The 72,089-nt window shown below is 34.4% G+C and overlaps 2 protein-coding genes and 1 long non-coding RNA gene across 9 annotated transcripts; 2 read left to right on the forward strand and 1 right to left on the reverse strand.

Moving 5' to 3' along the window:
* Positions 1–21,610: 21,610 nt before the first annotated feature.
* On the forward strand, positions 21,611–33,067 carry LOC139883214 (uncharacterized). 7 transcript variants are annotated; one of them, XM_071867439.1, is made up of 9 exons: positions 21,773–21,822; positions 29,031–29,118; positions 29,873–29,992; positions 30,058–30,231; positions 30,913–31,009; positions 31,448–31,601; positions 32,475–32,574; positions 32,670–32,728; positions 32,873–33,067. In XM_071867439.1, the coding sequence occupies exons 2-5, from the start codon at positions 29,050–29,052 to the stop codon at positions 30,925–30,927; spliced, it is 378 nt and encodes a 125-aa protein (XP_071723540.1). In that variant the 5' UTR covers positions 21,773–21,822; positions 29,031–29,049; the 3' UTR covers positions 30,928–31,009; positions 31,448–31,601; positions 32,475–32,574; positions 32,670–32,728; positions 32,873–33,067. The 7 variants fall into 7 exon arrangements, 6 of the variants coding, with proteins under 6 accessions (XP_071723540.1, XP_071723545.1, XP_071723552.1 ...); XM_071867444.1 differs by having other exon boundaries at positions 32,544–32,574; XM_071867451.1 differs by having other exon boundaries at positions 31,448–31,520; positions 32,544–32,574.
* A 2,625-nt stretch (positions 33,068–35,692) lies between these two features.
* Positions 35,693–37,292, forward strand: LOC139883255 (uncharacterized). Its single transcript, XR_011771839.1, has 2 exons — positions 35,693–36,616; positions 36,706–37,292. It is a non-coding gene; the product is annotated as an uncharacterized lncRNA (long non-coding RNA).
* Positions 37,293–38,529: 1,237 nt separating this feature from the next.
* Positions 38,530–47,211, reverse strand: LOC139883263 (probable RNA-dependent RNA polymerase 5). Its single transcript, XM_071867471.1, has 19 exons — positions 46,703–47,211; positions 45,656–46,010; positions 44,597–44,735; positions 44,226–44,300; positions 43,962–44,136; positions 43,542–43,761; positions 43,347–43,434; positions 43,107–43,250; positions 42,943–43,014; positions 42,783–42,854; positions 42,327–42,436; positions 41,961–42,109; positions 41,653–41,878; positions 41,214–41,439; positions 40,943–41,085; positions 40,596–40,761; positions 40,021–40,159; positions 39,216–39,379; positions 38,530–39,092 (listed from the first exon to the last, which is right to left on the reverse strand). Exons 1-19 carry the CDS (start codon positions 47,004–47,006, stop codon positions 38,847–38,849), a joined length of 3,213 nt encoding a protein of 1,070 aa, XP_071723572.1. The 5' UTR covers positions 47,007–47,211; the 3' UTR covers positions 38,530–38,846.
* Positions 47,212–72,089: the final 24,878 nt, after the last annotated feature.

Consider the following 72,089-nt stretch of genomic DNA (forward strand, 5'->3'; position numbering starts at 1 on the left):
ATAAAGATTATAGAAGAATAAAAAGTGTGAGGATTTACGTCGAGCAAACTGACATTTTATAATACTTTTGCATTTACTGTAGCTCATGCGATCGCATGAGTTTTCAGTGTTTTTGCCATGCGATCGCATGACCGCCTTTTCTGTTTTTGTTTGCTAGTTCGTCGACATCAAATAGTGTTTTCTGTAGCAAATAGTGTTACTGTAGCAAATAGTGTTTACTGTAGCAAAGTCATTTTTACTGTAGCAAATAGGGTTTTACTGTAGGAAAGTCGTTTTTACTTGTACATATATATATATATACATACATATAATTGTTCATGAATCGTCGAGAGTAATCAAAGGTAATTGTATATATGAAACAGTTCTAAAATTTTGAGACTCAATCTAACAGACTTTGTTTAACGTTTTAAAATAATAAAGCGTATAGAGAATTGGTTTAAATAAGTCAAAAAAAAATTCGGGTCATCACAGTACCTTCCCGTTAAAGAAAATTTTGTCCCGAAATTTTGAGTAGTACCTGTTTCATGAGCGATATCAGTGAACAAATGTGGATACTTTTGCTTCATTTGATCTTCATATTCCCAAGTAAACTCGAGTCCTCGTCTTGCATTCCAACGAACCCTAACTATCGGTATTTTGCTTTGTTTTAATTGTTTGACCTCACGGTCCATGATTTCAACAGGTTCTTCGATAAAATGGAGTTTATCATTGATTCGTATTTCGTCAAGAGGAATTACGACATCCTCTTCAGCTAAATATTTCTTTAAATTTGACACGTGAAATGTGTCATGAACACTACTAAGTTCTTGCGGTAGCTTTAATCGATAAGCAACTGTTCCAATTCTTTTGGTGATTTCAAAGGGTCCTACGTACCTAGGACTTAGCGTTCCTCGTTTACCGAATCGTACAACGCCTTTTGATGTCAAAGCTAAGGGGTATAAAATACTATTAAATTTTAGTAGGAAATACTATTAAATACGATACAATTTTACACAAGATATTTATTTATTTATAGAATGGATATACTTAAACCTTGCTACAACACTATAGGCAGTGTACCTAATCGTAGAGTAGTATAGTTTTTAGTAAGTCCGGTTCGTTCCACAGGGAGACGGTTACACTATATTTTTATATAATTACATTTGTACAAAAATATATAAATATATATATATATATATATAATAATATATAAAAGGGGGGGTTTTTACCGTTTAATGACTGGTTTGTCGATTTTAAAACTTTAGTCGCAGTTAAAACAAAATGTAAAATATTAAATAAATAAAAGACTTAATTTAAAGCGTAAAGTAAATAACGATAATGAAATTGCGATAAATAAAAGTGCGATAAAATAAACTTGCGATAATTAAAAAGTACGATAATTAAAATTGCAATTAAATATAATAACAATAAATAAAAGTGCGATAATTAGAAGTGCAATTAAATATAAAATAAAGGAAATTAGATATGAAATAAAAGAATTATGCTTATTTAAACTTTCCGTAATCATGATGTTTGACGTGTTGATTTTAGTTTTATGCCCATGGGTTAATTGTCCTTTATCCTAGATTATTTAATATGTCCGTCTGGTTTTTGTCCATAACAGTCCATCAGTCATAAATATAAAGTGCGAGTATCCTCATCAAATTATCCTTATACACGAAGTCAAATATTCCAACTAATTGGGGACTTAAACTGTAACAAGATTTTAATACTTTGTTTAATGATTACACCAGGTTATCGACTGCGTGTAACCCAAGGTTTTAATACTTTGTTATCAATTATGCCAAGTGTCCTTGTACATAATTTCACCCCTGTTTTAATAATTCTAGTGACTATTAATCCATTCCCGTGTCCGGTTAAATGAACGATTATTCGTACGTATAAATATCCCGCCCATCGTGTCCGATCGAGTGTATATGGTTATTTATAGGGACGTCTAATTGTAAATCTTTATATTAAAATTAACAAACTATCATTTAGTTAAACAAATATAAAGCCCATTAATAGCCCATAGTCTAATTTCCACAAGTGTCGTTCTTTTGTCCAAACCCCAATTATGGTACAAAGCCCAATTACCCAATTTTAATATTTTTAGCCCAACATCATAATTACTTCGTCTTAAATAAGCATAATAATAACTTAAGTACGAGACATTAATTTAAAAAGGAGAACATAGCTTACATTGATTATTTATCGCGTAGTGTTACACGGACAGAGCTCCGACTTTAAAACCCGTAAAATAACCTTTACATAACTCAAACTAATCTAATATAAAACTACCCTATACTATAATATATATATATATATATATATATATATATATATATATATATATATATATATATATATATATATATATATATATATATATATATATATATATATATATTATTAGAGGAGTATTATTATTATTATATTTTTTACTCGTCGAATTCGTTGGTTATTTATAGATGTGGCCAGGATTTTGGCCCCATGCGATCGCATGGCTTTTTGCCTTCCAGGCCATGCGATCGCATGGCCAGCTGGATCCAGCCACATTTGCTTGTTTTCTTCTTTGTCGACATAATATATAAATATATATAATATATATATAATTTATATAATTATATATATATTATATTATATTCTTGTGCATAGTAGACTCATAATTTTTGGTCCGTTGCGTCGCGCGTTGATAGTTGGCTCGGGTACCGGTTCCGGATTTTCGAACGTCCTTTCGTATAATTTAATATCTTGTACTTTGCATTTCGCGATTTGTAACTTTGCACAAAAATTATTTTCCTTAACTTTCAAAATCCGTGCGAGTCTTTTACTCACTTTTTAGTGGCACTTTTGAGTGCACTATGGCTTTAGTGGCACTTTTCCAGCTTTAGTGGCACTTTTTCTCCAATTCTTTAATCTTCATGCTTTTCGTTTCGTAACTTGTACTCTTGTCAATTTTAGACGTTTCTCATCATTAAATTGAACCACTTGGATTGTATCTTGTACATTTGAGCTTTTTGGACATTTGCGTCTTCAATTCTTCGTTTTCGCCTTTTGTTTTCGCACTTATTTAATATAAACGATTACAACTTAAAATAGGACAATTACAACTAAATAATTTACATATTGGGAGGATATTGCTACTAAATATATGTTCATTTGGAGCACTATCAAATATCCCCACACTTGAACGTTGCTTGTCCTCAAGCAATACAGAACTTGAAATTAAATCACACGAATCACTTCTTTATTCTTCACACTTTATACATTAGTGATTTTGATACGGCGGTATAAACAATGATAGTAACGATGTAGTTTACAGTCCCACATGACTATAAAAATTTAGATCCTTAAGAAAATTGGATCTTTATGAAAACATTTGATCTTTTGAAAATTCATTCTAGCTTTTACCCTAGATAAGTTTTCCGGAATAACCCTTCACCGTTGTTTGCAAAATATTTTTGTGGGTTTTGTGGGTTTCAGATTTTAAAATTTTAGCTCAAAACTTACGATTTTATGTCACCCACTTGCTAACCTTGTATTAGGAAAGCAACACGTCCAGTATACTTGCTCCGTATATTACCTTTCGGCAAACTACCGTCCGGTTGTAAAGGAAAGCGTTGAACAAGCAACTGTTAAGGCAATGTCTAATGACATGCATTTGTTCATGGTCTAAAACGTGTCGGATGCAATTACTATCCTTTGTATGAGCAATAGTAAAGATCATCCTATGATTTTTCGGTCTGGCACAAGGTCCTGTCTCCGACCATGCTATGCAACCACCGTTCTTACGGTTGACACCCGATTTGGTTCAGGTGACCTAATGAATTCCAGGTGAATTCCTAGAATTTTACGTTCAATGGTAATGAACGCATTGAAAATGGGTTTTAAGAAAACAAATCGGTTTGTAATTTTGATCAAAATATTTTCTCGTTCAAGCTCGAATTTAGATATCATTGAATTCCATGAGTTTGTAATTCTCAATCTTTAAGGTCAATCTCTAGGATTGAGTAATATCAGTCTTAAAAGCTGATTTTTGATCTTTTAAGGAGATTATCCTTTCTGGGGGTCTGATTCATTAGTCTTATCCAGCTAATTTGCACGGTGTCCTCCCCATTTTACGAGATAGATCCTCTCATAGTTAGGATAAGTCTGACCACTTGGCGACCCTGTTTGATGCTGAGGTCCGTGGATTTCCTGCTGATTTTAGAGATGACTTTTCTAGATTTTTCGTCAACCTACAGCTGGTCTGGACGACAACTTCTTGACCTAAATCAAGAAGCGCGTGTCTTTTTCGGAAGACTTTTCTTCCTTTTAATGATGGAATTGATTCATCGTGTGGATCCATCTTTTCTTTCAAAAGTATTACAATAAATCGGGTAAAATAGTTAATTTAGTCCAAAACAAAAGCACCTGCAATAAACTTTACAGAAACATGTGATAGATAGTTTTTAATCGAATAACTTGGTACATTCTCCCCACACTTGGCTTTTTTCATGCGTCTTTTTATATCTTAATAAATAAATTCAAGCATTTTAGTTGTTTCTCAATTTATGTCATTTCCGAGGTAACAATAATTTCGGTATTAACACCTAGTTTTCATCGTTCATAAATATGTATAAACATGATTTTGAATTCATTTATTTGAAATTTTTTTAAAATTTTCACAAAATTTGGCAAATAAACTAAGTGCAAACCCGAGAGAATTTATAACCCTTCCCCACACTTGAGATCATGCAATGCCCTCATTTGCATGAAATCAGACTCTAATTATAAATTCATGAGGGTGATTAGTGCAGAAAAGTAGTTAAAGATACCCAGTTTTGTAATTACAAAGCTCGTCGAATGATAGATGGTGCACCTCATCGTTCATTCCTTCTTGTTTTATCACACATATTTTTCTTCAAAAACGGTTGCTTTTCTGAACTGTTTGCTAATTTTTGAAAATGCGTCTTTTACCCTAATCGTGCATTTTTATTAACGAGTTATGCACTAACCCGAACCCCTAATTTAACATTAAGTGGGGTTAGACTTCCCCACACTTAGCTGACGACATGTGAAGTCGGTAGAATAAGTTCCACGAATTAGAATAGTGAGCCAGTTATTTACATCTCGGGTGGTGTATAATATATCAATGGGTTTAAAGTTTAGAACCACCCGATCGTCACTACTTAATTCTTTTTTTAGTGTAGCTTTTAGTAAATGAAAATGTCTCTTTTCTGGTTCTCGGTCAAATGGATCGATATACACCGACATACTTATTTCTATAGGGTGGACAATTCCTAAAATTTCTTTCCGTTCATTCTCGGGATCAAAGGTTTCACCTCTATTACCCAATTGGGTGAAATCCGAGGTGTCATTATCTATTACAGCTCGTAGTTCATCTTCAGTAGATGACTCGTCTATTGAGAATATTAGATTGGAAGGTTGTGGAATGGTGAATTTCGGGATCGAAGCAAATTCTTCTTCATTAATGGTACTTATCGATCCCACCACTTTGGTCTCGGGAGTAAAATTTTCAACGTTATCGTTTTCCCAAGAGTACCAATTTGTCACCCTTACTTCTTCTTCATTTATTGATTGATTGATGATTTCGTTGGTAGAGGCTAATGTGTCGATATGTTGCGAAATTGGTAAAGCTGAATAAAAAGTATCATCGGGATAATTGGTGATTTCGGAGCTCTCGAATTCATCAAAATTCGATGATATGAGATTTTCTTGCACAATACTCCTCAGATCAACATGTGTGTAATCTGATAGAGTTTCAGCTTGCCGATTTACAAACTCTCTCATTTGTTCATTTTGAGCATCGAGTTCTTTGAGTTTGATTTTCATATAATCTAAAGAATTTTCAGGCACATAATTTTCCTCGTCTTCTGGTTGTTGAGTTTGGATATATTCTTGGGAATAATCCCAATTTGAATTGTATTCTTCATAATCATTCCATTCAGGTTCCATGGGTGCATAATTTTCCATAGGAACGTAATAATAACATTCTCATGTTGAGTGATAATCTCCACAGATTTCACAACCAGTTATTGTTTCGTCATTCGTGATCCAAGATTGACCGAACGAATTGTCATCAACACTCGGTTGAGAGTATTGATTTCGTATGTCGTAAAGAGTTTCCAAAATATCTTCGAGACTTTTCATAATGCGCTTATTACCAAATTTTAATTATCCTATTAGTTATAAATATAAAAATTATATAAGTTATCAAATTAATAGACTTTTCTGCTTTTGCCCACGTTTCGTATAGCCAATAGATGCAGCAGGGAGCCAGAACCCTTTAAATCGGAAGCTCACAACTCAGCCACTAACAAATCCAACTATTACTACGAAGCAGAAAATTTGGGTGTCTATCAATTTAACCGCTTAAAATAATTTTTCGTTTTGAATTATTAGAGAAGAAATAGAGAAAATTCTAAGTCCTAAAAACTAGAATGGCGAGAAATAAGAAAGAAAAAGAGCGCGTCAAAAAATGTTGACAAATAAAAATAAGAAAATAGCGCGTCGTAACTTAAAAGTCTAAAAATTAAATCTAAAAAGTTACGCCTAAAGGTATTAAAGCTTAAAGGAATTCTATATCCAAAACGGCAATAACTTAATTAGGCACTAAGATCTAAAAACGGCGTCGCAAAATTCTAAAGCATCTAAATCTTAGTCTAAAGAAAAAGCACTTAAGGGATTTTACGGCAATGCCTAAAAATCTAGAAGTAAAAATAACTACGGCAAAAACTAAGTTTAAAACTAAGTACGAGCGATAAAATACAAATATTACGCTAAAACAAACAAAAAGATACAAAATATAAAAATAATCTTAAAGTTGTAAAAAGTACAATTTTTATAAAAATATTATTTTTATATTATTATTTTTATAAAAGTATTAATTTTATAATTTATAAAACTAATTAAACTTAAAAATACAAATTAAATAAATAAAACTAAAGTAATTAATATTAATTAACTAATAAACCCTAATTAGGGTTTTAATAATAATAATTAAAATATACTCCGTAATTAATGCAGTTGCAGAGTCAAACCTGGCGTGTCAGTTGGCTTCATGCGATCGCATGGTTTTACGGCACCCGGCTCATGCGATCGCATGGGTCTGGGTTCCACGTTTTTTTTTTTTTTTAAATTTTATATTGTTTTTCTAAAAATGAAATATAAATATATGTATACAAATATATATTAAAAATATAGCGTTTCGCCGAGTCCCCGGCAGCGGCGTCAAAAACTTGATGTCAAAGCTAAGGGGTATAAAATACTATTAAATTTTAGTAGGAAATACTATTAAATACGATACAATTTTACACAAGATATTTATTTATTTATAGAATGGATATACTTAAACCTTGCTACAACATTATAGGCAGTGTACCTAATCGTAGAGTAGTATAGTTTTTAGTAAGTCCGGTTCGTTCCACAGGGAGACGGTTACACTATATTTTTATATAATTACATTTGTACAAAAATATATAAATATATATATATATATATATAATAATATATAAAAGGGGGATTTTTACCGTTTAATGAACGGTTTGTCGATTTTAAAACTTTAGTCGCAGTTAAAACAAAATGTAAAATATTAAATAAATAAAAGACTTAATTTAAAGCGTAAAGTAAATAACGATAATGAAATTGCGATAAATAAAAGTGCGATAAAATAAACTTGCGATAATCAAAAAGTACGATAATTAAAATTGCAATTAAATATAATAACAATAAATAAAAGTGCGATAATTAGAAGTGCAATTAAATATAAAATAAAGGAAATTAAATATGAAATAAAAGAATTATGCTTATTTAAACTTTCCATAATCATGATGTTTGACGTGTTGATTTTAGTTTTATGCCCATGGGTTAATTGTCCTTTATCCTGGATTATTTAATATGTCCGTCTGGTTTTTGTCCATAACAGTCCATCAGTCATAAATATAAAGTGCGAGTATCCTCGTCAAATTATCCTTATACACGAAGTCAAATATTCCAACTAATTGGGGACTTAAACTGTAACAAGATTTTAATACTTTGTTTAATGATTACACCAGGTTATCGACTGCGTGTAACCCAAGGTTTTAATACTTTGTTATCAATTATGCCAAGTGTCCTTGTACATAATTTCACCCCTGTTTTAATAATTCTAGTGACTATTAATCCATTCCCGTGTCCGGTTAAATGAACGATTATTCGTACGTATAAATATCCCGCCCATCGTGTCCGATCGAGTGTATATGGTTATTTATAGGGACGTCTAATTGTAAATCTTTATATTAAAATTAACAAACTATCATTTAGTTAAACAAATATAAAGCCCATTAATAGCCCATAGTCTAATTTCCACAAGTGTCGTTCTTTTGTCCAAACCCCAATTATGGTACAAAGCCCAATTACCCAATTTTAATATTTTTAGCCCAACATCATGATTACTTCGTCTTAAATAAGCATAATAATAACTTAAGTACGAGACATTAATTTAAAAAGGAGAACATAGCTTACATTGATTATTTATCGCATAGTGTTACACGGACAGAGCTCCGACTTTAAAACTCGTAAAATAACCTTTACATAACCCAAACTAATCTAATATAAAACTACCCTATACTATAATATATATATATATATATATATATATATATATATATATATATATATATATATATATATATATATATATATATATATATATATATATATATATATATATATATATATATTATTAGAGGAGTATTATTATTATTATATTTTTTACTCGTCGAATTCGTTGGTTATTTATAGATGTGGCCAGGATTTTGGCCCCATGCGATCGCATGGCTTTTTTCCTTCCAGGCCATGCGATCGCATGGCCAGCTGGATCCAGCCACATTTGCTTGTTTTCTTCTTTGTCGACATAATATATAAATATATATAATATATATATAATTTATATAATTATATATATATTATATTATATTCTTGTGCATAGTAGACTCATAATTTTTGGTCAGTTGCGTCGCGCGTTGATAGTTGGCTCGGGTACCGGTTCCGGATTTTCGAACGTCCTTTCGTATAATTTAATATCTTGTACTTTGCATTTCGCGATTTGTAACTTTGCACAAAAATTATTTTCCTTAAATTCCAAAATCCGTGCGAGTCTTTTACTCACTTTTTAGTGGCACTTTTGAGTGCACTATGGCTTTAGTGGCACTTTTCCAGCTTTAGTGGCACTTTTTCTCCAATTCTTTAATCTTCATGCTTTTCGTTTCGTAACTTGTACTCTTGTCAATTTTAGACGTTTCTCATCATTAAATTGAACCACTTGGATTGTATCTTGTACATTTGAGCTTTTTGGACATTTGCATCTTCAATTCTTCATTTTCGCCTTTTGTCTTCGCACTTATTTAATATAAACGATTACAACTTAAAATAGGACAATTACAACTAAATAATTTACATATTGGGAGGATATTGCTACTAAATATATGTTCATTTGGAGCACTATCACTTTTTCAGGGTGACACTTTCAACATGACTTTGTCGCCCACTTGAAATTCTAGCGGTTTTCTTCTTACATCAGCATAACTCTTTTGGCGACTCATGGCCGTTTTCAATCGCTGTTGTATTTGAATGATCTTGTCAGTGGTTTCATGAATACTTTCTGGTCCAGTAAGTTGTTTTTCTCCTACTTCACTCCAACAGATAGGAGATCTGCACTTTCTACCGTAAAGTGCTTCAAATGGCGCTGCGTTGATGCTCGTATGATAGCTGTTATTGTATGAAAATTCTGCCAACGGTAAGTGTCGATCCCAACTGGTTCCAAAGTCAATCACGCATGCTAGTAACATGTCTTCTAATGTTTGTATTGTTCTTTCACTTTGACCATCTGTCTGTGGGTGATAAGCGGCGCTCATATCTAATCGAGTTCCTAATGCTTTTTGTAATGACTGCCAGAAACGTGATGTGAATCGGGTGTCGCGATCAGATATGATCGAGATAGGTATACCATGCCTGGAAACTACTTCCTTCAAATATAGGCGTGCTAATTTCTCCATACTGTCTGTCTCCTTTATTGGTAGGAAGTGAGCTGATTTAGTTAGACGATCAACTATCACCCAAATAGTATCATGACTACTTGCAGTCCTTGGCAATTTCGTAATGAAATCCATGGTTATTCTTTCCCATTTCCACTACGGAATTTCTGGTTGTTGCAGTAATCCTGACGGCTTTTGGTGCTCAGCTTTGACCTTTGCACACGTCAAACATTTGCTTACATAAGTAGCAATTTCTGTCTTCATATTAGGCCACCAAAGACAATACGTATACAATACGTCGTGGTGGGTAATTCTATGATTATATATATATATATATATATATATATATATATACCGATTATTGGACTGTTAGACTTTTCAGACTATTTTGGACTACTAACAAAGGACTACTAACAATGGACTACTAACATAAAATGTTAAAAATTATTAGTAGTATTAGTATTATTATTATTTATACATAAAGTACTACGACGAGGTCATGAGCGTGTCACTTTCAAAATGGGTTTTCAAACGGGATAGAGCTAAGGAAATTATGGGTTATAACTATGGAAGTTATGGGTAATATTCATGGGTATTGTTTGCAAATCAAACCTAGTGTTTATCATCTCTGTCGTGTCTACGTACTTTCCTGCAATATTGAATCACAATATTGATACGTGAGTTTATAGATCCCTTTTTAATTGCTTTTGAAATCTATATTTTTGGGCTGAGAATACATGCACTTTATTTTAAACGAAATGGATACAAGTACATACTAAATTCTACACTAAGTTTGAACCGAAAATCCCTTAGCTTTGGTAACACTTAACTGCCGGTTATAAGAACTGGTGGGCGCGAGTAGTTGTATATGGATCAATAGGGCTTGACATCCCCGTCTGTTCCAGGTATAGAAACCCTAGCCTGGACTATAAAACAGATGTATGCTATTTGAGTGTATTGTACATGTTGGTTACATGTTAAACACAGGGGTACTTATTATATAGACGTTAAAGCTTAGTTACCAGGGTGTTCAATCTTATAGAATAATTTGACAAATGTTTCTGGATGAAACAACTGAAATCTTGTGATCCACCTTTACATACAGATTATACGAAACAATAAAACTATGAACTTACCAACCTTTGTGTTGACACTTGTTAGCATGTTTATTCTCAGGTTTCCTAGAAGTCTTCCGCTGTTTGCTTATATGTTAGACAAGCTATGTGCATGGAGTCTTACATGACATATTTTTCAAGAAAACATTGCATTCACCAAATCATCACCATGTATCTTATTTTGACTGCATTGTCAACGGAAGTATCATTGTAAACTATTATATTACGGTGATTGCCTATATGTAGAAATCATCAAATGTCGAAAACCTTTGATTTAAATATTTATTTATGGTGTGCCTTTTCAAAAGAATGCAATGTTTACAAAACATATCATATAGAGGTCAAATACCTCGCAATGAAATCAATGAATGACGTGTTCATCCATATGGAGTTGGAGCGATCGTCACAGAATATATACCCACATATATATTTTCTTCGGATGTAAATCATGGATTTAATGAGTTAATATCATATTAGTCTCATCTGATTTGAGGTTGGAACAAGAATAAATAATCTCCAAAAACTTTTAGAAACTACATATTCTCTGCAGAGTATTTCTTCAATGTAGTTATGAATCAATACTTCATCGTTTGTTGTTACTGATATTCCTTGGTATCTATGGTGCGTATGATGTTGATGTTTGAGGTACCGAGTGTGATGTTGAGGCGTGGGATGCGGATGTTGTTGGTGGTACTGGTGCTGTTGGTGGTGATGCTGATGGTGCTTACAGTGCTTGCGGTGTTGGTGATGTTGACGGTACTGCTAGTACTGGTGGTGCTGTCGGCGCTGGTTATGCTGCTGATGCTCTTAGATTTTGCACCATATTCTCCAGAGCCACTATTCGAGCATGAAGCTCGTTGACTTCTTCTATTATTCTGGGATGATTGGCGGTTGGAACAAGGGGATGAATAAGATCTAAAATCTTCGATATTATATAATCGTGACGGGATACCCTGGAAAGAAGAGAGAAAATGGTGTTTCGGATTGGTTCGCCGGTAAGTGCTTCAGGTTCTTCACCAATAGGGCAATGTGGTGAGTGAAAAGGATAACCTTCTTCACTTCTCCATTGAATAAGTAGACTACAAACCCATCCTCAATTCATCCAGAAAAGATGATGGCTAATTGGTTCGTTCATTCCGGTTACGCTGCCTGTGGAGCTCGAGGAATCAAGTGAGTAATCCATATTATGTGATTGGAATAAGGGTTTCGATATGAGATGAAGGTTGAATACTGAATGATATATTCGTCTCCTTGAGTACGTATATATAGCAAAAATATTTCCGTGATTTACGGAGGAAATTTAGGAAAAGTGTTAGGCAAAGTCTATTGGGATAGATATGATAAGATATGATAAGATATGATGTGTCTATACTCCATTTATGTAATAATGGCGGTATGACGTGTTGAGATTATAAATAATAAGTATGTAATCTGATAATCTTTCGATTAAAGACTTTCAATTCATAATGGCCTATTCAGGTCTAGGGGCTTGAGCTATAGGATCCTTTAAATCGGTAATCCAAACTCGTCCATTCTAGAGTTTCGTAGACGCCACTCGTCAAGAACATTCAATGATAAAAAAATAACGAGAAATCAAAGATTTTGAAAGTGAATATGAATAGTAGAGATTTCAAGAATCATAGATAACATTTCTTGTAATACATATGTATTACACAAAACCATGATAGATGACAAAGGAATGTCGAAGATTTTAGAAATCATGGTGTCACATTTAAATGTGGTGGCGGAATTGGATAGTACTTAGGAGACTGAGCAGAGTTCTTAGGTTGGCTCGACATTCTAAGATAAGTAAAGTTTCTAAAGTATAGTGTAGCATTTAACAATTAAAGGCACTACGGTCAAGGAAAGTTGTAGTCCTACATTGCTAAGGTACCTAATTGTATAAGGCACACATAAAATGCAATCCTGGTTCTCTACAACAAACTGCTCTGATACCATTTCTGTCACACCCCCAAATAGGGCATGGGGTATTTGTGACTAATTATATCAAATCACAGTTGTATAAACGAGAACGACTCTATATGAGACGTTTTATTGAGTTTTGCAGCGGAAGATAAATAGATTACATTGTATTTAGAGCATTAAGTGTTTTTAAATGAATTGGTAAGTAATGCATGAAGACTCCAAGCATGGCAAGAAATCATCATCAAAGCATCAGATATACAGCGGAAGCAATATTTAAGTACCTGAGAATAAACATGCTTAAAAAGTAAACACGAGGTTGAGTGAGTTCATAGGTTTATCATAAATCAATAGTTCAGTATAGCATTAGACCACAAGATTTCAGTTTAAAGTTGATTAATACCAAATATATCAATCGAAAGAGTTGCTGTTTGTAATATCGCGACTAAACAAAGTTACCCAGTGACACTTGTTATTCATGTCGTTGAATCATTATTATGTAGTCAAAGACCAACGGTCAACTGACTAGAGACGTCACTCTCAGTAGCGCTACTCACAATAACTAAGCTTGCATCTTATACCTCAACAAATAATGATATTACGGCAGGGATTTAGCATGACAAAGCACGTATATAGCATAAATAATAATTGAGTACTTGTGTCTAAACGTAAAACAGTTATATAAGTTGCGCATGTATTCTCAGCCCAAAAATATATATAAAAAGGGAGCAAATGAACTCACGATACGATACTGATAGTTTGTAGTAATTATGCGTTTGACGGCACTGAACAAGTGCAGAGTTGACCTCGGATTCCTGAACCTATATTCAATTATGTATATTAACACATGTAATGGTAATCGAACAAAATTATATCTTATTAGTGATTTTTATTTTTATTTTTAAATCATGTGTTTCATTAATTAATTATATTTATTTTATATACCGTATTATAAAATATTAATATGGTTACGTTATATGTATTAATTATAGTTTTATATAACTACTAGTTATAAAATAATATTGATAACAATAAATAAAAATTGGTTTTTATCTTATAATAATAATAATAGTTATTATTATAATAATCATGATTCTAGTGTTAATAAAATGAATAATAATAATATAATAATATTAATGTCAAAATAACAATAATAATGATAATAATAATAATAATTTTGATAAAAATGATAATTTTTCTAATAATGATAATAATAATAAAAATTGATACTTTTAATAAAAATGATAGTTTTTAAATGAAATGATAATAATAATAATCAATAATAATAATTTTAATAATACTGATAATAATAATAATTTTAACAATACTGATAATAATAATAATAATAATAATAATAATAATAATAATAATAATAATAGTTATGATGTTAATATTAGTAATAAGTAATCTAATAATAATAATAATTTTAATGATGATAATTTTTAATAATACTTATATTATTTTTTATAATGATAATAATAATAATAATAATAATAATAATAATAATAATAATAATAATAATAATAATAATTTTAAAAAGAAAACTACCTCAAATAAGCCCTTTTAAAAAAATGCCCAAAGCCGGGCTCGAACCCGTGACCTCTCGCTAACCCGACACGCACCTAAACCATTGATCTGTCTTCTGTTTTTCTGATTAATACGCGTTTTAATTATATATATCCCGTATTTAAATGTTCTTCTTCTTCATCAAAATCGACCAAGATCAAATCAAAAACCATAACAGCTAAATTATTTGGTGGATGTAATACACGTGTTTTAAACAGAAACGATCTCTAGTGGTTGTTTGAATTAACAGAAACGAAAAATAATAAAAAAATTAAGCAGCAGCAGGTCTGCAACTTCGAAGAACAACCCAATACATGATTTTAAAATTTGGACAGTTTTAGATCATACTTCCTTCATGAAAAAGGTGTTAAATCTTTATTAGAAACTTTCTGTAATCTTAATTGAACTTAAAACCTTAAATCGAACTCGAATTTTACGATGAACACTTCGTTTGACTTTTTGATTTAAAAGTTTGACTCGAAAATTAAGATTCGATAGAACAAATTGGAGCTTGGGATTTTGCAGAAAGATTGTTTAAAGGTTTCCTAACACAACTTCATTTCTAGTTTTTGAAGATTCATTTGAAATCGAACTATTGCAAAATTGAACTAAGAACAGAGATATCGAGTGTTTTTATCTGAGTTTCTGTTTTAATTTTTCAATTACAGGGATAATATATTTATAATGTGATGTTGAATGCTTGTTACAGCAACATGACTCATTCCTAATTGTTTTATAACTCGATGGTGGCTGACAAGGATTTCAAATAAAAAATAATAATAGTAGTAGCAGATCACGAATCTGATGGAAAATAAAAAAAAATATGTGGAGCTGACTCAGTCAATTAAGTATCTGTTATATTCAACAATTTTTATTTATTTATTTATTTATATATATATGTATTACTTTACCTAATTTACCTAATTTATATTAATATTTACTTTTAATAAAGTAATAATACTTTTAATAATAATAATAATATCATTAATAATAATATTAGTAATAATAATAATGTCAAAATAATACTAATTAATTATGTTAATAATATTAATAATAATATTGATAAGATACTAGTAATAATAAACTAAAAAAAAAATAATGATAAATAAGTTTAATAACAAAAATGATAATAATAGTACAAATAATAATATTAATACTAATAATAACAAATAATAATGATGATGATATTACTAATACTAACAATAATGATAATAATATTAGTAATGATAATACTCTTAATAATGATAATAATATAATTTATGTTAATGATATTAATAATCATATTAATAATAATAAATAATGAATAGTAAAAATAATAATGTTGATAATAAAAATTTTGTTTTTAATCATAATAATAATGTCAAAATAATACTAATTAATTATGTTAATAATATTAATAATAATATTGATAAGATACTAGTAATAATAAACTAAAAAAAATAATGATAAATAAGTTTCATAACAAAAATGATAATAATAGTACAAATAATAATATTAATACTAACAATAACAAATAATAATAATGATGATATTACTAATACTAACAATAATGATAATAATATTAGTAATGATAATACTCTTAATAATGATAATAATATAATTTATGTTAATGATATTAATAATCATATTAATAATAATAAATAATGAATAGTAAAAGTAATAATGTTGATAATAAAAATTTTGTTTTTAATCATAATAACAATACTGATAATAAAGATATTAATTATTGATATATTGTTTAAAAAGGATATTATTAATAATAATAATATTAATATAACAAATTAATATTAATACTTAATTATTTATAAATAATGGTTCGTGATCGGAATCATATAAAAGTTAAGTTTAAATTTTGTCGAAAATTTTCGGGTTGTTATAGTTCGGGTTCCTCCAATCGTTGTTCACTTTGAAATTCTCATACCTCTTAGTCGGGTTCTGGTCAAAACCTTTTCCCTTGCTTCCGTCCCACTTACGCTTCCCATTACTAGCTCCCGATTCTGATTTCGCCTTTTCTGGCTCTTGACGGGTAATTTGGTCCATCAGGGTGTGCGCCATACGCATAGCTTCTGGGACATTCGTTGGTTTCGATGAAGTGACATTTCCTTGAATGTCCTTGGGAAGTCCCCACAAATATCGTTCCATTCGCTTAAATTCAAGAGCGACCATCGTGGGGCACATCAAAGCTAACTCCAAGTACCTCCGGTTATAGCCATCAAGATCAGTCCCTACAACTTTCAGTTCCCAAAACTCCGCTTCCATCTTCTGAATTTGTCGGGGGCAATACTCCTCAATCATAGCACTATTAAACTCCTCCCATGGTGTAGCATAAGCCTCGTCAATTCCCTTGGCCTGGGCGAGTGTGTTCCACCAAGTTAAAGCGCCATCCGACAAAGTGCAGGATGCGAACTTAGTCTTATTCCCCTCGGAGCAGTTACTCACACGGAACACAGATTCCAACTTCTCAAACCATCTCGTTAGCCCAACTGGTCATTCAGTACCACTGAAATTGTGGGGCTTGCAGCTCTGGAATTCCTTATAGGTACACCCGTTCTGAACAGCTGGGTTGGCCGGTGGAGCTGGAGCAGGGTTGGCATTCGCCATAGCTGCGGCTACTCGAGCAGCTATCATCTCCTCGATCTGAGCTGTTGTGGGAAAGTCCCTTGGAAATCTTCCGTTCGCCATTGATCTTCTAAACAAAAATTTCGACTTTAAGTCAAAATTCCACATTCAACAATTCATAATGCTATAGCATAAGGTAATCAATCGGGAAACATCACAATACACGCTAACTAAGCATGGCTAGATAGTTACAGATAGCATGAAAACCATCAGGTAATAACCTAAATAGAACACCTATAATAATTAAACAACATTAAGTTCCATTCATTAATAAGAAAGTTGCATACATAAGGTTCGTACAATACATGAGTAAAACATGAAACTACCAACGAGATTACATAACGAAATCTAATACAATAGCCCTATGGTGATGGTGGGTAAATGATGTCCATCAGGTGGGACATCTGATCCTCGAGCTCAGTCACCCGAGCACGGAGGGCATGCACTTCCCTCGTCAGTTCCTCGACGATGGGGGATGCTGGTGGTGCAGGTGGTGCGGATGGTGCAGGTGGTGCGGATGGTGCAGGTGGTGCTGATGTAGACGGCACAGTGCGGGTGGTCTTACGCACGAATGGATCGGCGGGATACGATACGACCCTCTTACGGGCTGTGACCCTAACCAACTGTCCATGTGCATCCACGAACGGTCTTCCTCCGTTAATCCATGGGATAACAGTACCATCGAAACGATACCACTTCTTCGGTGGGGTAGAGGGTGGCTGCATGGGCTCCTCCTCAGGGTCCTCCTCAGAATCCTCCTTGGGATCCTCCTCGCTGGAGTCGTCGGATGATGATCCGTCTGAATCGTCGAAAGGAAATGCAGGATCATCGCGGACGGGAGAAAGCATCTGACCGGTGGTCATAAGTCGATATCTGTCTGGTGGAATCGGTACAACACGTCCATCAGCGGTGCGTCTAGCCCAATGTCCATGCTCGTTATGGAAAGGACCGTCTCCATTTCCCCCAGGAATTACAGCATCACCGGAATGGTGCTGTGGCTCCGGGAGTCTAGGGCTGGGTGGTGCTGGAATCATATTGGGATCCTCGTCTCCGTCTGAGACGTCCATCAGGTCCGAGTCCACTAGAAGGTGAATCGCCAGAGTCGTCGAAGGGTAGCGGTGAATCAGCAATAATCGTAGGCGAGTCAACAGTCATCTCTGTGTCACTCTTACAGTCAAAGGTCATGGGCAGCATGTCTGTCATCTGAACAAGGAAAAATAACTTTTCCCATGTCAGTAAGACATATAGCAAGCACGTAATCAGGCATTACAGCAACCTAGATCGTCTACCGCAGTACATAGCATGGCAATAACAACAGTACTAAACAAAGTAACATGCAATCGAAAGCAGACAGTAGCATGCAGTAACGAGGATAAGCAATAGCATACAGCAAGTTCACATAGCAGTAAAGGTAAGCAGTAGCATGAAGCAAGATCATACAGCAGTATAAGTAAGCAGTAACATGCAGCAGTAGTAACCAGTAACAAGTAAACGAGCATGTTGTAGATTAGTCCTATTAGTGAATCCTACTCGGTCTGGTCTAGACTTACTAATGCAACCTAATTCCCTATAACCAATGCTCTGATACCAAATGTGACTCCCCGTACAAAACCATCGTGTACGATTCGTCAACAACAGGATCTTTACACGGTCAAATACTACATGTTGTTTGAAAACCAGTTTTGCATTCATAAAAAGATAGCGTTTACAAAAGATAACGTGACACAAAGGTCGTTACAAAGTCATTATTTGAAAATAATATAATTTACGAATGCAAGATAAAAGTTCCATGATTGAGACATCTCTAAGTAATGCAGTGAAAATCTAACACAGCAGGTCCATAACAGCAAGTTTATAACACCAAGACATCAAGTCTAACAGCGGAAGCAACATCGTCTAAGCACCTGAGAAATACACGCTTAAAAGTCAACACGAATGTTGGTGAGCTATAGTTTGTAATCAGTATAGTAATGTAGACCACGAGTTATCGTATTCAAAACAGTATGAAAAGTATATGCTTGTCCGTGGGCACCCAGTAACTAACTTAACATAATAGTAATACCCCCTAAAAGTACACTTGGCGAGTGCGTCTGTTCTCGAAGTATCAAACACCCGTTAAATGCTAGCGCGACTAGCCCGAGTGGGGATGTCAAACCATATGGATCCATATCTAATATTCGCATTCACCGGTTCAAAACCAATGATTAAACGTTACCGTGCTAAGGGGAATCTTTATGTCGTTATATAACCCACACATATGTAAAGTTTAAGTACTCGTGTCAAGTAAGTAAAATATAAAAAGCGCATGTATTCTCAGTCCCAAAAATAGTATAAGTAAAAAGGGAAACTATAACTCACAGTGAATAAGCAGTAAAAGTCGATACGAAACGTATGCAGGTAGTAAGTCGGTCCGAAAGGTCGTCAACCTAAGTCAAAGGTCACTAGGTCAGTATGTTGTCCCAAAAGGTTAAAAGTGAATAAATTAAGTTTAAGTGTCATCATCGACATCATCATTATCATCATCATTCATCAATACTAAGGTAAGTTTAACAAGAATAGAGATCGAAACAAAAGGCTGACTTCGGACAGCTGTTACGACCTCTATACAAATCGAAAAGACGAGTAGTCAGTGGCTATGGCTCTGTATGTGAGTCCTCTAACTGCTGACCAATTTTCAGAAACTAACTCGTCTTTGTTTGACCGTGGCGATGGTTTAAGTGCAAGTAGGTCAGAAATTTTAGCACAACGTTACAAGGGCGTAGTGACTTTCGGAAGGCCATAAATCCTAAACCGTATATCGGATTAAGTCGAGGCCTAAACGAAAAGTCATCTACTTGAAACTAAATATCTGAAAATTAATTTTTCAGAAGCCCAGGAGTCTGACCAGACCCCGAAAAACAGCAACCAAGTGCTCCGGTGAGGTTCTTGGTGCTTGATGCTCATCACGGTTCTCATCCCTGATGCTTGTAAGCTTCAAGTGTACAACTCTTTAATGTTTTAGCATCACTTTGACCAAGATTCAACCATCAACACACAACTAAAAGTAAAATCTATCATTCTACAAGTTTTGAACATCAAAATTGCCTCTTTATTGCATGAATCCAATAAAGCTTCAACCTTTGTCCATTTTACACAAGTTCATGCATCTATATCATGTGTGATGATGAAGACTTGATCTTTATCATCACAAAAAGGTTCCAAGTTAGTGAGATCTACAATAATAACTTAGATCTCAAGTATTAAGAAAACCCTAAGCTAGAAAGCTTGGATCTTTACAAGATTAATGAGACCATACGCTAGAAAGCTAGGATCTTTAACAAAATAATGAAAGTAATGAGACCATAAGCTAAAAAGCTAAGATCTTTAACATAATAATGAAACCCTAAGCTAAAAAGCTTGGATCTTTAGTGTTCTTGAAGATCTTGAAGCATAAAGCTTGGATCTTTAAGATACATGAAGATTACAAACACAAGTTTGAATCTTTATAACAAAATAACAAGATTAAAGCTAAAAAGATTTAGATCTACAAATAAGTGAAGATTCAAAGCTAGAAAGCTTGAATCTTCCATGATCTTGAAGGATTCAAACCCAAGTTTGAATCTACAAGATGTAATCAATATCAAAAGCTAAAAAGTTTGATCCCTTTGATGATGATGATGATGATGATGATGATGATGTCGTGGGTGATGAAGGGAGAAGAAGAAGAAATAAATCAAAAACTTACACTTTTTAGAGTGAGAAAGACTAGAGAGAGAATTAGAGAGTAAGTGTGTGTAAATTGCAAATGTGATCAAGTGTGAAATGAGTGAAATAAGGCTTGTATTTATAGGTAGTGAGGTGAGGGTGGGGTGGTTTAGGCCGTAGGTTAGTGGGGGGGACAAGGGGGACACCTTTTTGCTTTTTGGTTAATGGTTGTCTAAAGTAGGTGCTTATGTTAGGATCCCGTGCAACATTAAGGATAATGCTTAACAAAAATGCTAGTATGTTCCCTCTAATAAATGGGCATTTGTCTTTCATTAATATGGGTCACTAACTTATTTAAATTGGGCTAATTAAATAGTCCACTAGCTAGTGTAGGGTGGGCTAAAGTCCAACAAGGTAGAAAGTCCAACAAGGCTAACTAGTGTGCTCTAGTAAATTACTAAGCGTAATTAAGCATCCAAAAACCCAAGTAATTGTTATTATAAAATAACAATTAGTATTTTGTAGTCGTAATATTCCGGTTACGACAAAAGTTAAACGTGTACACAGTACGCAGTTCGTTCAAAACGTCAAGTGACACTAACGGTCATAAAGGCTTTCGGGGTTCAAGTTAAGTAACCTACGTACTTAAAGGAACATTTTAATATATAAATGAAAGTAATCCACATGTAGAAAGTTCCCAGAGCATAATATAGTTCAGTACGCACAAATACACAGTTTCGCAGAAAGCACAAAGCACAAAAGCAAGTCGAAAAAGTCGGGTCGTTACAATATCCATCATCAATCCTAATAATATTTTTCAGGTTCTTTTTTCCGATTCATCATTCATTTACTTTTTATTCGGAATCAATTTAATCATCGGAATTCATCTGTATTCATCTTTCTGCATATAAATAGCTGTATGTAGAGAATATATTTTGATCGATTGAGATTTGTTATTCTGCATATATATTTATACCTTTGAAAACATCATCAAAGTGATTCAGTCTTCAGTTGATATTTTGATGTTTTTAACTTGGTTAATATGTGCAAAGTAAATGAATGAATGGTTAACGTTTGGATAAGATTTGTTGATGTTTCAATCATCATTTTTCGGTTACCAGTCGTAATTTTTATTTTAAGTTGTGATGATGTGCGGAGCCCATCGGGCTGAGTAATTGGACTTGGTCCATGGGCCGCGGTCAAGTCTTCCTCCTAAACCCCAATTCCCTCTTATAAATAGAGGGGTAATCTAAGCAATTAGGGCACCCGATCGGGACACATTCTCACTAGGGTTTTTACCTACGACTCTTCGTAGGGTTTTTCCCCTTCGCCGCCAATCGGCGCCGCCATTTGCCGGCGGTCAGCCCTTAGCCACCCTCCCGAGATCATCATCTCGGCTAGGGTTATCACGGTAACCGGACCGGAGGTTAATGTCGTTGAATCTAATAAAACCCCCTCTAATGCTCTCATGCATGTTCTTAGCCCTAGACGGAAATATGCATGATCAAGTGGTGCTTTCATTGAGAGTGTGGATCAAAAGGTCTCCTACTGCTGCAAAGGGAAAGCTTTGTGCATTTGTAAGTTTCTACTTCTTTGCTTTTGAATCTGAGGTTAGTTATTTTTTGACGTGGATATCAAAGTCCTGTCAAAATAAATCACGTGGCCACATTTGTACTTACCTGCCGTCCTAAATACCAAAGGCAATTAGAACTGTGATCTTAATGCAATTATATGATTTATTATTTTATTATGAATGACAATTAAAATCATGCTTTGGTTGGCTACTATCAGTTTCTAAAAAATCGATGTATAGTAATCTCGATCCGGAGTATCTTTTTTTATTAGTACGGAGTATCTTTTATTATTAGTAAAAGATTGTTCAAGATATTAATTTTCACAAGCAGATACGGAGTATGTATTTTACTTTTGGCATATTTATATGTGATACATATGGTACAAGTGCTAATTGCTTGGATATAATAACCTACATTAATTTTCAAACGTGGTAACTTCTTTTTGCAAACGTATAAGAAACGAAAATATTGGCCTCCATTCAATGAACAAAATTAAATTAAATTCTTTGATGAATTTATTCGTGGCTGGAGGGCAACGGTCTTGGCTACAGCTGTTTACGCAATTCTTCGCGTGGTTCCATACACGGCTCTTTGTAAACTCGTTGTCCAGCTCGTTTTCGTGGCTATTTGCGTACCCATGTGTGCGGCTCTTCGCACAGGTTCTAGGCACGGTTCCGTACGCGATCCTTGGTGCGATATTTGGGCACTATGGTTATAGTCTTTGCGCGGTGTTGCCGCAGCTTGATTGCATCCCCTCACGAAACCCTTTGCGCGGTCATATGCGACCCATTAGCACGGTCCTTTCCGCACCATTTGTTCAGCGCGCAACTTATTGAAAACCACACGAACACGTGGCTGTTATGTTTACCTGACACCATTTGTTTTTCGATTACTTGGTGTCAGTTATTTCAGGATCTCTTCGACTGAAACCACAATTGTACTAGAATTTTACGCAAACAGGAAGGGGTGTCGACATGCATCAATCTTATTGTTCACGTGGGGGAAAAGCAGTTCGTGGATAACAACCCGCGTAATCTCACAGTCGATCGTTCCATTGATCAAAAACTCAGTTAAATTTCTATGCAAATTCGATCGCCTCTGTTGCGTTTTGGTTTGGCCATGACCGCATTTTTTCTGCAATTGTTATGACGTCGAAGATGTTGGGTCAGGTCCGTAACATTGAACTCCGTAACCGGATTTGGTGAGGAGTATTCGGGATAACGACTCGTATATGCATGGCTGCGGTTTACGCGGAATAAGCTGTGTATCAATTTAAATAATCCGTGTGATCTCTTAATTAAACAACATGCGTGTCCACAATTTCTATGTCGTCGTACAGAGTCAAGCATTTGTTTACATGGTTGCATTCGGGTTATTATGACCGATGACTGATTTTTGACGAAGCAGTAATCTTAACCATTCTTGAAGAAAGACTTGCTTTATTTCTAAAAATTTCAGCCGCAAACCATCTGCTCATATATAGTAATATATCAAACACAATTCAAAAGTTTTCAAATATTAATGGTTGAACAGATTATGTACCGCATGTCACAATTATTAATTGGGTCAAAAATATCAAACATAAATTTCACGAGGATTACTTTGGCACAAGCTCTTCAAGAGTGTCTATGACATAAATTTCTAATGCATGCACGTATGCACCTGCAGTACAATTACACTGTCATTTCACGGTGCCAATGTGGCGTTAATCGTGAAGCATCTCCAGTTACCTTATCCGCAGATAATTTGTGATATGCGCATTGCACCATGGCGGCTCTGCGTAAGGCTATGGTTGCAACAATTTTTGTGCGGTTCGCAACACTTTGCATGTGTTGCGCGCACTTTTCCTTTGCACCATGGCGGCTTCGCGTAAGGCCATGGTTGCAACAATTTTTGTGCGGTCTGCAACACTTTGCGTGTGTTGCGCGCACTTTTCCTTTGCACCATGGCGGCTTCGCGTAAGGCCATGGTTGCGAGATTCTTTGTGCGGTCTGCAACACTTTGCATGTGTTGCGCGCACTTTTCCTTTGCAACATGGCGGCTCCGCGTAAGGCCATGGTTGCAAGATTCTTTGTGCGGTCCGCAACACTTTGCGTGTGTTGCGCGCACTTTTCCTTTGCACCATGGCGGCTCCGCGTAAGGCCATGGTTGCAACAATTTTTGTGCGGTCTGCAACAATTTGCGTGTGTTGCGCGCACTTTTCCTTTGCACCATGGCGGCTTCGCGTAAGGCCATGGTTGCGAGATTCTTTGTGCGGTCTGCAACACTTTGCATGTGTTGCGCGCACTTTTCCTTTGCACCATGGCGGCTCCGCGTAAGGCCATGGTTGCAAGATTCTTTGTGCGGTCCGCAACACTTTGCGTGTGTTGCGCGCACTTTTCCTTTGCACCATGGCGGCTCCGCGTAAGGCCATGGTTGCAAGATTCTTTGTGCGGTCCGCAACACTTTGCATGTGTTGCGCGCACTTTTCCTTTGCACCATGGCGGCTCCGCGTAAGGCCATGGTTGCAAGATTCTTTGTGCGGTCCGCAACACTTTGCGTGTGTTGCGCGCACTTTTCCTTTGCACCATGGCGGCTCCGCGTAAGGCCATGGTTACAAGATTCTTTGTGCGGTCCGCAACACTTTGCGTGTGTTGCTCGCACTTTTCCTTTGCACCATGGCTGCTCCGCGTAAGGCCATGGTTGCAAGATTCTTTGTGCGGTCTGCAACACTTTGCGTGTGTTGCGCGCACTTTTCCTTTGCACCATGGCGGCTCCGCGTAAGGCCATGGTTGCATGATTCTTTGTGCGGTCCGCAACACTTTGCATGTGTTGCGCGCACTTTTCCTTTGCACCATGGTGGCTCCGCGTAAGGTCACGGTTGCAAAATTTTTTGTGCGGTTCGCAACACTTTGCGTGTGTTGCGCGCACTTTTCCTTTGCACCATGGCGGCTTCGCGTAAGGCCATGGTTGCAAGAATTTTTGTGCGGTTCGCAACACTTCGCATGTGTTGCGCGCAATTTAAAGGTGGTGTCAACTTAATGTTGGATTTCAACACCACAAAATACTTTCTTAGTATTGAAATGGGGGCTAGCATGGTGCTACGTTATCAATTGGAAAGACGTGTTCAATTTTCATGTGCGGCCATATAACCTATATTTGGTGGGCCCGTTTGCACAATATGCGTTCTCGGAATATCTCCCTTTTGGGAGGAGAGTCATTATGAATCTGGACAGCCCCGGGTCGCTCCTGGTTCATGCTCCGTGGTGTCGTCATTGACTGTATACTAGTTTGTCAGAAGAGCATACGCACTTCATTACCCTGTTTTACGGTGAAGGCATAGATATGTGATGCAAAATATTCCGTAGCACACTTCAGCAATACACGATATCTTTCCATAGTTCCTTTACGCTTCGGACGCCATTGTGGGCGTTAATCCCGAGTAGTACCATCCCCACTTCTCGCGATTCATTTGTGCATTTCAGTTTATTCGTGCTTCGCGCACTTTACCTAAGTCCATGGCGACTCTGCGTAAGCCCATGGCTGCATTTTACGTGCGATGAGCAACATATCGCCTATGTATTGCGCGCACTTTGTCTAAGTCCATGGCGGCTCTGCGTAAGCCCATGGCTACAGTTTATGTGCGGTGTGCAACACAAGGCATATGTGTTGCGCGCACTTTGTGTTGCACCATGGCAGTTCCACGTAAACCCATGGCCGCAGTTATGTTCGTACTTCTTACACGTTGCACCATGATAGCTCCGCATAAGCCCATGGCTGCGGTTTACATGTTGCACAACTTGCACGGTTCTTTGAACGATTATTTGTGCAGTGATATGTGCAGTCTTTTGCGCAATGCTTTTCAGCTACCCTTTAGCGTGCTCATTTGAACAAAGTTCTATACGTGATGCCGTGCACGTTTCTTTCTTGTTGGAATTCCATCTACACAAGTTTCCATACGTGTTTACGTAAAGGTGGTGTCAACTTAGTGTTGGATTTCAACACCACTAAATACTTAGTAGTATTGAAATGGGGGCTACCAGGATATATGGCTTTAACTGATAGGGATGATTTGTTTCCTTTGGCGACGACCCTAAGCCGAAAACACTTTTATGCATTTTGCATTGCGCCATAGGAGCTCCGTGTAAGCCCATGGCCTCAGGATTTTCATGTGACGTACAACACGCAACACTTTGCATATGTGTTGCAGACTTTGCTTTTCGCCATGTCGGCTCCATATAAGCCTACGACGGCACTTCTTTTGTGCATTACGCACATTGCGTAAGACCATGGTGGCTCCGCATAAACCCATGGCCGCACCTCATTTGGCATGCGACGATTTTAAAGAGGTAATATTTAGCTAGTTGGACTTGATCACCCAAAATTATTAGCTTAGGCATAATACACTTCTTCTTCATGCAGCTTCCTGCCTACTTGCCTACAACCATTTTTAGGGTTGGTTTTTGGGTTTTAACCGTATGATTAAATATACGGGTTTTTCCCGGTTCGTCACATGATTACGATCATTCGACGGGAGGACACAACATTACGTAGATTATACTCTATCGAATCGATAATCGAGTTACGTGCACCATCATCATCATTCATTCATGCGTGGTTAAGGTTAACAGGTTAGTCTCTTGCGACGGTAACTTACAAACTTCACGGGGCCATCGATCAACGAACGTTATTGATGGTGGACTTAACATTTAACCACCCCATCGATATCATCATATCGATCTGGGTTATTCACGGTATCCGGACAGGAGCGTTAAATTCTAAGATCCTTAAACCCCACATTACTCGCAATCCCGCTAGGATTGTCTACGGTTTACGAATCGAAGAGTGGAATTCTGTTGTCCTCAAAAATCTATTGTTCATGGCAAGACTAAACGCGTCGCGGATATAATAACTTTCAAATGTTAATAAATCTCTCGCACATATTTTATCAATAGTTTATTGTGCGGTTCCTGCCTACTTAAGGGGTGTCCTCTAGCCCCCGCGCGGCAGAAGCCTGTTTGGTTACAAGGCTAGAATATAACGGCAGGTGAAGGGAATTGGGTTTCCCCTAGCCAAGCGCCACGCAGACTAGAAGACTGCCAAGTCGACTTAAAATACGAGCATTGGTTTGCTTGTGCATATTAAATTATCCTAAGTATTGGTTTACTTGGGGAAACTCTTAAGTATAAAAACATTGGTTTGTTTTTAGTTAGCATTGCCTTACCACACAACTAAGTGCACCCCTAGTACGTGACAGAGCAAGTGATGCTGTAACTTATGAGTATAAACTTTTTTCATGCGGACTCGCACACGGGCTTTTTGTTAAAATATTGGTTTATTTTACACAGCGCCCGAAATTGTGCATAAGTTTTGGTTAACTTATGCGCACATTGTGTGAATTGTCTTAATTCGCGATGATAGGCAATTACAATCAAAAGCATAAATGTCCATGATTACGCTGCGTAAGCGCATGGTTACTTGATACCCCTCACAAATATGTGGTAGGGATGCCTCAATATGACTCTGAGATCGGACTCCGCGAGTCTTATATGCCTTGTATACGACTACAAGTTCCGATAAGCTAGTTATTTCAGGATGTCATTTTGACGTGGTCTTATTTATAGTTCGCCATGACATGTTTTCACATTTCATACCGAACTGGGGGGAGTGATGGTATACTATCAGTATTCCTTCAGTTTTGTTTTTGCTACATCGCTGCTTTGTGCATTGCGGATGGTAGTGGAAGTTAGCATGCTCACATCGCTGCATTGCGTTAAGCGTAAGGATGCATCGCGAGTAGTTGTGGTTAACATGCATGCGTCGCATTTGGTCGTATCACGCATGATTGCAATGTGTGGGGCTGTGTCGCGCATAATTATGACATGTAGGCCGTACTGTGCAGGGTTTCACCCTACGGATCCCCGCTCACCTCATGACTGCATGGCATGCGGAATTATTACATCGCGTCATCACATTACTATGTGGATTCGTTATGCATTTGACTTCGTAGTCGGCAGATTATGTAATGAGTTATTTGCGATGGTATATTTGTAACTTCGATATGACATTAATATGTCACACCGAACTTGGGGGACTTGATGATGTGCGGAGCCCATCGGGCCGAGTAATTGGACTTGGTCCATGGGCCGCGGTCAAGTCTTCCTCCTAAACCCCAATTCCCTCTTATAAATAGAGAGGTAATCTAAGCAATTAGGGCACCCGATCGGGACACATTCACACTAGGGTTTTTACCTACGACTCTTCGTAGGGTTTTTCCCCTTCGCCGCCAATCGGCGCCGCCATTTGCCGGCGGTCAGCCCTTAGCCACCCTCCCGAGATCATCATCTCGGCTAGGGTTATCACGGTAACCGGACCGGAGGTTAATGTCGTTGAATCTAATAAAACCCCCTCTAATGCTCTCATGCATGTTCTTAGCCCTAGACGGAAATATGCATGATCAAGTTGTCAACACCTGAGTTGAAGCTTCAATACCATTAGATTTATGTATTCAAATTGTATACAACTTATGCTATCATGGTTTAACAACATTCATTAAATTTTGATTAATTTAGTTTGCACAGGCACCTTATAATGTTAAATCAAGTCTGCCATCAAAATAATTTCAACTGCAGGATCCTTCTGTTTTATTTTCACAGTCAGGTTCAAATGCATTTCAATTTGATCTGTACTTCCTATTCCAATCTTAGTTTTTATTTTGTTAAAACTATAGACACATATATATTTTGTCATTTGAAAGTTAGTTCTCCATAAACTTGATTGTCTTTGTTCATAGTGTATTGATGATGGATGATTTTTGCCACCCATTACGTGTAAGACATGTTGATAACACTCTCAATATCTCTACTATAATTATTTTGTTTCAAGATTGCTATAATAACCTGAGATCACATATACAGTCAAATATGTGTATATTTGACCTTTTCATAGTGTAAGACAATATGGTAAATGTATGCAAGATCATAGCTTTATTACTTTCCTTTTTTATTAGTCAACTATTTTTAATTTTTATTGACTCTCTCCATAATCATAATCATATTGCTAATTTCACGCATTCTAATTGAATCTTTAACATCTTTTACGTTTTGATTAATCATTTAATTGATTGTTACCCTTTAAATTTCAAAATTTTGTATTTTCCCTCGTATCAAATTATTGTTCATTGATATTTTTGAGAACAGATGATTTTCAAAGCCTAATTACACGCATAAGATGTATTTATGATATTCAATGCATTCAATCATCCAAAAATAACCCATTTGTCTGTAACATGTCTTCACACTATTTAAACTCATTCACATTCCATACAATTGTCATTCACAACAAAATTGTCAATTCAGCAAATAAACAAATTTAAAAAATGGCTACTCATGAAACATTCACCCTTCTTAATCAGCTGAAAAAAGGAAACCAGGAGTGCAAGGTGATGGTAAAAGTACACTATGTCTGGAAGAAATTCTTTAAGTCTAATCCAACTAAGCCATCCTCACTTGAGATGGTTTTGCTTGATCATGAGGTAATTATTTTTCAACCTTTGCAAGTTTTTTCTACTTTTTTTTTACTAACAAATGTTCATCTCAGGGAAACAAAATTAGAGCTGGTATGGAAAAGGAAGTTATTCACTATTTTGAGAAAACATTCACTGAAGGTCGTTTTTTGATTCTGAGTAATTTCAAAGTCATCGACTCTACTGATGACTATGTGAAGTTCATCAACAATCCTTACAAGATTATGATCAATAAGAATCAAACTAAGGTTCACAAATGTGCTGACTTCGTATCTGTTACACACCCTTTTATGTTGTTAAGTGCACAATCCTGAAACCATACGTGTTCCATTGTGCGCACTACGATAGTGTTTTAGTGATTGGAGTTGTTGCATTGTTGATTTTTGGTCCTAAAGTTCTTATTGGGGTAGGTCTGTAACTTACTTTAAAAACCTTGATTTCCAGTGAATTCGTTGTGGTCGATCCTTAGGTGTATTGTAGGCCATTAACTTTGTCTAACTATTGGAAAAGGGGTTTTAAGTTTTTTTTATCGATATAAACAAGCTTTTATGATATTTTTTAGTCTAACTCTTGGAACGGGGTTTTTAAGTTAATTATTTTTAATTTTTCTTTGTGATGTTTGGTGTTTTTTGAATTTCAAATAAATACACAAATGAACTTGGTCAGATTTAATTGCGATCTTTATTTTTTTTAAAAGGAAAAGAATATTGAAGTTTGTGTTTTATATGATTCAAGTAATTTATCTTCCAAATTAGGAGAAATTAAATAGATCACAAAGCCTTTACTTTGTAAATCAGAAATAGATTTTGGTAAAAAAAAAATATATCTTAAATAAGGTTGTATGTTCAGATACAGAATAACAGGAAGAGCTTATGCTTAAATTTTCAATAATTTTATCTTTTTCTTGAATATTATCATTAATTATGCAGGTGGGTACAATATAGGTATGGGAAGCTAAGAGTGGTGCTTCCAGATGCATATCTAACACGAGAACCATTTGGAAATCTCGTGGCTTGTCTTTAACAGGTAACATAAATAAAACTGTTCAATGTGTAACATATTATGTGACTGTCATTTTGATTCGGGTCATATATATATATATATATATATATATATATATATATATATATATATATATATATATGAGTTTTAGTTTTAGAAAATGACAAAAATGCCACTATTTTTACAAAAACTAAATGATGAAGTTATCGATTAAATACATATCACCTATTACGCTCAGATATAAAGTTCTAAAATGAATGAATTCATTTTATGTGTTTAACATGTATTTTACATATATTTATAATATATTATTGTTACTATGAGGGTGTAGTAGAGGGGTGTTTTTATCTTTTTCCAGTTTCCAGCGCGTGTTTAGGTGGAATTGGTTTCACAATTTTCAGATTCTATATGATAAACGTTCAATTCAATATAATTTGGGTTTGTGTGATGGGATGGTTGCAGCCACCGCATCTGGTCTTTGAGGAGATCGAAACCCTTGCCTTCTAAGAAGAAACTCATGTGGCAAAGGAATGGGGTACGTGTTCATTCTGTCAGCAATCACACTTTTGAATTATAGCCCTCTTGGCAAACATTAGCCAATGAGCGTAAGCTTGAGGTAATTCTGCATTCTCTTTTGTGCTTCAATATTATTATGTAGTGGTGGCAATTTCGTCAAGTTCATCTAAAATTAGATCAAACGGGTCAATCAAACCTATAAGTGCTCAAAATGAACCCATTTTGACCCGTTACACACATATCTATCTTGCAAACTTTATGAATGTAAAAGGACATACGAATTATTAGTGTTGAAGATCGAATAAAGTTTCATATCAGTGTATTAAGACACATTTAAATCATTGAAGCGAATGGGTCAAACATTACTAATATGTATTTTATTTTATTATCTATAAAATTCCATAGTACATTTAATTTCTAAAAATAGCTGGAAGGTGCTGACACATCAGCACGACTCACCCGTTACACGACATATCGATCTTGCAAACTTTATGAATGTAAAAGGACATATGAATTATTAGTGTTGAAGATCGAATAAAGTTTCATATCAGTGTATTAAGACACATTTAAATCATTGAAGCGAATGGGTCAAACATTACTAATATGTATTATATTTTATTATCTATAAAATTCCATAGTACATTTAATTTCTAAAAATAGCTGGAAGGTGTTGACACATCAGCACGACTCAACCTTTGTGAGCTCCAATTTCATCTTGACCCATTACTCAACCTAGCAATAGCTACCATTTAGTCACCTCTTGATTCCCCCTATCAGTAGGTGTAAGATCCCATCCGCTTGAATGGTTTTGAAAATGATCATTTTGACCCATAACCACTGAATGTGAAATTTCATATATTTAAATTTGAATTTGATATGCATGTGTAAATACATATATGTGTTGCTCCTCTATAATGATATTGTAATTACTGTTAAATAGATCTAACAATTTGGGATTTTTATGAAAACTCAGGTGACTTAAATACATATATGTGTTGCTTCTTTGATTCAAGTTTTGTTAAGCTACTTTCTAATAATCTAGGTACTACTCCGATCTATGATTCCAGTAAAAGGTACTGCCAATACGCATTTTTAAGTTCAATGGTTAATTTAATGTTGTCAATACCTTCTTGCTAAGAAATTGTTACATAAGATGTTAATATTGCAGTAATGCTTTTCCACTCATTATGCTGTGATTCTGGGTTGTACATGGAAACAGGGTGTCAGGTAATTTCTATGTGTACTTGAATGCTCCTTTGACACCTCAAGAATTGCACTTCACTGATTCCATTTAGTGGCAATTTGTACCAATTCCGACTAAAACACATTTCATGATTGTTTTTTCTAACTTTTTTTTTTTGGTCATAAAAGACAGGTAACCGTCGTTGACGCTGCAGATTATGCCGACTATGACATTGAATTAAACAACCAAAAAGTGTGGCGCTTGACTACTATTGATTGGTTCACATAGAGTCTAACTTTGACACAAGTACCTACAAGTTCGGGTATGACTTTTCAAAAATTTGTGAAAATTGGATCTTTCAATTGCGCAGGTATCGTTTACGAATCAAACAACTACAACAACAACAACAACAACAACAATACCCAATCCCGCGCCTGCGAGGTATGGGGGAGGTAAGGTGTAGACAATCCTTCCTCTACCCTAAACTAGAAGAGAAGTCGTTTCTGTTACCACGAGTCGAGAGAATTCTCCACCCACGTTAAAGGAAATTCATCCCCCTCTCTACTCCAGGGTAGAGAGATTGCTTCCGTGAGGACCTCCGGCTAAAAAAAGACTTTTTTTTTTTTTTAAAATTTAAAACTAGAAAATAGAAATTAAAAAATAAATTAAAACATACAAAGATAAATAAAAAATAATAATAAAAATAATAATAATAATAAAATATAGGGGGGACGCCATGAAAATGGTAGAATCAGATTTTCATGGGGTTTAAAGCATGCCTAAGAATCAATTTAGGCTCTGAGCGGCAGTCAAGACGCCACTAGAACGACGCTTGTCGTTGCCTCAATAAATAGAGCCAAAAGACCTTGTGGACAGCAACTCGAGGGCATGCCGGGTGGAAGTTGTTGCGCAAGCAAAGAGCCAACCACCCTTAGCAAACCAAAAACCACTCATGCACCTTTACGGTAGGCACCCCCGAAACCACCCAACTAAAAGGAACCAACCAAGCTTTAGAGCAAGGGAAGTCGTCCTCAGCCATAATGGTCCCAAGATGCACCGAGCGATGCGAATCACTTGATCATACATACATGCATACATACGTACATACATACACACATACCTAAACCTACATACACACAAGACATACCTACGTATATACATGAGACATACCTACGTACAAGCATGAAACATACCTACGTACATACATACATGCATAAAGCCACACATACAACCATACATACATAGCATAAACACCAAGTCCTACATAAACCTATTAGCAAAACATACATACATGAGTGAATATACCACACCTGCAGACAAGTAAAAAACAAGCATACATACATACCTACCTACAAATATACATACATAAAAAACAAACTCACATACAAAAACGTGTGTAACTGCATCACACCTTCATTACAAAACCTACATGCATGCATACATACATACAAACATACAAGAACCTACGTGCATACGTACAAACAACCAAGCAAGCATGCATACATCCAAAACCAAAGATACCAAAAACATACTCATTTAATAATATTAGTAACAGTACATAAAACTATTAAAAACGATAGTAATAGTAATACAAATAATAGTAATAATAATAGTTTATATAAATATTAATAGTAATAAATATTTGTAATACAAATACTAATACACTAATAATTAATAATAGTGATACAAAAAATAATAATAATAACAATAACAATACTAATAATTGTAATAGTAAGAATAATAACAGTAATAGCAGTAATAGCAGTAATAACAGTAATAACAATAACAATAACAATAATAATAATAAAAGTAGCCCTACTCAACTATTCTTATTCTAGCCCTCCACGCATCCCTATCAGAAGTCATGTCCTCGGTCAACGAAAGCTCCCTCATGTCGAGTCTTAGTCTATCCATCCACCTACGAGTAGGTCTACCCCTTCTCCTTACACCATCTACCGTGAGTGCCTCAACTCTCCTAACCGGGGCAATACGTGGTCGACTCATCACATGCCCAAACCAACGAAGTCGTTCTTCTCTTAGCTTGTCGATGATGCTACTGACTCCAAGTTTTTCCCTAAACACACCATTTGGGATCATATCTAGCATGGTTTTACCACACGTCCACCTAAGCATCCTCATTTCTGCCACCTCCATCCTTCTCTCTTGGGCCTTCGTCATTGGCCAACATTCTGATCCGTACAACATGGCAGGTCTGATTGCCACCTTGAGGAATTTTCCTTTCAATTTGAGTGGTATCTTCTTGTCGCACAAGACCCCTTTCGCTGCTCTCCACTTCAACCAACCTACCTTAATACGATGAGTCACGTCCTCATCTATCCTCCCTGATTTGTGGAGGACCGAGCCTAGATATCTAAACGACTCTTGTGGGTGCAAGATCTGGTCCCCAATGCTGATGTTCCCTCCAACATTAAGTTCATCATCAGTCCTACTGAATTCGCAACTAAGATATTCCGTCTTTTGTCTACTGATCCGTAGCCCATTTTGTTCTAAGGCTTCCCTCCATTGTTCCAGCCTTCTATTAAGCTCATCCTTTGTTTCCGATACAAGCACGATATCATCGGCAAAAATCAGACACCAAGGGATGTTCTCTTGTATTCCTCGATACAGCTCGTCGAGGATCAAAGCAAAAAGGAAAGGACTAAGGGCCGATCCCTGGTGCAACCCTACTTCTATCGGGAAATACTCTGTGTTTCCCACAGGCGTCCGAACGCAGGCCTTCGCCCCATCGTACATATCCATAATAGCTCTAATATATCTACTTGGGATACCCCTAACGTTAAGGGTCTTCCAAATCAACTTTCGCGGTACGCAATCATAGGCCTTTTCCAAGTCTAAGAAGACCATCTCTAGACCCTTTTGTTTCTCCCTATACTTCTCCATAACGCTTCTTAAAATATGAATTGCCTCCATCGAAGAGCGCCCTGGGGGGTTTTTAACACCCAAACTTCAAATTGCTCACGTATCTATTTGGGGGGGTTTTTTTTTTTTTACTCCAATTGCTTTTGTGTCCATCTTTTTCTGACACCATTGTTATTGCAGGTTTAAACTTCAGCTGTCGATTATGTCTGTTTTAGGTCCTCTAATACGGTGATTTGAGTATCAACATTAGGTTCTAATCTATTTAAATTGTTTTTTTTATTTAATTTATGTTGCTGACTTTGGGTTTAAACCTAATTTCTCACTATATGGAATGACCAAGCCATAAAGTTCAAGGCTGATGTAGTAGCAAACGAAATAATGGAAAATTGGGTAATTTGAGCAGCAACATCCTATCGGGTCAAAGATTAATATTGGTATTCTCTAAATTCGTAGTTATCATTTATCTAACAACACAAGGCAGATTCAGCTTACTGGAACCCCTGCTACCCACTGTTACTTCTATCCACCTGTCGAAGAATACGACCTGTCGATAAACGAGTAAGTACCTGCCATTATAAAATCATTGAGTAGAAAATGATCACAAATGATATATATTATTCCGTCTGTACATAATTCTGTTACAAATAAAACATCTTATGTTTCTGATTATGATGCATTGATAAAGATTTAACATTCAATCAACGTTATTCTCCGATTTGATGATTTAATATCCATTAAAACAGGTATGAATATGTTCAATAGTTCACCAGTAACATCTTATGTTACAAATGATATATATTATTCCGTCTGTACATAATGCTATTTGATTTGTATCTTCTTTTATCTAATTTATGGTCGCATGGCGGTAAATAAATGTGTGGCTCCAAGTTTGAACAAGTAATGGAGAACAATTTGATTCGGACTCATGATATCGACCCAACAATGATAAAGTTTGGAATAAAATATTAAACTTATTCGAATGGAGGTTCAAGATGGTCGCGGCTAAGAAACGGGCAAGAAGATTATAGAACTTATTGTAATGGATTAGCAAGGTACACATATATCCAAATTTTGTTAAATTTACATACTTCATCTATTGGTATTAGTATTATATATCACCATTTGTCATTATTACTATTAGGCTGCTCCCAACAGCTCGTCCAGGAGCCAGCCCAGGAGTCCGCCCAGCAAGAAGTTGATGGCACGAATCCGCCCACCACCCCGCCCAGCCCTTCGCCAGCTCCCTCGTCTCTCCGTTCGTCTATTTTAATCACATTTCAGGACGGAAGTGTGCTGAATTTTGTGGTACTTTTTGCTAGTGGTCTTGTAGAATTGATTAATTAATTAATATGGTGGGTGAGGAAGGAGTGTCACTGTTGGGAGTGTTTAGTCCTCGGTTTAGTCCTGGGAAGGAAGTGGGATGAAGGTGCTGATGTGGCGCTGAATGATTGGTTAGTCCTGGAAGAAACTCTGTCACCATTGGGAACTCTGTCACCATTGGGAGCACTCTTATAGTTACAAAATTGTAATAGTATTTTTCATGCGTTCTTAATTTTTTTAATTGCAATAAACCTTTTCGTTAAAGTGTATATAATGAGAATAACAAGAATTTAGAAGCTAACAGTTAGATTGGGCTTCTGCCATCACTTATGTATCTGTTTTCTATCTCTTAATCGTGTGTGTTTGTTTATATTTTCCTTCTAATGAGCATGCCTTTATGTTTATGTATGACTTAAATTTTATTTTTTAGTCCGGCGAATTCGCGGGCATTAAACTAGTTTATTAAGTATATTAAGTATTACTCCGTAACCTTTATATTAAAAAAAATCAACTTCCATACTTATTTCAAGAAAGGAAGCACAACCGTTTACGACAAAAGAGCTTTTTATTATATTTTTAGAGTGTATTGGTGAAATTAACTTGAGCTGGAGCTTATAGATGAAATTGATAGTTGAAGTTTATTTTTTAAACTGGAGCTGGAGTTTATTTTTTTATATATATGTTTGATAAAGTAACTGGCTGAAAGTTTATAATTGTAATTTGACATAAAAGGACAATAAAATTTAAAATCTTTAATTATATGACGAGTGATGATGTAATCTCTCATTTCATAAGTTAGAGAGCTTATTTTAAAAGCTACTTAAATTAGCTTATTTTTCTAGAGCTATTTTTTTTTTTTTCATAAGCTCTAGAATTTTTGTCACCCAAACAAAGCTTCTAGCTTGAGCTATGCAAAAAAATAAATTTAAACTTGAGCTATGCAAAAAAATAAATTTAAACTCTAATAAACTACCATAATCTCGTAGGCCAAACATACCCTTAGTCCCTTTTTTGAAAACTTCAAATTTATGCATCAAACTATCAAAGACTTATACGTAGTATTTACCAAAAAAAAAAGAGAGAAGGAAATTGACGTTAAAAGTCAAATCAAGCGTTTCCTTTTCATCTGCCGGATATGTGTGGAGTTTTTTTTTTTTTAGATCTTTTAGCTTTTTAACTTTCATGCAAAATCTCCTATTTAATACTAGTAATAAGTTATATTTGGTTAGAGAAGTTAAATCTTTTTACAGTAGGAAAAAGTTAAAAGCTACTTAGAAGTAGTGTTTAGCCTATAATTTTTTGTTATTTTACTTTTTATGTAACACATTCAGCTACTATGACAAACGTTAATATATTTAAAAAGCTAAAAGCTACCAACTACCAGCTAAAAACTATCAACCACAAGCTAAAAACCAGTTTTGCAAAACATGCCCGCCATGTATCATAAAAGCATATCAAATTAAATGCATGCTAATAAAAAAGGTTGAATAATTACTCAACTAACTGAATGCACATAAAACTCTACATACATTATACATATGTTTTTATAAGATTGTTACAATTGCGTAACATCTAACAAACTCGAACTTCATTTTTTTGGGTAAGGGACTCGAACTTCATTTGTAATAGTACATTATATGCCATTGATCGGATATTATCTTACACGAAAAGAATAACGAGCTCAAACTTCATACATCTTAATTCGCCAAGACATCAAATGAATCCCAATATGGTTGTTCAAAACCTTCCCCACACCGGAACACCATGCTTATTAGCAAGACAAGTTTCAGGAAACAATGCTAAAAAAACTTCTAATACAATCACATATAATCATATAATTACATCTTCACCTAACATCTTCCTTATTTGCTGTTGTTACCCTACAACATGTTAACGTTACATTGACATACACTTCTCAAATATTTTGTAAATAAAATAATTAACTTATAATACATGATGTTCTTAAAATATAGAATTAAATGCAGAGGAAACAAATGTAATTTCTCTTTCTCCAGTCATCATACAGTGTCTCTTTCGATGATATGCACAAAGGGCAGAACCAGCAACTTTCCATGCAAACCCACATTTTCCAATATCTTTTCGACTTTTCGCATAGTCATAAGTCACATGGTAGATGGCCAGAGCTTCATCATACACATGCTCAATGTTTCTTGTGGTATCTTTGAAATCAGGTGCACCATATAGCATCTGAATCATAATTTGTATTAATTAATTTACTACTAGTTTATTTGTGATGTTTAGGTATTCATATGGTATATGCGGGATACGACTGTTACAGTTCGAATAACATTCATATTTATCTATACATACCTTCTTATACTTTTGATTCACACTGTTTGCAGCATCATTTCTTGATAGATCATTGTGTATCAAGGCGTTTGACATATCTCGTCTATATTCATCGTATCTTTTGGCCCACAGATTCAAACACGAATTGGGTATGCTGCGGTTGAAATAAGGTAACTTCCAGATCTCTGCATAATGGGAATAGATAACATGATAATGACTCATTTCATAAACTTAGGTATATAGTATATGATTCTTTTTTATATACAAAGCCTAAAAAGTAACGTAGACGTAAAAGGTAGAGGGTTTTCCCTGTGTGCAGGCTACCTAGGAGGGCGAGTAATCCGACCTCATACTATAATGTACGCATCCCAGCAGGATTACTCTCTGGCTGTTTACAACCCATCCCTGACCACCACTAAATATTCGTCCTAGACGGGATTCGAACCTGAGACCTCTTGCAAGGAACTCAGGGCCCCAATCATTGGGCTATCTAGTGATGGTTATAAAGCCTTAAAAGCAAGGTTGTAAGAATTGCTAGTCAGGGAGTAGTCGGGACGCTTTAGTGAGTTCTCTTGGATTTTTTTTTTTTTTTTATACGTATATAAATTGTAGATTTTGAAATTACATGTTTAAACATAGACTAAAAACATAAATACAATTGTTTACAAACGTTGACATAATCGACCGATTTTTCAAATACTTCAAACATAACTATGAAAATGTTGACTAAAATTTTGATTAGACTATAAACCTTACTTTTAGGTTATAAAAACGTTGATTAAAATGTTATTAGAGTGATAAAGATGCAATGATAAAGCAGGCTCACCTTGAGCCGGTAACTTCTCATTTTTACAGCTCTGAAATGCATCATAAATCAATCCAAGTATAGAAGTGGAATGATACTTCGGTTGTCGACCCATATGATGAGGATAACGAGTTGCTATTAAATCTTTAGGAATATTAACCTGATTCAGTAACCAAAATGTTAAGAAGAAATAACTAATATATGAATAACGGAGCATATGATGCGGTGATCAGAAAAGAAATAAATAATAATAATAATAATAATAGGAATTCTCTGCTCTTTAATCAGATGGAATAACATAACTATAACAAGACCGAAAATTAAGCAGTCTTTTAGTTCATACCTTTCATAAAAGATTGACATAATATAACAATATAAAATAAAATAGAAGCAATTGTTTCATCAAAGGTACAATTTTTTACTCTGTGATGTGATATAAGAAAAAAGATAACATTTCTCTACATATTTATCAAAGCCAAAAACAGAAAAACTAAGTGGATTCACATCCAAATCTTTCGTTAAATATAACAGCAATTTCCATAAAGCGTAGTAGTTATTAATAACCAGACGCGAAGATATGAAAAGACAAAAGTAACCTTTTTGCCAGTTTTAGGGGCATCCAAAGCATCATAGTACAAGTCGATCAGCTTCAACATCTTGTTTTTGATAGCATACTTTTCATCAGTGTCATTATTGTCTTGCAATATCAGATACCGATCCACAAACGCCAACCAATTATCAGCTGTGATCCCAGCTGCAATACTGCATTGGTAGAGTTTTAATAACACACACACACACACACACACACACTGGATTGGTATTTTTTTTTTTTTTTAATAAAAATGGTGCATCTAATATGATTAGCGAAAAAGGTGTTGTCCTTATTGTTAGTTAGGGAAAAAAATAAACTTTCTAGAATAAGAAATGAAGTCAGAGTGGGCACCTGTGCGTTTTGGCCGAAAACAGTTGTCTAAACAACTCACGCTCTAATTCTTGAGATGAAAAATCACTCGGTTTATAACTAGGTGCGTTTGGTGTTGAGTAACTACGTGTCCATGGCTCACTTGGTTTAAAGTGTTGTAACAGCTGACGACAACAACTTTCATCCATCAATAAGTACTTCAAATATAATCTTTGATGATCAAATGATCAATTATTTAATAGTTTAATTAGAGTATAGAAAAAAAAAGACATAAGAAAAATTTGAACGTTACCTGATGGTTCTTGGAGACCCAATAGAGATCCCCATCGAAATCACCAGTTGCAATTTCATTTGCAACTGATCTTTTGCCTTTTGTGGAAAAGAATATGCCATATCTACTATTTCCGATATAATCTTCCAATTCCTTCACATAACACGCATTTAAAACATGTATATCTCCAAAATGAAGGCCCGGGTTCCTGTACACAAGTACCTTCCCAGATATTTGCCCATTCTCACTGCACATTCAAGTAGTTATAACCTTGGATAAATCATATTTTTTTTTTAACTGTATCTAAAAATCTTTCATTCATAGTTTACCAGCAACTATTTTATTGATGTACTGGCTTATATTTCGTCAAACCTTAAGTATATGCATATCAATGTCAAAACTTAATGTAGTATGTTGATATTGGATTCAATATTAAAAGAAATAACCATTTGAAGCTTACAGAACAACGCAAACTTCATCCCTGTTCAAGATTCCTGTAGGATCAGTTGTTCCAATTAGATAGAAGCTGTCACTAATTGGGAGTTTTCCTTCACCGAGCCCCTTTCTTTCTTCTTTAGCCAACTGAGTTAAACGGTGCTGAAAGTATGGTTCGTTAAGAGGTATACAGGCTCCAAACATTTCCAAACTTATTCCACCATCATCTATGTGTTGATAAATGTTGGCGACTGAAAAAAAGCAGCACGATTTATTTATAAAAAAGCAGCTACAAACACTAGGGAAGAAGTCATGGTTTGCTTCATCAAATACCTCGAAACGCTGCACGTGGATCAACACATACTCTTTGAGTATCTTTCAATGTTCTTTCTAGTATTTCCAAAAAGAATTCATCGGGTACACCTCCAATGCTTAGAAGTGCAATTAAATACTTTGATAGTTTAGCTTCCTTAGGTTTATGACTGCAAAAAGAATGGGGAGCAAATGCATTGTCACCAAGTTTTTAATATTTTGTATACAGAACCCGTGAATGGAGGTCATAGGTGATTAATTTTTATAATTATAATAGGTCACTATTTCAGTCGTTTACGTGTTGAGAACACCTAAAATGTAAAATAAAGTATACACCATTATTTACAAAGGAGGGGAAAAAAAACACTAATCACATGGAACGTTTACCTTACAGAAACTACTTCCAAAGAGTCGAATGATTCTACATGACACAATCTTGGATCTTTCTTAACCTTGATCATTGAATGTTTTCTGACCTGAATTGTTCTTGGTCCAAGCTAAAGAGAATATTATGACAAAAAATGTTAGTGCTTACCTTAAAAAGTCTGATCGAATCAAAAAATTAGATGTTTGAGATCCACGACGTTATAACTTTTATGAAGGATGAGCCGCATGTAAATAATAATTAGCCAAGTTGGAGACTAGTCAGATGTTGACTGACTTTAACTGTAGCTGACCGACTTTCACCGATTTTAACCGAATAAATTCGATTTTGAACTAGTACATATGACTTTGACCGAAGAAATTGGACTTTTAACAACCATGTGTGTGTATAGGTAGGTAATAAATTATTAGTTGAAATTATTATTACTTCAATAAGAAAAAATATCAACAAGGGTATACCTTCTTATTGACAAGCAGTGTTCCTTTTACAGCAGAACCCTCATGAAACAAACGACATTGGATCAGCAAAGGCTGAAAAAATTATAAACCAAATTTCAAACAAAATTTCTCGGGTCCCACAACAGAATCACACAGAACTTAAGGCATTAATGCTAGTTACCGGTTCTCTAATAAACATCTCGTTTCCTCTAAGAGCTGTTGACCCAGTATCAGTTTCAACATGGTCAAAGTTCTGTCAGTTTGCAGAACAATAGCAAGGTTATAAAGACACGTAAAATAAGTCTGATGCCAAATGACACAAAATTATGAGAAATTAAAGTTAACCTCATAATTTTTATTTTTCATGTACTTGGCATCATTAAAATCCTTTGGGACTAATACGGCTAGATCTTCAGATATGAATCCGGTTCCATCTGTCTGTATCAGTGGTTCACCATCTTCATCCCGCACAATACAACCATTTTCATCCTGCAATCATCATAAAGTTTGACTTTTCTGTTATGAAGGGATACAAGTCAAAGTGTTGATAGTTGAATACTAGAAAGAAAAGTCAGCAGGTAATACAATGCAAGGAATGTCATCAATTTCTTCTACTGTAACTGAAGATAGATCAACTTGGAGCTTTATCGTTGTCGATAGGATAAGCGAAAACCTACAAGACACATGAAAACAATTAGTGTGATAGGACATCATTTATAATCCTACATTGCTTTACAAAAATAATAATATAAATAAATAAATAAATAATATAATCCTAACCTAGCAATGTACTTGGCCATGGTAGGAACCATATGAACATGCATAAAGAGACATCGTACATCATGGATCGTTTCATAGTTCATTAGTAAAGAGTGTTTATCATCCCAAGGTGCAATAGATTCTCTTCTAATAAAGTAGCATTTTTTGGATCCGTTCGTTGCCTTTTTATCGTACTCTATTCCATTCTTATTATGCCTTTCTTTGCTTCCATCTTTAAAGACTAAGCCAACAAATATATATATATATATATATATATATATATATATATATATATATATATATATATATATATATATATATATATATATATATATATATATATATATATATACACATATATATATATGTATATGTATATTAAAAACATGATACTATATAAATAGAACATTTTGAATAGCTAAAGGTGCGTGTAAAACTTACCAAAAAGCCGATAACAACTCAGCCCTACAAGGATCCCTGACTCTGCAATCTTTTCATAATGTCTACTAGTAAATATGTTATACGGGTCAGAACCTTCAGCAAATCTAACAATCAATACATTTTCGTCTCCAATTGCCCTTTGTAGGTGAGTTTTTTTCGTATCAAGATATGGACCCTAATAAGATATTACAATAAAGATATCGAACAAACAAAATGTAACTTGGGTATTATTAGTCAGAGAAAAAGAAAAAATATAAAGCAAACCTTAAACTGGCAACCTCCATCAGAAGACACATGACAAGTATATAGGTGCGTCTTCCCGCAATCCCAATCAAGATACTGCAAATAAAAAATAATAATTTTTCTAAGAAAATAATTATTAAAGGTCACATCATCCAATTAGTTCACAGCAAAAAGTTAAAAACAGCTGCTGCTGGCGCTGTCTAAACATAGGGGCCCAACCAACTGGGCTAACGAGGGATGGTTAAGTGGCCAAAATGCCTAATTTACACTAAAATTGATGAATACTTTTGAAAGGAACATCAGATGTAAACTAGACTGGAACTTGTTATTACAAAGTTTATATGTGTTATACATAGTTGTTATAACAGAAAATAGGAAAAGGTATCGCGTACCATCGCTCTATCACACAGTTGGCAGTGACTGCGGCCAAAATTGCTCCACATCCATTCCTCAAAATCAAACATTGGCTTATTTTTCATGTAATTTATTTTGACTGCATCTTCCACAGAGATAGCATCCTCCAGCTTATTGCTTTATATGCAAAAATGCCTCGACTTATGTTTAACAACATATATACATACATAGGGGGCTAATCAAATGGGAAGTGAATTTTATGAGGGAAGAGGGAAGAAATTTTTTTTTTTTTTTTTTTTTTTTTTTTTTTTTAATGTTAGTTATGAATGCCAAGATCAGGTGAAAATGAACATTCATAAATTACACTTTCAGGCAGGTTGACTGTCTAAAAGACAGCAAGCGTCGATTTATTGGTGACTTGACTGTCGGTTAGAGCCTAAATTGAACTTCGGGCAGGTTTAAAACTCATGGAAATTTGATTCTACCATTTAGGGCTAAGCCCTAAACTCTAAATCGGGCTAAATTTTAAAAAAATAACCTCAAAACAGGTTCAGATGTATGATAAGCTGCTTTAAAAAAAAAAAGAAAAAAAAGGAACTTTTTCCCCCTTGACCACCGTTTTTGCTAGAACGAGATATGATCGAAATTTATCAAAAGCAAAGACAATAGCAAGGAGTTCTTTTGAATCTACACAATGAATAGTATTCCCGGAAATTTTTATTTTTTTAAATCGGAGCCGTAGAACTAAAGATATAAAAAAACAAAATCACCTATCCACTTATCCCCAAATTAGTGCTTATCCCTAGATTTCTTATATATATATATATATATATATATATATATATATATATATATATATATATATATATATATATATTACTTGTATATATATAAAATTATATTTTAAATTTATTTATTTAAATATATATATATATATTATTTAAATAAATAAATTTAAAATATAATTTTATATATATACAAGTAATATATATATATATATATATATATATATATATATATATATATATATATATATATATATATATATATATAATCATAAAATGGATCCATCAGTAGCAAAATGAAACATAACTAACCATCCAATGTAACTATGAACCATGAACAATTTCCGGAATTCCAGCTTAGATAGAATCAGTGACTGCTGGCTTATTTTTAAGTTCCTCGTGCCACTTAAGTTGTTTGGAGTGAAAGGATTAACTGGTGTCAAAGGTTCCGTTTGGACAGGATAACTAAAACTAGGTGAGCTAACATTTCGCTTTACGTACGGTGAGACATTGTAGCTGGCACTTGGCACGTAATTAGGAAGTGAATCTTTCAAACTAGAACAAGATAAGCCTGAACGTTGTTGTTGTTGTTGAACTGGAGTACCATTAGAATAGCTAGGTGACTCTAAAAACTGCTTGCAAGTCGGAGAACCATAGAATGCACTTACTGCATCAAAAAGGAAAATAAAAATATGTGACTTCTGTATCTTACATAAATTAAGACAGTACAACTCAATTAGTACAACTCAATTTAGGTCAACGATCATCGAATGATACATTTCTCCTTTTCTCTCTCTTTCATAAACCATTCAAACATAGGCTAGTGATCACAATTAAGTATTAGGTTCAAACCTCATAGATGCATAGTTTAGGATTGCCACAAACGGTCACAGGATGACCCGGTTAGGCTGCATACATCTGAGTAAAAATACTCCCCTCCCAGATAGCCTGAACAGGTAAGAACCTATCCATTTACCCATAAGAACCTACCCATTTACCCGTTTATCTCTTTCAGAAAAATACTTTATCATCTAACAAAGCTCATGATAACATCTTAGTATGAATTTCTTCCTTTTTAACAGAAAATTGTTGTAACTGTAGGTCTTATATAGTTTAATTTATTTTAATTACTTTCATCATTTATTAATAAAAAAATTAATATAATAAAATTATATAACATGCACATGATATCACAAGTAAACCTAGTCAAAACTGGTAAAAGAACAGTAACACATATCCAGTATCACTTGCTTTAACAATTACAGTAGTATATTAGTAATTGATAATTGATATAACCTAATACGGTAATTACAATAATAACTCAATAAAAATCAATAAATATTAGAGAGAAAATTGTACTGTGAGAATTAGAAGAAGTGGAAGAACAAGGTGAAGATGGATACTGTGGCGATGAACAACGAATACTTTCTGCATCACCATTAGCTATTGATCCGTATTTTTTGACCATATATAAAATGTAACCGTTTAAATTATTAATAGTTTTTGCAGTCAAACTTATTCTTTTTAATACATCGATTGCAGACTTTTCATCGATTTCTGAAAGTGATCTCCGAGCGGTAGCGTCCGGTAACGGAAGAAACTTCTGGACGCATATTTCTTCAATCAAACGGTCGACCGCAAACGGAAGCTGTACCTCTGTCATTATTGTAAGTTTAATTATACTATTAGTAAGATTCCGGTGGCCGGAGAATTAAAAGTTGCCGGAAATTAGGGTGCAGGAATGTGTGTTTGTGTGGAAGTTCCCGCTGTTAAGTTGCAGAATCGGAAATGTTTTAAACTGGAAAAAAATAAACTAAGACCATCCGACATCCGCGTGAGGGTCACGTGGAGGTAAGGGGTATTGATTACGGAGTATTTTTCTGTTTAACTTTTGGATTATTAAAGTGCCTAATTGTGCTTTAAAGATGTTACGTTTGACCAAACTAAATGGTAACTTGTAAGTTAGAAGCATTTAGCTTTTAACTCAGTAACTCATAGTTGTTTTGTTATCTTGTAGTTGTAGATTGTAAATGTTATCTCTTATTTTCTTATTTTTTTATATGTATTTAGATAGATATTTAATGGGGGATGATTCTCACTTGTAGTTGTAGATTGTAAATGTTATCTCTTATTTTCTTATTTTTTTATATGTATTTAGATAGATATTTAATGGGGGATGATTCTCACATACTGTTTTTTTGATCCTCACACACCCTTTTACCCTATTATTAGGGAGGAGTTCAAGTAAATTGGTGTGTGAGGATCAAAAAAACAGTGTGTGAGAATCATCCCACATATTTAATAGAGTAGTTGAAATTATTAATATAAAGAGCAAAATAAAAAAAGTTATCATTTTTTTTCATGCGCTAATTCTATTAGCTTTTAACTTTGATTTTTCGTCCAAAAGTTTTAAACTCTTTTAACAAAACGATTTTTTTTTTATTAAATTTGAGTTTTTCATAAAAGTTAAAAGTAACAAAAGTTTTGTGCCAAACAAAGTCAAAGCAATTAACGTTGACTTTTAGATTACGGTTGTTAAAAAAGTACTCCCTATAAGTTTTGAAAATTTCTAATGACAGCCCTAAGGGTTGTCTTTAAGAAATAAATTATGCAAAGAAAAGTAGTACATTAGGTGTGTTAAAGGTAGTTATTTCTAGAAAGTGAGCGGTTACTTAGAATGTACAAACAAATATTGCGTGTCTGAATTTCTTATTGACAATTCGTTAGAAAACTTCATAAGTTTTTTGAATACTTTAAATACAACCCTAAAAAGCGGCTGTTAATAAATCTTTATCTTTTTATTAAATTTTTAATAAAATTACAAAATATCATTGATACATCAGTGATTTAACAATAATCAATTTAATATAAATATGTGGTGTTATATTTTAGTCGATATAAAGTCAACATATAACTACCATATACAATCATTTTATACACGTTAACGACAAATTTTAAGACAATTATCATAATTCTACTCCCTCCATCACAATTTAATAGTCTTGTTTCCTTTTTGAGCTATTCCAAATTATTAATCCACTTTCGTATATAGACAAGAATAATAATAATAATAATAATGTAAATTTTTTTATACTCGTATTTTTTTTAATGTAAAATAAAAATAGTAGCAAAAAGTAGAGTAAAACTGAAAAAATGAATAAAGATATATAATGTGATAATAACATTTATTAAAAGAGTTTTTTTAAAAGATAACCATAAGAGTTTTCTTTAAGATTTTCGGACACGCATAATTCACTTGTACCATGCATATAACCACCTCACTAATTGACTAATAACTAACCGGGGTTTTATCATATATACGTTTCCTAACCTTATAAATCACATATTTATCCACTTAATTTATCCACTTAAACATGATTATATTATATATGCCCATACTTTGCCTTTATATATTACAGGGCAAATTGCCCAGAAAGGTAACATAAAAAACATTTTTTCCGATATAGGGTATGTCAATTTTTTCTTTCCTCATAAAGGAGCGTGATTTCAATTTAATGCTTAGAAGGGTGTGTGATTGCAAAATGGTTGCAATTAGGGTAATTTTTGACATTTGGCAATTTTAATTTATTCTTTTTGGTGATGTGTATATTTCATGTGTCTAAGTCTATTGCCACATCATTAATTTTTACTTATTATAAAAATATAAATTAAAAAAGAGAAAATCTGAATATTGAAAACTTGTACTCCGTTGATCTGTTCGTGGTCAACCAAAATAATTAGAGTACTGTATACTCCTTAGATCAACAAAAATTTCATATCCAAATATGGTTTGACACATCAACTATATACTCCTTCATTAAAACATTCGGAATCAAGTGTCAACTCCGGAATCAGATCTCGTCCAGTTCGATTTCGATTGTAGTTGTTCATATAAAGTGTATTAATTTCGAATCTAGTTTTTCGATTTCGATTGTAGCTGTTCATCTAAACTCGTCCATATTAGATCTAGTTCTTACTTCCTTGTTGATAACGATTGACGGTTGGCTAATTCTGGGTTGTTAAACAGATTGACGGTTGATTACTTCCGGGTTGTTGATAACGATTGTTGTTTGCTCATTGCTCATATCGTTATTGTTCATCATTTAATGGGGTTGAAAAGGAACAGGAATTGTTGTTGTTCATATTATTCTTGTTCATGTTGATTATTTTGTTGTTCATATTAAAGTAATTCATATCCAATTTGTTGTTCATATTGTTGCTGTAATGACGAGAAAAATGGCGTTCAACTTTTTGGCCGGAATTTGTTGCTGATATTAACTGATTTGTAGTTTTAATAATGGTTTTATTTTGAGCTTTTAATTGAAGAATATGAACATGAAGATAGAATAAAAAATGACATGGAATTACATGTCAACAATAAAAATAAAAAAATTTCAAGGTGTCAAATTATACCTCAATTGCAACCATTTTGCAATCACACACCCTTCTAAGCATTAAATTGAAATCACACTCCTTTATGAATAAAGAAAAAATTGATATACCCCTTATTGAGAAAACGTAGTTTTTATGTTACCTATCTGGGCAATTTGCCCTGTATTACATATTTACCCACTAATTAATAATTATATCATATATACTCATTTTAAACACTCTTTTTTTTTTTTTGCAAAAAACTGAAACTGACAATCCATCATATATGATGCGGGGTGAGCTGGGCAATGAAACCAGCAACACAACCAGCACAAGCTCAAATGATGTTACACGCGAGTCTGGTAAAGCAATGGTCGTGTTACCATCTCTTTCTTATCATCTAAGTGTTTTTGGAGCTGGCTCAACAAGCTCAGGGGTTACCCTACTTCAGTCCTTAAACTGAAGTAGTTATGTTTTCATGAATAAAGTTTTGATAGTTGAAGGCAAGCCAGCAACGAAGAAGAACCAGCTAGCCGGACCAGCAAATGAGCTTTAGTTTAGTCAGTAAAGCTTTAATTCACTCAGCCGGGTAACCAGCAAATCGAGCCAACAAAGTTATAATTAGACAAACCAGCTAGGTCAACCAGTTGAAGAATTTTAAGCTCAACCAGCACACGAAACTTAGTTCAACCAGCAGGCGACGTTGTTTTTCTTTTGAGGGGCCAACTTGCTGACACGATTCAAAGTTTACTTATGTTTTTCAATAAACCGGTCAGGTCATGTGCTTAACACGTGCGTGGCTGTTCTAGAAGAATGTTAGCTGTCCAAGGAAGATTCCCATCTATCATTGGATGCTTTTATCATGGGAATGAGCACTAACAAATGGCAGGCTTTTGCAGATTGTGTCCTTTATTCTTATTGGCTAATTTGTAATTATTTGTCCTTTTTGTCTCCATTTCCTTTTTATGTTTTTGTCTTTTCTAGAAAGTAGCTGTTAAGCTTCTCCTATAAATAGAGAGCTCTTGTAATTGTAAAACTTGGTTGATGATTGAATGAAAAGTTTGATAGAGCTTATCTATTTACAAAATCTCTGTGTCCTTACGAATCTTTGATTCCGGTGGCTAAGAGTGGTTTCTTTATCAGTGTTTATGGTGTTACTTTATCAAACATTGTGGTGAAATCCAAATCTTCATATCTGATATTATAGTTGTGGTAGAATCTTTATCAGCTGTAGTTGAAGACTTGGAGTGTTTCTAGATCTCTAATTGTGGTGGTATCTTTATCAATTAAGGGTTTAGATTCTCTATCCTTTGTGTTCTTATTTCAGAGTTTTATACTCTGTTTTAGGGCTGTTACTGTTACAAATTGGGTGTTAGTGTTCAGATCTGTTGGGTTAAGAAAGCTTGTTCTAAATTGCGTTTTTAAAATCATAATTACGCATCAAAGTGGTATCAGAGCTTAGGTTGCTCAAATCGAAGCTTTTTTATCAATTTTATTGTTGTTTCAGTTCATACTCTGTTTTTGAGCTGAAAAGCTTATTTTCAGATCTGATTTGAAATGGCTGAGATTTCTAGAAACATGACTCTTGAAGAAGCTCATAATCTTAGGAGAGATAGAGCTATTGAAGCTCTATAACATCAGATGGAAAGAATGGTTAATTTGTTGGAAGATGGTGTGCCAAGAAGAAATGGAGCTAGATCTGAAAATGGAGATACAACCATTGTGTCTTCTAGTAATGAATCTGAAGATGGTAGCCATGGATCTACTGATGGGTCTCATTCTTCTTCACAAAGAAGAAGAAGGCATAGAAAAAGAGCTGATGATTTGAAAGATATCAAGATAGATCCACCTGATTTTGAAGGGTCCTCTAATCCTGAAGAATACTTTGAATGGGTTCAGACAATGGATAGAATTATGGAGGTTAAAGGCTATAATGATAAAAAGGCCTTTAAAGTTGCTGTAATCAAGCTAAAGAAGTATTCTTCAATGTGGTATGATAATCTGAAAAAGGAAAGGCAATATGAAGGAAAGAAGACCATCAAGACCTGGTCCTAATTAAAAGAGTGTATGCAGAAAAGATTTGGTCCTCAAGCTTACAAACAAGATCTGTATCTACAGATGAATACCCTCAAGCAAGGCAGCATGAATGTTGTTGATTACATTAGAGAGTTCGAGCAGCTCAAAATTCATACTAATGTCAAAGAAGCTGAAGAACACACTATAGCAAGATTCGTTGGAGGCTTAAATGCTTCTATTGCCGATCAAGTTGAAATGCAGCCTCTATGGACTTTTGAGAGTGCTTGCAAGCTGGCTATTCAAGTGGAAAAACAAGCAAAGAAGAAAAGTAGTTTTAAGTCTTATTCCAAGCCAGCAATGTGTGATGACCCGAGAATTTTCGACCAAATTTAAACTTAATCTTTATATGATTTCGATACAATAAGCAAAGTCTGTAAAGTTGGGTCTCAAAAATTTTGGAACGACGTTCATATATTCAATTAACCTTCGACTGTTTCCCGACGATTCACGAACCATTATGTGTAAATAAATATATAAATAAATATATATATATATATATATATACATTAATTATTATAAATTAAAATATTATATGAGTTAATTAACTATGTAAATAAAATAATATATGATATTAAAATATATATATATATATATATATATATATATATATATATACATATATATATATATATATATATGTAAGATATATTGAATGTATATTTATATGGTTTCGAATTTATTTAGTAAACGATAATAGCACTCGTTTGTCAGTTGATCGATATTAAGCAAGTTAAATTTAAACTTATATGATTTTAAAATAAAAGGTGATCCGAAAATGAGTTATATAAGTTATAGGCTTATTAAATGTACATTTAGGTTCTAATTATTAAATTTTAACACTTTTTATATTTTACCCAGAATTGAGAGGGACAGTTGATGTATTTTTATCTAATAAATTAATGATCGAATTTTATACCATAATGACTAAAATAAATAAATATATTTAATCTAAAAATTTGGGATTTTTCTGAAATACTTTTATTCGCCACTGTTGAACAACGGAGCACGGAACCTGACCTTGATAAAACGTTGGCAGAATTAAGACAAGTGAGTGACTGTTATTTAAATCAACATGTTTTATTATAGTATTATATTTGTTGACTAACAAACACAAATAAGTAGTATGCAAACAAGTGAACTTCACGGGTGATTAATTGATTGCTTTTTAATTGAACAAGTGGGAACCTTTTAATTCTTTCTCTTATATCTACACATACATAAACTTATGCAGAGGAATAAACTCACACTTTCACTAACCCATTTCTATTACTATATCTTCTTTGTGAGCACAACCTCAACACCATCGTGAACAATCGCCACCATCTTCACCACTTCCTTCTCTCTCTCTCTCTCTCTCTCTCTCTCTCTCTCTCTCTCCTATCCTCCTTCGTAAACCACCATAACCGGACACCACCTTCATCAAACTCACTATTGATCACCACCTACTTCAATCCAAACGTACAGCACCCACTTCACCATTAACCCATATCGCCACCACAACCCTCAGTTCTTGCATTTTCTGTTACAATCACCACAAACCCACAAACTATTAAACACCACAACTATTACATTAAACCATGGTATGCTACTGTTGTCAAGGCTGCTGCTATGCTCCTTTTCTGGTTGATTTTTGTGGACACCATTGAAACAATCATTGCCATCATAACCGTGAAACACCACCATGTGAAGCTGATACTCTATGTAGTCTGTTTCGAGCAAATTAAAAACGAAATCCAAGAAAACCATAGTTGTTGCTACCCCAATGGTGTGCTCCGTATTAAAAAAAAAAAACGAACATGAGCATGGTTACCTGCTTGTGCGTGATTTTCTTTTTGTCCAACAATTACCAAACAAAATATGCCCCACTTGCCAATAATACGCTAGTGGGTACTTAGATTATTATTATACAGGAACCTGCAAATAAACAAAGCCCTTTTTATTTTACAAACGCCTCATATGGGTTAAGTTACGGGGTTCTTTTTATTGGGCCAGGAATACATTTTTTTTTTCACAATGGGTCGAGCCATTTCTCATCTGTTTTGCAAATGTTTTCTTTTTTATTTTACGAATGAAGGAAGTAAGTGTGAGTTACGATTGATGATGGTTTTCGCTGTTGAAATTGATTATGATGATGTCGGTTAGATGATGAGAAAGATGATGACAATCATGGAATTATATGATGGTGATATGGTTATGGTGAAATAAAGATCGAGATGATGATGATCGATGTTTGTTGATGATGATAACCGTGATTCATGCTGCGTTGATGACTTCTGCCTTGTTCGATCTATCGGTGATTAGGGTTGATGAAATACACCGTACCAGATTATTCATTAAACAGGCCATTTAACCTATTTTGGATCGAGTTGGTTTGGGCCAAAGTAGATTGGGCCAAATGGGTTATAGGTTATTCAGTGGGGTCTTAATCAGAAATAAACAGATGGCCGAATGGTTAATGGGTATGTTAGGTGGACGAGAGGTCTTGGGTTCGAGCCTTACTTGAGGCATTTTATTTTGTGACAAGCTTCAAAGGTAGTTATTGTTATTATTATTATTATTATTATTATTATTATTATTATTATTATTGTTAATTATTGGTATTATTATGTTAGTATTAATAATATGAGTATTATTATTATTATCATTTTAGTTATTATTAAGTAATATTATTAAGAGTTATTAAAATAAGTATTATTATTATTATTATTATTATTATTATTATTATTAAGATTGTAGTTAAATTATTATTATTATTATTATAAAGTAGTAAGTAGCATTATCAAAATTACTATTTTCATTATAATTATTATTAAACTTTTCATTTTTATTAAAAGCTACAGTTATTATTATTACTATTATTATTAATATCGTTACTATCATTATTATTAGTAAAGGTGTTATTAATATAGATATTATAATTATTATTATAAAATAATACCAACTTTTATTTAGTATTATTAATATTATTTTATCAAATAACTATTAGATATATAACCTATAACTTAACAATACTAATATCCTTATTTAAAATATGTATAAAATGAATCTATTTAATTTATTAAGGACACATATAAGTTGTTAATATAAAATTTATATCACTAATATACATATATATACAAATTTGTTCGATTACCATTATATGTGTTAATATATATATATAAATGATATAGGTTCGTGAATCCGAGGTCAACCCTACACTTGTTCAATATCGTCATATGAATTTTTTACTACAAAATACAGTATGGTGAGTTTCATTTGCTCCCTTTTTACTCATTACATTTTTGGGCTGAGAATACATGCAAATGCTTTATTAACTGTTTTACAATATTTATGTGTGTGAGTTTCATTATTCCCTTTTTATATATATTTTTGGGCTGAGAATACATGCAATGTTTTAATAACTATTTTACAATATTTATATGTGTGAGTTTCATTAATCCCTTTTTAAATGCTTTTGCAATATATATTTTTGGGACTGAGAATGCATGCGCTTTTATAAATGTTTTATGAAATAGACACAAGTAATCGAAACTACATTATATGGTTGAATGATCGAGATCGAATATGCCCCTTTCTATTTAGTCTGGTAATCTAAGAATTAGGGAACAGACACCCTAATTGACGCGAACTCTAAAGATAGATCTATTGGGCCCAACAAGCCCCATCCAAAGTACCGGATGCTTTAGTACTTCAAAATTTATATCATGTCCGAAGGAGGATCCCGGAATGATGGGGATATTCTTATATGTATATTGTGAATGTCGGTTACCAGGTGTTCAATCCATATGAATGATTATTTTTGTCTCTATGTATGGGACGTATGTTTATGAGAAATGGAAATATGAAATCTTGTGGTCTATTAAAATTATGAAATGATTATTTATGTTAAACTAATGAACTCACCAACCTTTTGGTTGACACTTTAAAGCATGTTATTCTCAGGTACGAAATAAATCTTTCGCTGTGCATTTGCTCATCTTAGAGATATTACTTGGAGTCATTCATGACATATTTCAAAAAACATTACATTCGAGTCGTTGAGTTCATCAAGATTATTATTAAGTCAATTATAGATAGATATATTATTAAATGGTATGCATGCCGTCAACTTTCGATGTAATTAAAGATTGTCTTTTCAAAAAACGAATGCAATGTTTGTAAAATGTATCATATAGAGGTCAAGTACCTCGCGATGTAATCAACTATTGTGAATCGTTTATAATCGATATGGACTTCATCCGGATGGATCAGGACGGGTCTTTACAGTTGGTATCAGAGCGGTGGTCTTAGTGAACCAGGTCTTGCATTAGTGTGTCTAACTGATAGTCGTTAGGATGCATTAGAAAGTCTGGACTTCGACCGTGTTTGCATGTCAAAAGTTTTGCTTATCATTTTTGTCGGAAATCATCTGTTTATCATCCTTAGGAAATCATCTGCTTATCATTCTTAGTCTAGACACATCTTACTGCATTGATTGCATGAATAGTGTATAGACAAAATTCATATCTTAGCGTATCTGTTATTGTTACCTTTGCCTGACAACTTTCGTAGATTCCTCCGTAACTTATGGGATTTTAGTATTATATATGCATATGTAAATTATGTATTTCAGGGTACTAATCTACATCCTATAATCTAACTCTTATCGAAAAGTCCTTCATCTGATTGTACGAGATGAATCCCTCAACCAGTTCGAATTCCTCGGATTCCGACAGCTATTTCGATATGGAGTTTCACCTATCAGCGTCACCAGAATGAATCAACCAATCAGTCATCCCCAATTCATCTGATGGGTTCGTAGTCGACATAATCAATGGAGATGCGAAGAAGGCGATCCTTTCCACCAACCGAATTTACCTCTTGGCGATGAACATGAAGCACTTACCGGCGAACCAGTCCGAAATACCATTTTCACCCTCATTTCCCGAATATCTCAACACGATTATATTCTATCCACAATTCTAAACTTTATTCATCCGCTCGTTCCAACCGACAATCATTCCGGGATAAAGGAAGAAGTCAACGAACTTCACGCTCGAGTAATCAATTTGGAGAATATGGTGCAAAACGTACCAGCTTCAGCAAAATCACCGGCACCAACAGTACCATCAATAACAGCACCAGTACCATCAACAATCCATGCCTCAACATCTCATTCTGTACCTCGAGTATAATCATCGTTCTACATATCATTCTACATCAATTATCTTCGTTCTTCATGGAGATTATGTAATCTCTAATGTTTTAGAGATTATATATTCTTGTTCTAACGGTAAATCAAATGATTTTAATATTATATTGACTCATTAAATCCATGATTGCATCTGAAGAAAATATATATACAAGTATATTGTCATAAAGATTGTAATTAGAAATTCTTTTGTACAAACTGTTAATGGTGAAAATATTTTAACGGGTAGGTAATACCCGAGGAGTATTTAGATTTCACATTAATAAGTTACACTGTACATTCTTCGAATCTGATTCAACGGTCATTTACTATCCTACTTACATTCACAGATATACGTATCCGTTCACCGCAGAATAACCATTTCCATTCGATTTCATATTTGGATTTTGATCTATCAGAATCCAACAAGTGGCATAATGAAGAAAATATTTGACAAAATAAAATTTGTTAGAAACAGACAAATTAACTATGAGGAATTTTGTTAAGAATCCACGCTAACTGTTCCTATCTAATTGTTCCTAGCTAACTGATTACATTTTATATTATCGCAATTTAATTATCGCAATTTACATTCTCGCAATTTTATTTATCGTCATTTAATTTCTGTTATTTACTTTACGCACATTATTTATCGTCATTTAATTTCTGTTATTTATTTTTACGCACTTTAAATATCGCGACACGTATACAAGGTTTTGACATATCATATCGACGCATTTATATATATTATTTGGAATTACCATAGACACTCTATATGCAGTAATGATCGAGTTCTCTATACAGGGTTGAGATTAATTCTACAATAATATATATAATTTGAGTTGTGATCGAGTCTGAGACATGTACACGGGTCACGACACGCATTAATTAATTCGAATATTATATATTAAACTATGTATGAATTATTGGACTGTCAACTGTGGACTATCGACTGTGGACTAATAACATTGGACAATTAAAATGAATTAAAATACTGATTATAACATATGAAACTAAACAATTCTTCAAGTTTGCCACTTGATTTCATCTTAACCTCATTTGTATCTTGACGATTACAATCTGCGTTCAAACCTTTCATAATTCTTGAAAACACCTCAATCGATAGGATGAATCAACCGCATTTCATCTACAGAAGGAAAGATTTATGCATATAGTTATGCACCTGAGAAACTTTCGGCAACTAAGTAAAAGTTTAACACATAGCCGCGTCAGATCTTTTGGCATTTATTAGCAAAAATAACCTTGCGATCCCTTTTCAAAGTAGCCAATTTTAGCCAATTTTGTCACAGCTCCAACAAGTCAACTTCGACTTTTCATTCGAAGTAGCCTTACTATAATCCTGATATATACAATTACCCTTTTGATACCGGAGAATTCTTTTATATTCCACCATATTATCAGCAGATGTACCAGCAACCTCGTCGCTCCTTGGTTTAAATCTCTCCGATAAATCACTATATTTATCTATTGAAGTCTCATCATGTATTCATCCGCATCTTGTAACAAGAATTGCCATACCAATTACCAGAAATCAGCAAATCTGTATTGTGAGTCTCGCAACGTTTCCACAACAACAGTTATATGTATTCATATAACATTTATCTCTTAGAACTATGATCTTCCATTCTGAAATTCTGAAAAGCACTTAGTCGGTGAATTAATACTCGGAATGTTGAAAAAGCTGAATGAAGCAGCAAAATGTAAACGACCTTAATAGTCAAAAGTATGATGATAAAGAATGGATTGTTGGAAACGATCGATAGAAAATTTGGTACTGAAAAATGGATTGAGCAAATCATACAGGAGACCAAGGACAAATACAAGGACCAAACCCTATATTCAAAAAATCCAGGTAATTCTGGATTCAATGAAATCTTTAGAGAACATCTTGCTCCGAAGTCATGTTAAAATCTTGCGAAAAATTTTTCTCCATCAACCTTCAAACTTAGAAATTCCAAAATATCATCAAAAATATTTTCGATATTTCTGAGGATATTTTCATAAATATTCTTGTCCGAAATTATCTACCTCTTCGTGTTTTCTGTATTTCATTATATTGGAAACTTCTGTAAAATCTTAGTATAAATTATGAATGAATTCTAAAGTAGTGTTGGGAACTGAAGTATGAGTTAGTATAATATAATGACACTTGATCAACGTGATTATATTACAGTAAGTCATGCTGAGTTTCTAATGGGACGTGATGATTCACAGATCATAACGTCATCATGTGTCACGTTACATAACTCTTTCGTTCTACTTAACTTCCGAACATATCAAGAAAGAATATTCTTGATAGTTCTATTCTCATAACTTCAGGTAATTTGACAAATTAAATCGTACGATTACGTTCTTTCTTGTTTAGAACATTAAGTTCATTCGAAACTCCACACTTATGAATTCTGGACCGTTACTCGCTTTACTAGAGGTCGAGAAGAGAATAAAAAGGCAAAGAGATCCAAAATAGAAGAGAAAATATAAAGTCCAATAACAACACGGAGGTTACAAACCGTGGATATTAATACGAATAGTAATATAAAGACACGGTATAATTAAGAATAGTATCACCCCAAGATAATATTAGAAGTGAATAGATTCCTCTGGTGGTAGTTGAAAAAGAAGAGTGATTGATACGATAATCAAGAAGATATTAAGGATTAGAACTGGATTAAGCATTTTCAAAATCTTTGGAAATAGGAAATAAAAAAAAATAGTGATGTGGTGAAAATCAATGAAACGGGCGAGGTTAATTTATAATGGAAGTATCCGACAAAGCAATCGAAGCAGATGACCGCATTAATTAAAGAAATCTTAATTTTCTTATTCGCCGAAAAAGCCAAATCTTTTAGATTTTGAAAATTTTCTTTAAATCCCTTGAATTCCGGAATTCAACCCTGACTCTGTCAAAAGTTAAGATGAATCTTTACTTCCCTATTTCACTCGTTGGTGATAGCTTCATTCGTACTCTTCGAATAATCAAATTATTTTATCTGTATTATTCAATAATGATAAAACTCTGTTTATCAGTTCATATTCGTCAGGAAAACATTTTTATAATTAGCCATGACGACCTCACTCAAATTTCGGGATGAAATTTCTTTAACGAGTAGGTACTGTGATGACCCGGAAATTTTCGACCAAATTTAAACTTAATCTTTATATGATTTCGATACAATAAGCAAAGTCTGTAAAGTTGGGTCTCAAAAATTTTGGAACGACGTTCATATATTCAATTAACCTTCGACTGTTTCCCGACGATTCATGAACCATTATGTGTAAATAAATATATAAATATATAATATATATATATATATATATATATATATATATATATATATATATATATATATATATATATATATATATATATATATATATATACATTAATTATTATAAATTAAAATATTATATGAGTTAATTAACTATGTAAATAAAATAATATATGATATTCATATATATATATATATATATATATATATATATATATATATATATATATGTAAGATATATTGAATGTATATTTATATGGTTTCGAATTTATTTAGTAAACGATAATAGCACTCGTTTGTCAGTTGATCGATATTAAGCAAGTTAAATTTAAACTTATATGATTTTAAAATAAAAGGTGATCCGAAAATGAGTTATATAAGTTATAGGCTTATTAAATGTACATTTAGGTTCTAATTATTAAATTTTAACACTTTTTATATTTTACCCAGAATTGAGAGGGACAGTTGATGTATTTTTATCTAATAAATTAATGATCGAATTTTATACCATAATGACTAAAATAAATAAATATATTTAATCTAAAAATTTGGGATTTTTCTGAAATACTTTTATTCGCCACTGTTGAACAACGGAGCACGGAACCTGACCCGGATAAAACGTCGGCAGAATTAAGACAAGTGAGTGACTGTTATTTAAATCAACATGTTTTATTATAGTATTATATTTGTTGACTAACAAACACAAATAAGTAGTATGCAAACAAGTGAACTTCACGGGTGATTAATTGATTGCTTTTTAATTGAACAAGTGGGAACCTTTTAATTCTTTCTCTTATATCTACACATACATAAACTTATGCAGAGGAATAAACTCACACTTTCACTAACCCATTTCTATTACTATATCTTCTTTGTGAGCACAACCTCAACACCATCGTGAACAACCGCCACCATCTTCACCACTTCCTTCTCTCTCCCTATCTCTTTCTCTCTCTCTCTCTCCTATCCTCCTTCGTAAACCACCATAACTGGACACCACCTTCATCAAACTCACTATTGATCACCACCTACTTCAATCCAAACGTACAGCACCCACTTCACCATTAACCCATATCGCCACCACAACCCTCAGTTCTTGCGTTTTCTGTTACAATCACCACAAACCCACAAACTATTAAACACCACAACTATTACATTAAACCATGGTATGCTACTATTGTCAAGGCTGCTGCTATGCTCCTTTTATGGTTGATTTTCGTGGACACCATTGAAACAATCATTGCCATCATAACCGTGAAACACCACCATGTGAAGCTGATACTCTCTGTAGTCTGTTTCGAGCAAATTAAAAACGAAATCCAAGAAAACCATAGTTGTTGCTACCCCAATGGTGTGCTCCGTATTAAAAAGAAAAAAAAAGAAACGAACATGAGCATGGTTACCTGCTTGTGCGTGATTTTCTTTTTGTCCAACAATTACCAAACAAAATATGCCCCACTTGCCAATAATACGTTAGTGGGTACTTAGATTATTATTATACAGGAACCTGCAAATAAACAAAGCCCTTTTTATTTTACAAACGCCTCATATGGGTTAAGTTACGGGGTTCTTTTTATTGGGCCAGGAATACATTTTTTTTTCACAATGGGTCGAGCCATTTCTCATCTGTTTTGCAAATGTTTTCTTTTTTATTTTACGAATGAAGGAAGTAAGTGTGAGTTACGATTGATGATGGTTTTCGCTGTTGAAATTGATTATGATGATGTCGGTTAGATGATGAGAAAGATGATGACGATCATGGAATTATATGATGGTGATATGGTTATGGTGAAATAAAGATCGAGATGATGATGATCGATGTTTGTTGATGATGATAACCGTGATTCATGCTGCGTTGATGACTTCTGCCTTGTTCGATCTATCGGTGATTAGGGTTGATGAAATACACCGTACCAGATTATTCATTAAACAGGCCATTTAACCTATTTTGGATCGAGTTGGTTTGGGCCAAAGTAGATTGGGCCAAATGGGTTATAGGTTATTCAGTGGGGTCTTAATCAGAAATAAACAGATGGCCGAATGGTTAATGGGTATGTTAGGTGGACGAGAGGTCTTGGGTTCGAGCCTTACTTGAGGCATTTTATTTTGTGACAAGCTTCAAAGGTAGTTATTGTTATTATTATTATTATTATTATTATTATTATTATTATTATTGTTAATTATTGGTATTATTATGTTAGTATTAATAATATGAGTATTATTATTATTATCATTTTAGTTATTATTAAGTAATATTATTAAGAGTTATTAAAATAAGTATTATTATTATTATTATTATTATTATTAAGATTGTAGTTAAATTATTATTATTATTATAAAGTAGTAAGTAGCATTATCAAAATTACTATTTTCATTATAATTATTATTAAACTTTTCATTTTTATTAAAAGCTACAGTTATTATTATTACTATTATTATTAATATCGTTACTATCATTATTATTAGTAAAGGTGTTATTAATATAGATATTATAATTATTATTATAAAATAATACCAACTTTTATTTAATATTATTAATATTATTTTATCAAATAACTATTAGATATATAAAATGATACTTAATACCTATAACTTAACAATACTAATATCCTTATTTAAAATATGTATAAAATGAATCTATTTAATTTATTAAGGACACATATAAGTTGTTAATATAAAATTTATATCACTAATATACATATATATACAAATTTGTTCGATTACCATTATATGTGTTAATATATATATATAAATGATATAGGTTCGTGAATCCGAGGTCAACCCTACACTTGTTCAATATCGCCATATGTATTTTTTACTACAAAATACAGTATGGTGAGTTTCATTTGCTCTCTTTTTACTCATTACATTTTTGGGCTGAGAATACATGCAAATGCTTTATTAACTGTTTTACAATATTTATGTGTGTGAGTTTCATTATTCCCTTTTTATATATATTTTTGGGCTGAGAATACATGCAATGTTTTAATAACTATTTTACAATATTTATATGTGTGAGTTTCATTAATCCCTTTTTAAATGCTTTTGCAATATATATTTTTGGGACTGAGAATGCATGCGCTTTTATAAATGTTTTACGAAATAGACACAAGTAATCGAAACTACATTACATGGTTGAATGATCGAGATCGAATATGCCCCTTTCTATTTAGTCTGGTAATCTAAGAATTAGGGAACAGACACCCTAATTGACGCGAACTCTAAAGATAGATCTATTGGGCCCAACAAGCCCCATCCAAAGTACCGATGCTTTAGTACTTCGAAATTTATATCATGTCCGAAGGAGGATCCCGGAATGATGGGGATATTCTTATATGTATATTGTGAATGTCGGTTACCAGGTGTTCAATCCATATGAATGATTATTTTTGTCTCTATGTATGGGACGTATGTTTATGAGAAATGGAAATATGAAATCTTGTGGTCTATTAAAATTATGAAATGATTATTTATGTTAAACTAATGAACTCACCAACCTTTTGGTTGACACTTTAAAGCATGTTTATTCTCAGGTACGAAATAAATCTTCCGCTGTGCATTTGCTCATCTTAGAGATATTAATATTTCAAAAAACGTTACATTCGAGTCGTTGAGTTCATCAAGATTATTATTAAGTCAATTATAGATAGATATATTATGAAATGGTATGCATGCCGTCAACTTTCGATGTAATGAAAGATTGTCTTTTCAAAAAACGAATGCAATGTTTGTAAAATGTATCATATAGAGGTCAAGTACCTCGCGATGTAATCAACTATTGTGAATCGTTTATAATCGATATGGACTTCGTCCGGATGGATTAGGACGGGTCTTTACACAATGCTGCCTATGAAGGGTCAATCCTCAATGCTGCCCAAGCATAACGAAACAACATCTAAATCTTTTAAAGGCAAAGAGCAGGTTGTAGCTGGTCCTAAAGATGATAGAAGGAAATGCTTCAAGTGCCATGGATTTGGGCATTTTCAAGCTCAATGTCCTAACCAGCGTGCTCTTACATTAAAGGAGATTGAAGATTTGGAAGGGGGTTTTGAAACTGAACCAGCATATGATGAATCTGATGGTGAAGAGTTTGTTGCTGCTGATATTGGAGAGTTTTTAATGATTTGAAGGGTAATGCACTCAGCTGAAACTATTGAAGAAAAGAGCCAGCGTGAAAACATCTTTCATTCAAGGTGCACAGTCAAAGGTAAAGTATGCAGCCTGATTTTTGATGGAGGCAGCTGTGCAAATGCAGCATCTGCTCACATGGTGGAAAAGCTTGAGCTGGTTACAAAGAAGCATCCTCATCCATACAAACTTCAATGGCTTAACCAAGGCAGCGAGGTAAAGGTTACTCGCCAAGTTACTATTCCATTTTCAATTGGTACTGTTTATCAAGATGAGATTACTTGTGATGTTATTCCTATAGATGCTTGTCATTTGCTGCTTGGTAGACCTTGGTTATTCAATAAGTATGTCTATCATAATGGACATCAAAACACTTACTCGATGTATGTGAAGGGTAAAAAGATCACCCTCACTTCTTTAAAGCCTAGTGAAATACCTAGAGCTGATCCTACTGTTAAGAATGATAAAGCTTTATTTATGACTCAAGCTGAAGTTGATACTGAGTTAAAGGGAGGTACTGGTGCTTATTTATTGATGATGGTTGAAAGTGATGAGTTGAACCATCATGATGAAATACCAGCTAGGGTAAAGCCATTGTTATTCGAATTTGCTGATGTGTTTCCTACTGAGTTACCTACTGGTTTGCCACCAATAAGAGGTATTGAACATTAAATTGATCTTGTACCTGGATCTGTTCTTCCCAACAAAGCAGCTTATCGATGTTCTCCCCATGAAGCAAAAGAATTAGAGAAGCAAGTAAATGAGCTGGTTGCAAAGGGGTATGTTAGAACCAGCATGAGTCCTTGTTCAGTACCAGCTTTACTGGTTCCAAAGAAAGATGGTTCTATGAGAATGTGTGTAGACAGCGGAGCTATTAACAACATCACCATCAAGTATAGGTATCCCATACCTAGATTAGATGATATGCTAGATGAGCTGCATGGTTCTTGTGTGTTCTCCAAAGTTGATCTTAGAAGTGGGTATCATCAGATTCGAATGAAAGAAGGAGATGAATGGAAGACAGCTTTCAAGATCAAAGGTGGATTGTTTGAGTGGCTGGTCATTCCTTTTGGGTTATCTAATGCACCCAGCACATTCATGAGACTTATGAATGAAGTGCTCAGGCCACTTATTGGTCAGTTTGTGGTTGTTTACTTTGATGACATTCTAGTGTACTCAAAAACTAAAGAAGAACACTTGGATCATTTGAGGAAAGTATTTGAGTTGTTAAGACAGCATCAATTATATGCAAAGCTGGAGAAGTGTGATTTCTTTGTCAGCAAAGTAGTATTTCTTGAATATGTGATTTCTGGAGAAGGCATTTCAATGGATCCATCTAAGGTGGAAGCAATTGGATCATGGCCTAGTCCTTCTTCCATCACTGAAGTCAGAAGTTTTCATGGTTTAGCTTCATTTTATAGGAGATTTATCAAAAACTTTTCCATAATTATTGCTCCAATTACTGATTGTATGAAGAAAGGGGTATTTGAATGGTCTAGTTATGCCCAATCAGCATTTGAATCACTGAAGGAAAATCTAAGTTCAGCACCTATACTTGCTTTGCCTAATTTTGATATGCTGTTCGAACTTGAATGTGATGCAAGTGGTGTTGGCATTGGAGCTGTGCTAGTTCAAGGAAAAAGACCCGTAGCTTATTTCAGTGAAAAGCTAAATGGGTCAAAACTAAATTATAGCACTTATGATAAAGAATTTTATGCCATCATTCGAGCTGTTGATCACTGGTCTCATTATTTGAAGCCAAGGCAGTTTGTTCTCTTTTCTGATCATGAAGCATTGAAATACATTAATGGTCAGCACAAACTAAATCCAAGGCATGCAAAATGGGTTGAATTCTTGCAGATGTACTCCTTTGTGTCTAAACACAAGGCTGGTACTTCTAATGTTGTTGCTGATGCTCTTTCAAGAAGATATTCTTTGTTGTCAATTCTAGAAGCTAGAGTTCTTGGATTCTCATTTGTTAAGGAGTTATATGAAGCTGATCCAGACTTTGCTCCTATTTTGAATTGTTCTCCTGCTGAGTCCAAAAGAGATTATGTTGAGCAAGATGGCTTTCTATTTAAGGGCAGCAGATTGTGCATTCCAAAAGATTCCATCAGGGAGTTGCTGATTAGAGAAGCACATGGAGGTGGTTTAGCTGGTCATTTTGGGATTAACAAGACATTAGAGATCCTAAATGAACACTTCTATTGGCCATGTATGGATAAAGATGTTAAAGCTATGATTAATCGTTGTGCTACATGTTTTCAAGCTAAATCAGCTTTTCACAAGGGTTTGTATACTCCTCTTCATGTTCCCAACCAGCCATGGGAAGATTTAAGCATGGACTTCATTGTTGCATTGCCAAGGACTCAGCAAGGCAAAGATTCTATTATGGTTGTTGTTGACAGGTTTTCAAAGATGGCTCATTTCATAGCCTGCAACAAAACCAATGATGCTACTATTGTTGCTGCTTAATTCTTTAAAGAAATTATTCGTCTTCATGGAGTGCCAAAAACCATTGTGTCTGATCGAGATACCAAGTTCTTAAGTTATTTTTAGAAGAGATTATGGAAGCTGCTTGGTACGAAACTTTTGTTCAGCACTTCTCACCATCCCCAAACTGATGGCCAAACTGAAGTTACTAATAGAACTGTGGGAATGCTGTTAAGAACACTTGTGAAGAAAAGTTTGAAGGAGTGGGATTTGAAGCTTGAACATGTTGAATTTGCTTTCAACAGAGCACTTAATTACTCCACTGGAAAATCACCATTTGAAATATGCTATGGTGCAAATCCACTCACACCCATTGATCTGGTTCCTTTTGCAATTGAGCCTAAGGCAAGTGTTGAGGTAGTAGCAAAGGCCAAGGAAATGAAGAAGCTGTATGAACAAGTGAGGGCCAAAATTGAGAAGACCAACCAGCAATACAAGGCTAAAGCTAACCAGCATAGAAAGCAGCCCACTTTCATTCCTGGTGATCTCGTTTGGATCCATCTAACGAAGGAAAGGTTTCCAGCAAAATGAAAGAACAAGCTGATGCATAGAGCTGAGGGTCCATTTAAAGTGTTGGAAAAAGTTGGTGATAATGCTTACAAGGTCGAGCTGCCTGGTGATACTGCTGTGTCTAGCACTTTTAATGTGGGTGATTTGATGCCTTACTTGGAAGATGACAATCTCGAGAACTTGAGATCAAGTTCCTTTTTAGAGGGAGAGGATGATGCGGGTGAGCTGGGCAATGAAACCTGCAACACAACCAGCACAAGCTCAAATGATGTTACACCCGAGTCTGGTCAAGCAATGGTCGTGTTACCATCTCTTTCTTATCATCTAAGTGTTTTTGGAGCTGGCTCAACAAGCTCAGGGGTTACCCTACTTCAGTCCTTATACTGAAGTAGTTATGTTTTCATGAATAAAGTTTTGATAGTTGAAGGCAAGCCAGCAACAAAGAAGAACCAGCTAGCCGGACCAGCAAATGAGCTTTAGTTTAGTCAATAAAGCTTTAATTCACTCAGCTGGGTAACCAGCAAATCGAGCCAGCAAAGTTATACTTAGACAAACCAACTAGTTCAACCAGCTGAAGAATTTTAAGCTCAACCAGCACACGAAACTTAGTTCAACCAGCAGGCGACGTTATTTTTCTTTTGAGGGGCCAACTTGCTGACACGATTCAAAGTTTACTTATGCCTTTTAATAAACCGGTCAGGTCATGTGCTTAACACGTGCGTGGCTGTTCTAGAAGAATGTTAGCTGTCCAAGGAAGATTCCCATCTATCATTGGATACTTTTATCATGGGAAGGAGCACTAACAAATGGAAGGCTTTTGCATATTGTGTCCTTTATTCTTATTGGCTAATTTGTAATAGTTTGTCCTTTTTGACTCCATTTCCTTTTTATGTTTTTGTCTTTTCTAGAAAGTAGCTGTTAAGCTTCTCCTATAAATAGAGAGCTCTTGTAATTGTAAAACTTGGTTGATATTGAATGAAAATTTTGATAGAGCTTATCTATTTACAAAATCTCTGTGTCTTTACGAATCTTTGATTCCGGTGGCTAAGAGTGGTTTCTTTATCAGTGTTTGTGGTGTTACTTTATCAAACATTGTGGTGAAATCCAAATCTTCATATCTGATATTATAGTTATGGTGGAATCTTTATCAGCTGTAGTTGAAGACTTGGATTGTTTCTAGATCTCTAATTGTGGTGGTATCTTTATCAATTAAGGGTTTAGATTCTCTATCCTTTGTGTTCTTATTTCAGAGTTTTATACTCTGTTTTAGGGCTGTTACTGTTACAAATTGGGTGTTAGTGTTCAGATCTGTTGGGTTAAGAAAACTTGTTCTAAATTGCATTTTTAAAGTCATAATTACGCATCAATATATATACCCATTCATTATAACATCAAACTAACAATCTAATTTACTTGTACAATGTCAATTGAATCAATAAACATTTGATAATTTAGTAATATATACCCATTTTTTTATGTCCATCACTTTCATAAATGAGTTCACTTCCAACATCACTTGAGGTTAAGCACTTAGACTCGTCACTTGGTTTCGAACAAAGTGCATATATAAAAAACCGCTACACTTTGGATGGCATCTTGATAGCAAATGAAGTATTACATGACCCCAAAGTGCATGAAAGAAAAGGGTTCTTGTTGAAAGTGGATTTTGAAAAGGCTTTTGATAGTATAAATTGGGATTTTTTGATGGAAATAATGGAGCTAATGGGATTTGGTCATAAGTGGAGAAAATGGATAAAATGTTGTCTAAAGTCAGCGACGGTTTATGTTTTGATCAACGGCTCCCCCACAAAGGATTTTAACTTGGAAAAGGGGGTTAGACAAGGTGATCCGTTATCACCTTATCTTTTTATCATAGTGGCGGAAGGGCTCAATCACCTTGTGAAAGTTGCGGCTTCTAGCCATAAGTTCGATGGCATTTCTATTGGGCGTGAGGGCCACAGAGTTATGCACCTTCAATATGCGGATGACACCCTATTTTTTGGAGAATGAAATAGGCTTAACGCGAGAAATCTTACAAAAATCCCTAATTGCTTTGAAGTGGTTTCGGGGCTTAAAATTAATTTTCACAAAAGTTGCGTGTATGGGTTGGGTGTGTCGAAGGAAGAGATGGAAGGATTGGCAAATTGGATTGGGTGTATGGCGGGAAAGTTTCCCATCACTTACCTTGGCTTGCCGATTGGTTCTTCTATGAAAAACTCTAACTGTTGGGGGGTCATTTTTACTAAATTCGAGAAAAAACTGGCAGATTGGAAAGTTAAATCTCTATCTTATGGAGGGCAACTTACACTAATTAAATCAGTATTATATAGCCCCCCTCTTTATTTCTTTTCACTTTTTAAAGCCCATATATGTGTTGTAAATAAGCTTGAAGGAATGAGACGTCGTTTTTTTTTTGGGGCGGGTCGAGTGATGTTTCAAAATTGGCATGAGTTAAATGAGAAACTTGTCTTTTGCCATATAATAAAGGAGGTTTAAATATTGGATCCTTAGCTTTAAAAAACCTTGCTCTCCTTGCCAAATGGTGGTGGAGATTTAAAACTGAGAACAATTCACTTTGGGTCACGGTCATTAAAAAGATTTATGGTTGTGATGGGGGTGTAAATGAATCTTATGCTATACCGGATAATCGTAAAACACCTACCTGGTCTTCCATTGTAACTATTGGGAAAATTTTGGACAACCTTGTTACATCTTTTTGTCGGTCTTTTAAAAAAAGAATAATATATGGCAAAGAAACAAAGTTTTGGGATGATTTGTGGGTTGGGGACTTTGCACTTAAAGATAAATTTAATCGACTTTATCACCTTGATTCCAATCAAAATGCAACCGTTTTTGATCGGGTTAGGTGGGAAAATAATAATATTGATTATCATTGGTGTTGGTCTCGTAGTATCACAGGGAGACTACTAGGGGACGTCACTAATCTTTCTAACATTTTGTCTAGTTTTGTTCCATGTAGTTTCGGTAAAGAGGAATGGACTTGTTCACTTTCTAACAATGGTTTGTTCGCGGTGAATTCCCTCACTAATTTAATCGCAAAGGCCGAATATGCTAACCTTCCTAATCCTATCGTTACTATTCAGAATGGAAGTGTACCGCTTAAGGTGGAACTTTTTGTTTGGCGGGCAAGGATAAACTGTCTCCCTACACGTGTTGAATTAGATAAACGTGGCATGGACTTAGGTATGATCCATTGTCCGGTGTGTGATAATGGCTTGGAGAGTGTCGATCACGCATTATTCATATGTAAAGTGGCTCTTGAAACATGGGAGAAAGTCTTCAAGTGGTGGAACTTTGGTTCATTTTCGCAACTTAATACCGCTAATGCATTTCATGGCAACGGGCACCCGTTCTCCTCATTGAGGGGCAAGTGTAAGACCCTAATCATCATTGTACAGCAGTGTAAATATGATACATAGAGTGTGGGTATTTTTGTGTAATTAAACAGAAGTCAGAAACTGCCCAGAACCTTGTGCGCGCCGCGCACACTTAAGGGAGCGCACCGCGCACCCTTACTGTAGCCGGATTCTGTTTCTTTTAATGAGATATTTTGGAAGGGCTTGGTAAGTTCACTTGGGGACGAATTAAAGGCCACCAGATCAGTTTGAGGAGTGTCATAACTCCATTATCACCTACCTTATCCTTTCCACTTGAATTCTAGAGAGACGGGAGAGTTCTTGAGTGTAAAAGCTTAAATCTAAGAGGAAGAAGTTGATTTCGGGCCAAAGCGCGTGTGTTAAAGTTGTTCATCTAATCACTAGCTACGTTGTGATTGTGGTGGTATGCTCTAATCTTGATTTCCTTATTTTAATTTGTTTAAGGATTAGGGTTTGAGTTAGTGATGAACATAAAACCCATATTTGGTGATTTTGGGTGTTCTTGGGTAAAATTGAGTCATGAGGACTCAAAGTTGACTAACCTAGGGTTTTGAAATGATAAATGTGTTTATGTGTCTTAATTGGTTAGTTAATTACTAGCACACCTAGTTATTTAGCAAATGGGTGTTGTTTGGGTATGAGGATGACTCAAAATGGGTGTGTTGGTTTTAAAATGGTCAAAGTGTTAATGATTGACCTAGTTGGGAAATATGGGTATGAAATACCCTAATTGTGTATTAGTTAGTGTTGTTGGACCTTAATCACTAGTTTTGAGTGATTTATGATGGTCTTGACCTTAAAGGGGCGGTTTTTGGTGATAATGGGGCATTTAATGCATTTAAGTCATTAAATGCACATGGAGGAATTGTTGGTGTTTAAGTCCAACTAGTTTGTGTGTTGATTGAGTACTTATTGAATTATGTACTTTGCTTTGAAGCTTGCGGAAGTGTAAAACCATCACCGAATCGTTAAGGTGAGTGGAATAATTATATTCGTAGGTATATAATGTATTTATTTGTGTAGCGTGAGATGTGAAGTGTCGATGTGCTAAGACACCACGTTCACGTGACGAGTGAAGTGTCGATGTGCTAAGACACCACTCCATGAAAGGTATTGAGTGAAGTGTCGATGTGTTAAGACACCACTCGGGGTGAAGTATCGACGTGTTAAGATGCCACCCAAGGTAAGATGAAGAGTGAAGTGTCGATGTGTTAATACACCACTCGAGGTGAAGTATCGACGTGTTAAGATGCCACCTCAAGTAATATGAAGAGTGAAGTGTCGATGTGTTAAGACACCACTCGGGGTGA

This window comes from Rutidosis leptorrhynchoides, chromosome 1 (assembly GCF_046630445.1).
Source record: "Rutidosis leptorrhynchoides isolate AG116_Rl617_1_P2 chromosome 1, CSIRO_AGI_Rlap_v1, whole genome shotgun sequence".
NCBI classification, from domain to species: Eukaryota; Viridiplantae; Streptophyta; class Magnoliopsida; order Asterales; family Asteraceae; genus Rutidosis; species Rutidosis leptorrhynchoides.

Excerpts from the sequence above, each read along its gene's own strand:
- LOC139883263 (XM_071867471.1), bottom strand. The coding sequence starts at position 47,006 with ATGACAGAGGTACAGCTTCCGTTTGCGGTCGACCGTTTGATTGAAGAA. Across the intron at positions 44,137-44,225 it reads ATGGAGGTTGCCAGTTTAAG|GGTCCATATCTTGATACGAA; the intron begins GTTTGCTTTATA and ends ATATCTTATTAG. Across the intron at positions 43,435-43,541 it reads ATGGCCAAGTACATTGCTAG|GTTTTCGCTTATCCTATCGA; the intron begins GTTAGGATTATA and ends TGTGTCTTGTAG.
- LOC139883214 (XM_071867428.1), top strand. The coding sequence starts at position 29,050 with ATGTTAAATCAAGTCTGCCATCAAAATAATTTCAACTGCAGGATCCTT. Across the intron at positions 29,119-29,872 it reads TGTTTTATTTTCACAGTCAG|CTGAAAAAAGGAAACCAGGA; the intron begins GTTCAAATGCAT and ends CTTCTTAATCAG. Across the intron at positions 29,993-30,057 it reads TGGTTTTGCTTGATCATGAG|GGAAACAAAATTAGAGCTGG; the intron begins GTAATTATTTTT and ends TGTTCATCTCAG.